The sequence below is a fragment of the Dermacentor variabilis genome, chromosome 9 (assembly GCF_050947875.1).
Source record: "Dermacentor variabilis isolate Ectoservices chromosome 9, ASM5094787v1, whole genome shotgun sequence".
Taxonomy (NCBI): Eukaryota; Metazoa; Arthropoda; class Arachnida; order Ixodida; family Ixodidae; genus Dermacentor; species Dermacentor variabilis.
In genome coordinates this window covers 58,070,919-58,143,007 of record NC_134576.1, presented here as the reverse complement: position 1 = coordinate 58,143,007, position 72,089 = coordinate 58,070,919, and positions in this window count along the sequence as shown.

Genomic DNA, 72,089 nt, shown 5'->3' with positions numbered 1-72,089 from the left:
AATAAATAAACACAATCATCACAAAATAGCCACTACATAAAAAGTGCGTAAATAATATAATTGTGAAAAGAATAGTGCGCACAAAACCAAACGTAAGGTAAGTATGTCGTTTCTATTTTCCTCTGCTGGGGCGCTATAACGTAAAAGTATTCCAAACTTTTCAATTCCAATTCTGCATCAGCCCACAGCGATAGGTCAAAAACTTATCCAGTGAGCGTGTCTGTCATGCGACATCACGAAAACCGCTATAGCTCTCCATCTGATATGACGCGTACAGACTGGTTATGCTTAATTTGACCGAACAAAACAAAAATGGTTATTTCTGATTTGATGCCTTTTTGCCATTACATCTCGGCAATTGGTCAAAAGTTTTCGGACTGCACCCACTTCACCTGCCTCTCACGCGACGTCACAAAACCGCAAAAACTTACCGCGTCAGTTTGACGCGTACGCGCTAACGATGCACTAATATGCTGAACAAACCTGAATATTTTTCTGAATAGCGACAGGCTGCCCGGTCAGAAAGGAATAAAGATGGCTGCCGCCAATCGCTCCGGCACTCGCTACTCGCCCCTGACGGAGAGCATTGGTTTATTTGCGTTTAATAAAACATTTTGCGTGGCTGTGTAAAGTTTTCGAGTACTTCTGGCACGTTTACGACCTCGTTCTGCCAACTCTTCTTTGCTGAGGATCCGTTTTAGCGTCATTCTTAAGCTTCCGTTGCATGCCGCCGCAATTGTCGACGAGCCACCGCAAGCTAAGTAAGAGAAAGTGAACCAATCGCAGACGCCGGCACCACCGTCTTCATTCGGTTATCGATATTCAGTGCAGTGGCTCGGCTCCATCGAATCCATCTCCACTTGAGCGTCGTCCTTGCCTCTTGTGAGCCAATTAGATAAGACAAGCCGCTCAGTGCAGGCTACGTTATTCGTTTTTCAAGCAAACAAAAGTGGCCTCTTATGAACGAGGGCAGCATTTGATTGGTTTGATCAGACAAACCTGTGGGTGACCGCCCGATGCATAAGCAAATTTGACGTCAGGACATTGCGTAAACATATTGGAATATTTTTACGTAACACGGCCCCTGCTCTGTCTTGTTGCGTACTCCAGGGTAGCGTATCGTACTGCTGTCGAGTTGTAGCTACGCCTGTTTATCGAAGCTTGACCGACGTTACTAATGCGTAGCGTGGCGTTGTCGGCGGGCTGAAGGCATCCGGTAGACCATGGCGACCAGGCAAGGACAAGACGACTTCTAGTGTGAAAATTGGACTGTTTATTCAAAGGATGGTTAAAGATGATAAGAAGAGAATGGAGTGTTCAAGTACACTCTGAGCCCCTTAAATAGGCTCTCTCCCGTCGACATCACCTGACAGGCACAGAGTCTGGTTTGTGGATGGGCGTCCCGCCTCCGTATATGCCAAGCCTTGGAACGAGTTAGGGCTTGCACTATTCCCTCACTAAAAATGATTCCCCTGCGTCGCAGCAAATCCTCGGATTTGTTTGAAAACAAATACGGATACTGCGGCGGGAGATGTGCCCAGACGGCGGCTTCAGTGTCCAGTACTCCAAATGTGCCTTTGATACTAATCTTTGCCATAGGAAGACAAACACTGGAGGCCTCTACCGCTTATCGAAGCACATTCTCCTGTGAACTGGCCTTACTCTACGCACGACGGATGCACCATGTCCATTGTGGCTGCCGAGTCGTCTAGCACCCGACACGGTTTTCCATTCACCACGAGGGCTCGAAAGCATGGCTCTAGCTATTCCACATATTCCTCGTTACGATGTAGTCACAATAACACTAGTTTGGGATTTCTGCACCCCATGGAGATATGCTCCGCTTGCTGGCAGTTGTAGCAAACTACTGGTTTCGTTCCCTCAAAAACGTTTTTCTTTTGCCTTTCTGCCCTCCATTCGGGTGACTCCCCATTTCTCTCGCTTTGGTCGTCACCAACTTTCACCGATTCTGACCTATCCTTTCATTTATACCGACTCGACTTTGACTATCGCTTCGGCTTGCCGGGTCTGTATTTCTTGATCTCCTTCTTAGGAGCTTCGTTGCCTTCGTCCGCACGGCGAGTAACATACTCCTCAGCGAGATCGGCCGCTCTCGCGATAGTGTCTACGCCTGGCCAATCCTGAACCCAATACTTGTGATTACTGGTAGCCGGCGGTAGAATTGTTCGAAAGCAACGCACTGCATTGTCTTATCGGCGTCACCGAGCGCACCCTCTTCTCTGAGCCATTCCTTCAGGTTTACCTCCAAAGTGTATGCAAAATCTGAGTATGACTGGCTTTTGGTCTTCTCGCCTTCCGTGAATTGTCGCCTTAATGCTTCTACTCATAATGTATACTTTTTCAGCAGATTCGCTTTGACTTCATCGAAGTCCTCTGCTCCTTCTTTCCCCATGCGGGCAAAGATGTCAGCTACCACACGTGGCAGTAACGTAATTAGGCGTCGCGGTCACGTGTTTCTAGCGAATTTCGTCTTCTCACACGTGCGCTCAAATTGTAGCAGTAAAACACCTATATACCCTCGTAATGCGTAGGCTGCCATCAAGTCTGTCATTCTGCGTTCGCTGTCAAGTGCCTCTGTGCTAGGTCTTTCAGTATTTTCAGCTTTCAGGAACTCAATCTCTAGGCGCTTAATTTCGAGTTGGTCGCATGCAACACGGTCGCGCTCTTCTTTGGCGTCACGTGCTGCCCGCTCGCGCTCTTCTTTTTCTATAGGCGCTGACGCTCTTCCTCGTTCTCTGCAATGCTTTCTAGGCATTCCTTCAGCTCATCGTCGTTGGCACCGATTGCTTCGATCGTCTCTATGTTCTCCGGTTTTCTCATTCATTCCGCAATTTGGAGGCCCAACTCTCTGACCATGCTCAACAATTCTGGCTTCTTTAGTGCCTTCAAGTTCATGGCTGCCCTTAGTGCTGCTAACTCTTCACTCTATAAAATCATTGACGCATTCAAAACTACCATCAACGGTTAAAGAAAAATCACTGCACTGTACTTTCCAAAAAAATAGGTAAAGCCAAGTGATATCTTAATGAAGAAAAGCCGTGCACTCACCATATGCAGTCATGAATCCTGACACCTTCCTTCCAACGTTGTCATCAGGACGAAGACTCTACGATCTCGCAGATGTCGTCCAAGTTGGGGTGTCCAGGGTTGCATATCGGAATCGCTGCCAGCCACTTTGTTGCGTATTCCAGGGTAGCGTGTCGTACTGCTGTCGAGTTGTAGCGACGCCTGTTTATCGAAGCTCGACCGACGTTACTATCGGGTAGCGTGGCGTTGTCGGCGGGCTACAGGCATCCGGTAGACCATGGCGACCAGGCAAGGACAAGACGATTTCTAGTGCGAAACTTGCGCTGTTTATTCAAAGGATGGTGAAAGATGATAAGAAGAGAGTGAAGTATTGAAAAGTACGTTTCTGAGCCCCTTCACTAGGCTTTCTACAATCGTGGGAGGGATCTTGCTCCCGTTTACGTCACGTGACAGGCACAGAGTCTTGCTTGTGGATGGGCGTCCCGCCTCCGTATATACCAAGCCGCAGGTCCGTAGACGTTTTTCCTTTCTTCTAGGCGACACTGGTTCGCGAAAAGGGCGTCCCGCCACCGTAGATACTAAGCTTGCAGCAAGGAATGAGCGTCCCGCCTCCGGATATACCAAACGGCAGGTCCGGGAATGTAGACGCTTCTTCCTTTCTTCTAAGCGACCTTGGTTTGCGGAAAGCGCGTCTAGTTGCAGAAGGGCGATTGATCCATTCTCCCAGTTTACGTATTCGCGAGCGCGCCTCTGCAGACGGCAGTCCGCGGTCTTAGCAATAGTAGACAGCTGAACTCTTCTCTTTCCCGCGTTGCTAATTCGCGGAAGTTGTCCAGTAATGCCTGGCAATTCGAGAAAAGCGTCCCTCGAAAGTCGCAGAAACACAAAAGGGGCCTGTAAACACTGCGGGGCGTCCGCCACACCGGCATACAGTCGAGACAACCATGGCGAGTCGGGAAGTCACACTTCGTTTCGATGAGGCATGTGTGCGAGATTCCTTGTTTCTCGCGGGGTGGTAGACGCCAACCGTAACAGCGTCGCACGTCGCTGGAAACATTTTGGAAGGGGGCCAGGGCTTTTGCCGGTTGATTTATGCACCTGTGTCCGTGTTTAGTGCGCATCGCTTGTGCATTTAGTGGATCGCGAGAAATTATTAATGACTTCTGCGGAGTAGCATGACCTCCCCTGGAAGTGATGCTGCCACCGCCTACTACTCGATTAGAAGGCCTGAGTGTGCTGTTGTGCTAACAGTGCGGCCGATAAATGCAGGCAGAGGCCCGTCTGCCGACGCGGCTGACTTGAAGTTTGTTGTCGCTGACTTCTACAATTGCAATTGCTTTTTTGTTTTCTTTTTACCCTTTCCTTGGGCATTTCGCCTATTCAAAAATTCTGCGAGCGCAGCTTTCCGTGTCGGATTTACCGAAACTGTGTACTTGTTTACACGCACATCAACAGCCACACATCTTCGTTAGCGTCAAAGTATTCGGGAAACGTGCATCGCTAAAATTAAATGTCAAAATGTACCTAAACATGCACATCTGCGCATATGCGCCTCGTTATTCCACCCTGATATGAATCAATACGAGTGGCTGAGACACTTAAAGAACGCCAACTGTGATCCACATACATATGAAACGGGCGATTAATTTACTACTGATCCTCGCTTTTCTAAAGATTATCATATTTAGAATTTGCGCGTGCCATAGCGCTAATATAGAGAAAACTGCGCCTGCATAAGCGCACATTTATAGGCTGTGTTGCTCTGTCGCGAAAAGGCGCATGCCATAACTGACGGTTGTTTATGCTGCTGCGCCGAGTGCACCGTTCGTTGTTTGCCGTTTGACGCAGAGGTAAACAGTGCATGGTTTGAATATAGAGATGTGTCAACATCGCCACACGTACCGACCCACTTTTCTGCCTAGCGTGCAATCGGGAGCCTGCGCGAACGGTGACGTACTGATGTTGGCACAGCGCTGTATGTGTAGCCATTTGCCGCTTATTGCATACGCACTATGTAAAGTGAAGAGTAGCTGATTTGAAAATGTAATAGGGAGAGACATGAGTTATAAAAGCAGTTTACTTCGTCCTTAATGCTTACTGTTCAGGTCCACCGGTAGTGTGTGCCCAAAGTCGACGGTACCAGGCCTAACTTCAGCACAACAGGTTCCACACCGATCCAAACTTCATGCGTGTAACATTTGAGAGAGTGTAAGCTTGTGAATTCCAACTTCGTGGGCACGTCTTGATTCAATTTGAGCGCGATTAAATATACAGGGTCCATTATGAAATAATGCACATGATTTTGTTATGACGCGAATATCCATTGTAGCGCCGTAAAACCATTCCGGAAATGTGGCGGGGGTTCTGCTTTGCCAACGCAGCCGGTCGCCAGTTTACTCCGAGCAGTGTACAAATGCGCAAGGTCTGCAGGAAGGTTGCGCCAAAAAGAACTTCGAGTTTTGCGCTGTCATGAATTGTTGGGTTTGATTCAAAATCAGCCAGACATTCTTAACTCTGTCGTAACCAGAGAGGAATCGCGGATGTACGAGTACGACCCAGAATCGAAAAGGCAGAGCACCGAGTAGACCACAAATTATCCGCCCGCCCAAAGAAATCACGAACGAGTAAGTCTCGCATCAAAACGGTGCTTATTGTCTTTGACGCCTGAGGAATCGTCCATTTTGATGTTGCACCGCAGTGAGAAACTCTCAACTCAGCCTTTCACCTGGAGGTGCTCAAGAGATGGAAACGCCGGATCACGCGCGGGAGGGCAGACATCAAATACACGGTCCAGCTGTGATCATCGCAATGCCCCCAGCCAAACGTCGTTCATCGTTACCAACTTCCCGGCCCGGAGCAACACCTCGGTGGTCCCCCATCCCACTTACAGTCCCGAGTTCGCTCCGTGCGACTTTTTTTTTTTGTTTCCCCGACTGAAGTGAGCGCTGAAACGAGAGCATTGGGAAACCGTGCAAAACATCCAAAAGCTTGTCACAGCGTTCCCTAGAAACATTCGCATTAAGGACTTTCAAGGTGCCTTCCATGCGTAGACGACATGTCTCCGCAAGTGTATTGATGCAGGGGGAGAGTATTTGGCGGAATTTTAACCATTTGTACAAGTCCTGTCAATAAATCTATTTTTCCCAGATAATGGGCATTACATTCCTAATGAACCCTGTATATGCAAGCGAAGGCGCTGCGGCTATCGCGATGCCATTTCGACAGACTATCATGCGACCCCCGCTACAACGATTGTGTGCACGTCACTGTATGGGTGCCGTCAACAAAAAAGCCCAGCCCAGTACGACAACTCGCGCTCGTTGGTTGCATCGTTCTCGGCCTGGTATGACAAAGTGGTCTCAGCAGCGCAGTGTGCTCAATTGGTGAGGTAATCATTAGCGTGAGCATCTTGACGATCTCGCGTACGTGAAGTACGTACACGAGTACGTGAAGACAGGATCGTGCTGCCACTAGCAGCATGTGAGGGCCCATGCTGAAACCTAAGCTAATCTAACCTCCCCTAGCCTAACAAGACTTCGTAACCAACTTATTGCAATTAAGTGTAATAATAATATTTGGGGTTTTACGTGCCAAAACCACTTTCTGATTATGAGGCACGCCGTAGTGGAGGACTCCGGAAATTTTGACCGCCTGGGGTTCTTTAATGTGCACCTAAATCTAAGCACACGGGTGTTTTCGCATTTCGCCCCCATCGAAATGCGGCCGCCGTGGCCGGGATTCGATCCCGCGACCTCGAGCTCAGCAGCTCAACACCATAGCCACTGAGCAACCACGGCGGGTGCAATTAAGTGTCACCCAAGCGTAACGCAGAGGTCTTTCACTAATTTTGCCAGCCATCAGCCAAAGGCGGTAACTACGCGGCTCACGGTGCCGTCTATGGTCCGGACGAAGCCGTTGCCTCTCTCTGTTTTAAAGTGGATTTCAATTCCAGGCGTACACTACGCACGTATTCGGCAGCCACCAACGTCGAGCTTCGATTGTACGCTCAACGCTGTACATGACACGCGACTTTGCGGCAGCACGTGTCCGAGTGCGTTTTTTGTTTCGTAGGACATTCCCCTGAGATCGAGCCGCACGGCCACATGCGCGATCCTTCCAAAACGTTTTGGGGCTAAACCGCTGTAGGCCAGGGAGCATGCGTTGTCGTAGCGTGAAAAAGGTGGATTACAAAAAAGTAGGTGAATGGCAGCGGAACAACGTGTAACAGCACGAAAAAACAACGCAAAAATAAAAAACGAATACTGAAAGCGAATTGTGAAAATATTAAGATAATGAGAATAAATGTTATAAAGATTATGTATTCTGCGTACTGTTTGGTGTTGGTGATGAAAGGCTGGGGCATGGAAAGGTCCATCTTTTCTAGCGACCTTGCGTAGAATACGAAACAGAAGACAACCGTGGTGTTGGGGGCATGTGAGCATACAGCTGATAGAATTTGAAAAAAAAAAGCAGGTCAGCGCGATCACGTCGGCAGCAAAGGACAATTCAAATCGTCTTACAGCACTAGAACAAGGTCTAGTGTCTGTTAGCAAAGCGGTGATGATATATGCTTACAAACCTTCTTCGGATCCTACCAATGATATCACTCTTGGATGTATAAATACGTTCTGGATTAACGACGCTCATTTGTGTTGAGGAACACAAATTGTTGTGTGCAATTTGCGGATGGTGTTAGCGAATGGAATGTCACGATAGCCTGCAAACAGAGCCTAGAAAGTGAATACCCCGCTTTGCAACGCGTTTAGAGTGAGCACAAAGGTAAGGTTGGATCAAAAATAACTCCGAGATCATTGGCCGGACAGACCTTACACAATGTTTCAGAATGTACAGATTAAGGAAAACAAATGATTGGTGTTTCATTGTGAAAGTCATCACTTTCGTTTTAGCAGCATTCAAAATGAGCTTATTCTCTTAGCACCATTTAGAAAACGTATACATACAATCTTTATTTGACAGGAAGGGATATTAAGGAAGGTTGATCGGAGCACCCCAGTTCAGGGCCCCACTGACCTCTGCCGCTTGCCCGGCATGGCTAATTATTGAGCTTTCTTCCTGCCAAGTCGGAACGGGTGAGCTGTTCCTCCCACTGCTCCAATGTGGCATTGTTATCTGGACTATGAAGGCGCATAGTGCACTTCCCCGTTACATGTAATAAGGTGGACATGCCACCGCGCAAGGGCAGTTAGCCCTATAGCGAGTGGGATACATGGCATTTAGCAATTTTAGATCTACTTTGGAGCTAATCGGCGGCCTGTTGGCCGCTGAGATGTGGTTGAGGCGGCGGGTGTTTTCTGCGGACTCCGTGCGGATGAGCAAGTATGTCTTTGGCATTAAATTGATGGGATTTTTAGAGGGATAATGCGAGTGATTGGGGTTAGAACAGGACGTCGTCGCTAGGATGGTACAGCCTCGAGCTAACGCATTCGCCTCTTCGTTCCCTTGTACGCCCGCGTGTCCTGGGCACCAGAGTAGGCGATGACGGGGGTTGAAGGATTTCGGAATTATCACGAAACCAGCCGCGGTCAAGTGCTTCTTGAGAAACATGCGATATGTCTTCCCAGGAGTCCGTGACCGCAACCGAGTCACTTTGCGAACGCTCGGCGTGAGCGAGTGCGATCACCACTGCTAACATTTCTGTCGAGGTGGGAGATGGCGCCGTGGACGATGCGCGTATTTGCTGCTGGCGGATCGCGGTCATGACTGCCAGTGGGTACCGCTTTCGGTAGCCCTGCCCGGTCGCCTCTGCACACGCAGCTATGTCAGTGTAGTAGTTACAGTACCCAGGGTTATCAGAGTACATAAAATAAATATGTTGTGCGCATTCTTTGCGCGTTACCTTGTTGTACTTGGCATGCACGTTCTTTGGGAATTGTACTGCTGTTTTTTGGAAAACAAAACAGGCTCCACGGCATGGTGTAACTTAACGACAGTATGGATTGTCTGCAGAAAGCTTGATGTGATCGGCAAGCAGGGGAAAGAAGAATTCCGAATACCAGAAAGACTCTCAATAAAAGCATCAGCAAGAGGATCGAGTGCTACTAATACTGATCCTTGAGGAACGCCGGCAGTTGTTTTGTAAAACGAAAATATTTGACCAGTCATCGTAACATACCATGATGTATCAAGAGCATGACTGCGCAAAAGACTCACAACTGATGAATGAAGACTAAAGTTCCTAAGCTAGAGTAGAAGCAGTAACCGGCGGACTACATCAATACCTTTGCTGAGGTTACAGTAAAAGGTGAGAACTTGCATCTAAAAGAGTACCAGTGCGAAATCTGCGTCATGAAGCTTGCGAGATTTGTGATGGTGGAGCAACCATACATAAATCTTTGATGATAACTATTCAACCAATTTTTCACTGAAAACATACGCGTAGTGTGCTGGTAAGACAGCATACAGACGCACAATGAACTTTATTTACATGGTCCTGAGAGGCTTAGCCCTAGGGCAGAGCTGCGGGCTGCTCCCACGTGGGGACTGGTAGGCCGAGCCTAACCGCCGAATCGTGGGATCTCCGGACAGCCCAAGTTTGACTTGAAAGTTCTGAGCTCTGGATGGCAGGGCTCTATTCTTCTTCCGTGATGTGATTGGGTCTCTGTAACGAGGGGAATCGCCAGAGCATCTGCGCGAGATTGCTAACAGCCCCACAGTCGTTGCAAGTAGAGCTCATAGCCTCTGGAGTGATCGTGTGGAAAAGGGTCAGGTTTGGATATCACTTAGTATGAAGCATGCTTAAGGTTGACGCCAGGGGTCTAGCCAGTTTGCTATGAGGGGGAGGATAAGTCCTTCTACCCAGGTGATAGTGAGTAGTGATTTCGCTGAAAGTGGTGAGAGTGTCCCGAAACTCGAGAACCCCGGAGTCTGAGCTTGACCCTGCTCCCGCGCGGTGAGTCAGTACGCGCGCTTGGGAGTGGGAGATGTCATTGAGATTGGGAAAGGATTCAAGGTGGGGGTTGAGGTGCGCCTGAAACCACGTGATGGCGTGCGGAGAGATTATTTTGTTCTTGAGAATCTTGTGAACCTCCTAAGTGATGGATCCTGAAGCGAAAGCCCTGACCGCCGACCTCGAATCGGTGAAGATTTGTGATCTGCTGTTATCTAGGAGTGCTATAGCAACGGCGACCGGCTCCGCTCTGGTCGGTGTTGAGCACTTCAGGGAAGCCACATTCACTATCTGTCCGTTGTAATCTAAGAGGGCAATGGCGAAGTTAGACCACTGTCCATATTGTCCATGCTGGTAAGAGCAGCAATCTTAGGCGTGGGACAGCGAATAGTAATCGGACGATAATATAAGACATCGCTTTTTCAGCCAGACTTAAATACAGGAAGAAAACGAGAAATTCAGACATCCGAGAGAAAGTGGAATTACTCAAAAATTTATTAAATTTACAAGTCGACACTGGGCAACTATACTGCCATAAGCTATTGTAATAGCATGAGGCTTCTATCAAGGCCGCAGGATAGATAAGACTTCAAGCGCTTCAGGCATCCGCTGCGGAGCTTTTCATCAAACAGTGCGGCACTAGATGTAGGGACATCCAGTGCTGCTGGTTGGTGCCTGCGTTGAAACCTGAAGTTTCGTATCACGATCACAGATAGGAAGCAAAACATTCTGTGACAGCATGGATTCCTACTCCGTTAGAATCGAGTAGACGAAAACAATTGCATCGTTTACTGGAGCGCTTGGTGATACGCTTCCAATATTCATTCACCTGTCAGAGGTGCTCTTTCCAATAATGTGGTTCATGAGTCATGATCTCCGTTATAGAGGGGTTTGCAGAGAGCTCGAAATAAAGTGGAATTCTACTCTCTACTCATTAAGGATAGGTCGTCTTGATTTCTGGTGCGCGCAATATTTATGCTTTAGTGGACTTATAAGTTCGTATGAGAATCAGTGGATATACAGCATGTAGATGTATAGTGGGGAAGGTATTTCTGCATATTGCCCGAAACAAGCTCCGTAATCTGATCTACTTCGTCATCAACATTGATTTTGCCTGAAACCAACGACTAATCGGTAGTTGATACGAAATTATATCAACCAACCTAATGGCCACCCTTGAAAGCAAAGATGACTCATTTATGCCACCACAGGAGCTGCGCCTGAGGGCTGGTACAGATGAAGTCATTTTTAGTGATGTATGAAACCAATCAGGATGCAGAAGGAAATTATCAAAACGAGATACATGTTTGACTTGACCATAAAAAAGCAAAATGCCTAAAGACATTACCACACGAATTGGCAATCAGTTTATGCGGACGAAGGGAACAGAAGGACAGATAGTCAACAAACAACGCAGCACTAGATGTGGGGACCATCCAGCGCTGCTGGATGATGCCAACGTTGAAAATTTGAAGCTTTGTATCAGGATCACAAATGAGCAGCAAAATGTTCCGTGACTGCATGGAATTCTACTCCGTTAGAGTCGAGCACCAACACCACCAAGAGGCCCAGTTCTTTCTCTATATAATTATTGTAGCAATCAATTCCAGATGTATTAAAATCACCAAGACGCGTTACTGTGTATTTGCTATGGGAAGATATTGAAACGATTACCTCCTCAAACAAGACACGGAGACACGTTTAACGGTGCAGAGAAAGACTCAACTAACGATTTTCTACAGCGCGCTAAGCTAACGTCTAGCCAAATCGGCTCATGTACCCTCTCTGTGCCATTACGCCGAGCACATCTCTGTGAATTGTCAATCACAATCAGTTGGCCCGAACCTTTTTGTTTAGATCCGCTGAAGTCCCATTCATTACTGAAGACGTTGTAGTGCATTGCAAAAAAGTCAAGAGGTAATTTCACTGCACAAGCAAGCTGGGCAAATAACAAAAAAAAGAAAAACACAAAATGACACTTGAGAAAAATTCTCGTACTTTAGTGACAAGCTCACAAGGGTTTGGTAAAAGATGTCCTAATTACACCACACTTTGATGCTTCGGGGCTCTCTCGAAAGTATGAAGCATGTCCTTTAGTACCCCATGGTACCTCTTGAACAGGAATCCCATTGACCACATTGACCATTGCTACAGGTGCATAACGGCGTCATCATCGACAGCTACACGAAGAGAATAACACGAATGATATTGTGTTCTAAGTCGCCGTCTGGAGAGGGGACAAAGATTTAAGTGTTTCGTGATGTCACAAAACGCTTTCTCTGTGCTCAAATTTGAAGCAAAACAGCTCTGAGTGTTGTGTCGAAGTCTTCAGTGCTCCAACAAATTAAGGGTTCTTCCTTTTTCGTAAAGCGTTCTGGGCATTTACTGTGGAGGAAGCCGAAGCAGACGGGGAAAGAGCACCCGTTGTTCAGCTGTGCATTGGAGTACATCTCATCGCAATGACGCAGAAGTAGGACACCTTCCAGAGTTCACAGGCGACTTCACATGCATGGAAGTTACACGTGGCGTTAGCTCGTCGCGCTTCCAACAAACGTCCTCTCGAAAGGAAGCGACGAGCTGGGCCTGTTGCTCCACGCCACGGGAATTGTGCTTTCGAAGGGGTTAATTCTGTGGAAGTGGAGTACTTCTTCGTTCGCGAGCGACATCATCGCTAACGCGCCTAGTAGGAAGCGGCAAAGACCAGCCATGTCGACTCCAATGTCCGCAGTGGGGCACAAGATGATGATGATGATAAAATGTATTTATTAAGGGATGGTGCGAAGGCCTATAATGAGGCACAAGATAAAAGGCGGAAAAGGTTTGTGAAATGAAAAGCTGCATGGAGACCGCCTGGTCGTTGTCACCCTGCTTAAAACTATGCTGCGTTAAGTCGTAGTGATTGCTGCAAACAAATAATAATAATAATAATAATAATAATAATAATAATAATAATAATAATAATAATAATAATAATAATAATTATTATTATTATTATTATTATTATTATTATTATTATTATTATTATTATTATTATTATTGCACGAAGGAATACAGAATACAAGAAACGGGCCTGTCAAAGCCACAAGTGGCTTGAGGGACTTGGCCCGGCAATCAGTGGACGAGCGTGCAATATTTACTTTACCATAGACATCTGGCAAGATAATGCAGGAGGACTAACAGTTTGGAAGCATAACACGAACAAGAAGCAAAACATATAGCAAGAATCAATATTCGACACCAAGACGGCAAGATGTACATTTTTTTGAAATGATGAACACCATTTGTTACAAATAACAAAACTATGAATGATGAACGACGAACACCATTTGTTACAAATGTTGAAGCAACCATGTTACAGTGAATAAATCATGTTTTTCAAAGCCTTTTTTGATGTAATGGAGAATGCCTCATTTGGCAAATCGTTCAGAATTTTCGGCACATAAACACAATGCCTAGCTTCACCATATCTTGCTGAGGATCGCGGAACTATGAAGCGAACAGTATTACGAAGGCTGCGGGGGGCTGTGTAACATATTTTAAGATCACTAAACCAAATATGCCTTAGCACCACAGTTTGTGTAAACAGTCCTGAAGCGTGGAAGGCCAAGCACTGAGAAAATGTTATCATTTGTGATTGATGGAGTGTTGTAGGTTATGCTTTTTAGTATGTTTTTTAACAAAGCATCAACATTGTCTTGACATCATGTGGGGCAGAAAGCAAAAACAGTAATCCCATATCGAAGAGTGCTGTAGACCAAGGCATGCACATTAGTTGTTTTTTTACTTGAAGTGGAACGATAGATTTAATGTGAAAGAACAACCACGCAGCGCTCCTAAGCTTATCGCAAACATGCGATAGTTGACCATGCCACGACATATCGCTGTCGAAGAATGCTCCCAGGTATTTTACCAAGTTTACGTAGTTAACCGGCCCGCATCGACAGGGATGACAGTTCCGACTGTGCAGGAAAATCGGTGGACCAATTACGGTTAGCTTTAAAGGGGATCTGAAGCAAACGAGTTGGGTTTTTAAGGCGTTAATCTTTAGACAGTTATCAGCGAACCAAGTCATTGTCTTGTCCACATTATTCTGAAGATTCGAGATGGCCATGTTGTACGAAAGATGTTTTGACAGCAATACAGTGTCGTCAGCGTATTGAAATATCGAACATCTTGAAACAACCTGAGATAAATCAATAATGAATATACTGAAAAGTAGAGGCGATAAAATGGACCCTTGAGGAACTCCGGCTTTCAGTGGAAGTTCAATTTTGCATTTATCGTCTTATCCAAGACAAGCACTTGTGACCGTTCTGCGAGATAGTTTGTGAGGACATCGTAAAATGGACCCCTAAAACCACTGCAATATAATTTTTGTCATAGAATCCCGTGATGAACTGTATCGAAAGCTTTGGATATGTCCAAAAATAAAACAACGCTAAACAAATTTTTATCAAAACCTGAGAACAGTTCATCCGAGAACTGCTCCAGAACGGCTACGGTGCCACGTCCGGTAACAAAACCAAGCTGATGAGTAGACAAAATCGAAAATTTTTCAACAAAAGATGTCATGGATTTTAAAACAAATTTTTCAATAATGTGAGTAAGTATCGGTAGTATAGAAATAGGCCGATAGTTTTTCATGTCATCCCTTTTCTGTCCTTTAAAAAGCGGTTTAACGATTGCGGTCTTAAGCTCTTTTGGGATAAGCGCGGTATCAAGAAAATTGTTCAATAGGAAGAGTAGTATATCGGATAAGGCTGCGAAGTTTTTTTGTAGCATATTCGCTGATAAATCGTCGATTCCAGGAAGCTTCCTGCGGTTAAAGCTGAAAATTATTTCACAAAGTTCAGTTTCTGAAATTCTAGGTAGAAATGCGGACGCTGAAAGGGATTTTTTAAGCGTGTATTGGACGGTTTGACATGAACATGCGTTCTCAGAAGCCAGTGCGAACAAATGATTGAATTTATCTGCGACTTCGACTGATTCGCCTGGAAAAAAAGAAATTGGGCACATGTTTGAGGCATTTTTGCCATGAAGATAATTTATCAGAGACCCTGTTTTTGCCGCATTTCTCGATGACTGCTGAAATTTTTGAAAAAAGTACTGGCGCTTCATATATCTTATCAAAGCAACCACCCTATTTCTTGCGGGTTTGTACTCGAGACGTAGGTTTTTGTTTTTTGAGGCATGCTTACTGCGTTTCCAGAGCGTGTCTCTGTAAGAAATGGCACGCATTATGTCCGCGGTCAACCAATTAGAATCCTCTCTACGCTGCTGTATTATGACGCGTTTAGAAATGTTTCGAAACTCTTTTATTTGGTCGCAAAAGATACTATATACCTTCTGCGGTGAATTGGAATCAGTTATAGCCATCCAATTAAAACTGTTAATGAGGTTCTCTAAGACCCTATGGTCGGTTATAGTGATGTAAATTGAGTTATTGGGTGTGGTGGTTCGATGAGCAGTTGGCATTGGAGAAGATGGAGACGAACGACAAGCGACGAGATAGTGATCCGCGAAACGTTGCAAAATGACACAAGAAGCAAAAGAACAGTTAGGAGCGCGTGAAGCGATATGATCTAGACATGTCATTGTGACGTGGTCACCAACTATTTCTTCCCGGATGGGAGCGGTTATAGTATTAGCAATACCGTACGAGGACAAGAGGGGCAAGTAATCGGATACAGAGCCTACTGTGAAACATGGGGTACTTATATTTATGTATCCCACTAAACATAATTCTTCCACTGAATTCCATGAGATCAACACTTCTTCGAGTTCCAGAAGAAAACGGGTAACAATGTTGCAAGGTGGCCCATACAGAGCTAACAACCTTAAACATTGACTAGCGCAAGATAACGTCAGCGCTACGCATTCTGCATCAAGGAAGTTCACGTCAATGAATGTAACGTCAAACGTATCTCTAATAAAGATAGCGATCCCGCCCCCTCGTCGGTGAGGCCGCGTCACAAAACGGCATTGATAGCCTGGCACTGAAAACGCATGCATCCTTGCATCTGAAACATTGATTTCTGTCAAGACAAATACGTAAACAAATTCTATTCCCGATGTGGCAACTAGCTTAAATTCTTCCCAGTATTTTCGCAGGCTTCTGATATTAGTGTTTACGACAGTAAATTCATTCTCTGAGCTGTTACCAAATGTCTCCTTAAAAGACTTAGTTTGGGATCTGGCTGCAGGCGTTGGCCATAGTAGTTACATAATTTGATCTAAGTCTGCCGGTCTGGTTATTCGAAGAATTGTCGAGTTTTCTGTCTTTTTCACATAAATCTTGCCCCCCCTAATCCAAGCAAACCTGTAGTCATTCTGTTTTGCCCTAGTCCTTGCACGCGAGAATAAGTCTCGATTGAATCTTGTCAAGTTGTCGCTGAAAAATATTGTTTGGCGCTTTCCAGGTTCGCAAAAATTTTGAAGCTTCCTGCGGGCTTCAAAGAACTTTTCGCTGGATTCAATGGAAGTGAAGCGCACAAGAATCCTAGGAACAGCGTCGCGTCTGCGCGGTAGACGGTGGATTGTTTCAACTTCTGACAGGGTAAAACTTTTGACTTCTAGCTTTCCGGCGATATTAAATAAGACTTCCTTGAGGTTTTCGTCCGTTTCCTCTTTGAGACCATCAATTTCCATGTTCATGTTGCGGCTGTATTGTTCACTGTCATTTAGTTCTGCTTATCTGCGTTCTAGGTGTTCGGCTTGAGTCTGGACAGCTGCTCTAAGGGTGGTTATTTTTGCATCTCGAGAAGATGCTTGTTCCTTGGCTGCTTTTAATTATTCGAGAACAGAATCGTACTGTTGTGACATAAAATTCACCTAGCTCTTCAATTCTTCGACTGTTGTGGTTAATGTGGACACTTCTGTTCTCAAAAGGAGCAACGTATCAACCTTGGTATAAAGCTCTGGTAAGCATTTGAGACTTTTTTTTATATCTTGTAGTTCCGAAAGCAATGCCGATTCCACGCCCGTACTGTCATCAATCTCAGCAGCATCAGACTGAGAGCTCGAACCGTCTGTGCGTTTTTTTTTTACAGTTCTGCATGTCTTGCATATCCACACGTCTCGTTTTGCTGTACCCATTGTATTAAAGGTGTTCGACGCGATTCTGGAACAGTTCTCACCCAAATGATAAGAAAATTTACAACTCGCGCAGGTTATGTATCTCCCATCATCGGGCAGTGATTTTTGGCAGGTAATACACTCCGTCATTGTCATGCAGAAAAGGCGTACAAGGCACACAAAGTAAGGCGTACACAGTGGGCAGTCAACGGCAAATTCACAGTCGAGAGACATCAGCCAAATGACACTCTACCTGTTGGAATAAACGTATCAATCGTCACTTACAGCGCATACATAGACGGAGGACAAAAAAGGACGACGCAGACAAGCGCTGACTTCCAACTGGTTTTTATTTTCAGAAACAAACGTATATACCCTGAAACACCAAGACAAATGCGCCCTCTACAGGCAGCAACCCGACATGAGGATGCATTCAGAATTTGTTACCTAAGATGAACGAGAGCGCATGTGCGACCTTAGAAAAACCAGTTCTTTGTCTGTTAGTGCGATTGATGGCTTACTAACCGAGTCGCCATCGGCAATCGCTGCTGTTTCAATGATAATTCTGGTATTTTCATTGGAATGCCTAGCTAAGATAGTCATCGCCTCAAAAATTCGGACGCAGCCGCATTGTGCGCAGTGAAGACCTAGGAAGCTTTCCGGCCCTTCGCGCACTTTATTGCTGTGTTCTTGTAACCTAACGTTGAGACATCTACCAGTCTGTCCTGTATAAGACCTACCGCATTTCAGGGGTATCTTATACACTACACCTTTCGAACAACCTGTCAACTTCTTCCTATGATTAATGCTGCAAATACTACGTTTCTTAGCAGCAGGATTGGTTCTGACACAAAGCTGGGCAAGTTTTTTTGGAGCGGAGAAAGCAACGTCGATACCTGCTTTTTGCCCTATTTTCTTAAGTTTGTGGCATATTCCGTGGATGTACGGGATAACAGCTGTTTTTTTACTTCGTTCATGTACCTGAGACTCAAAGCTGTGAGGATCGGTACTAAACTTATTACGCAGGCTTTCCGAAACTGAGACTAGAAGGTTGCTCGGGTACCCTGCAGCCCTCAACCGAGCTATCTGCGCAATGAAACTGGGTTCTATGAAATCATAATGTGATTTCGTTAGTGCATTATGCAAGCAAGCCTGAACGATAATTCTCTTAACGAGTTTTGAATGGGCAGATGCATAGTATAACAGAGGCTTGTTAGCTCGCGGCTCGTACATCCAGCAAACATGTTGCCGGGTAAAAGATAACTTCAAATCTAAAAACCTAAGTGACCGGTTATCCTGAAGACTTCCTGGTCTCAGTTGCGGAAAGCCTGCGTAATAATTTTAGTACCGATCTTCACAGCTTTGAGTCTCAGGCACATGAACGAAGTAAAAAAACAGCTGTTATCCCGTACATCCATGTAATATCCCACAAACTTATGAAAATAGGACAAAGAGCAGGTATCGACGTTGTTTTCTCTGCTCCAAAAAAACTTGCCCAGCTTTGTGTCAGAACCAATCCTGCTCCTAAGAAACGTAGTATTTGCAGCAGTAATCATAGGAAGAAGTTTACAGGTTGTTCGAAAGGTGTAGTGTATAAGATACCCCTGAAATGCGGTAGGTATTATGTAGGACAGACTGGTAGATGTCTTAACGTTAGGTTACAAGAACACAGCAATAAAGTGCGCAAAGGGCGGGAAGGCTTCCTAGGTCTTCGCTGCGCACAATGCGGCTGCGTCCCAATTTTTGAGGCGACGACTATCTTAGCTAGGCATTACAATGAAAATACCAGAATTATCATTGAAGCAGCAGCGATTGCCGATGGCTACTCGGTTAGTGAGCCATCAATCGCACTAACAGAAAAAGAACTGGTTTTCCTGAGGTCGCACATGCGCTCTCGTTCATCTTAGGTAACAAATTCTGAATGCATCCTCATGTCGGGTTGCTGCCTGTAGAGGGCGCTTTTGTCTTGGTGTTTCAGGGTATATATGTTTGTTTCTAAAAATAAAAATCAGTTGGAAGTCAGCGCTTGTCTACGTCGTCCTTTTTTGTCCTCCGTCTATGTATGCGCTGTAAGTGACGATTGATACCATGGAATACCAACTAGCCCGTACTCAAACCTTGCTTCGGAATAAACGTGTCAGCTTAGGCAAAGCACTCGCCGCTGACTGCAAAGGAGCCCTGCTGTCCGCTGACTTAAGTAGCGTGCCGGCGAATCCTGGTTTCGAGACGAGTTGGCCCTTGTTGTCCAAGTCAGCAGAAATGTCCGGCACTGATGAAGGCGATAGTACCGTCCAGGGTATCACGAGGGCTGCATCAAGGTCACCGCCTGTTGGAATAAACGTGTCAGCTTAGGCAAAGCACTCGCCGCTGACTGCAAAGGAGCCCTGCTGTCCGCTGACTTAAGTAGCGTGCCGGCGAATCGTGGTTTCGAGACGAGTTGGCCCCTGTTGTCAAAGTCAGCAGAATGTCCGGCACTGATGAAGGCGATAGTACCGTCCAGAGTATCACGAGGGCTGCATCAAGGTCACCGCCTGTTGGAATAAACGTGTCAGCTTAGGCAAAGCACTCGCCGCTGACTGCCATAATAATAATAATAATAATAATAATAATAATAATAATAATAATAATAATAATAATAATAATAATAATAATAATAATAATAATAATAATAATAATAATATATTATTCTTATTATTATTATTATTATTATTATTATTATTATTATTATTATGACTAAGCATATCCCTCCGCCAATGTCGTTTGGAACGGTACTTGCAGGTCCAACAAAGATCGTGTAGACAGGGAGAAAGGGCAAGGTATCTCTATTGACTCATATCGGTGCTCCACAGGGATCGGCCGTTAACAGCCTCGCTCTCAATCCTCCCTCGGTATGAAAGACATGGAGTGCAGACGCACAAAAACTGACGCGGCTTTCTTATTCAAGCTCCTAAATGGACTCATTCGTGGTATACACACACACACACACACACACACATATATATATATATATATATATATATATATTGACGCAAGATGATTTGAAATTACGCGCCAGCCGCCTCCTGCGTCTGTCCGGCTGCTTACTGCTACCTGCGAAAGATAGCGGCAGTGAAGCGGGCAACACGGGCCCGCAAGGCACACGCAATCGGAGCAACATGCCGTCAGCGCGGGACACGAGAAAAGAAGAAGAGGTGCGGATCTCTTGCGAAAACGGCCGCGGACGTTCTAGTGAGGCTCTCTTTTAGCTGTTTGTCGGGCACAAGTTCGCCCAAGGTGAAGTGATTAAAGCACCGTCATTCAACTGTGCGTTACAATATATATATATATATTGAATAACGTTAGTATAGGAATTACGCGAAATACAAGTATGGTGTCGAGATCTTTTCATGTACCTACTCCTGGCTCCTCGAATGCTTCTTTGGTTAGAATTCTGAAGGCCTGCAATGCAGACACACACACACAAGACTGACATATCCCAAAGACATTCGTGCATTTTTCGGACAGCACCTGTTTCCAGAAAAACGGTGTTCTTTATGTACGTTGTGTGGTGCATCGTTGGTGTAGGGTATGTTTAGCTGTGTCTTCTTCTTTGTAGGTGTATAAGAGTCAGTCTTGCGTTATCAGAATGTATATATATATATATATATATATATATATATATATATATATATATATATATATATATATATTTATTTATTTATTTATTTATATATATATATATATACATATATATATTTATAAATTGTGACACGCTGACGAAGATGTTTTAATTCTGGTCGGAAAAACGCTCTGGACGCGCTGGACTTCGCGCGCTGTCTATCATGTTGTCAGCTGCTACAATTATTGTGAATATCTTGTAAATATGCGTCTGACTGTTTTTAACAACGTAACATTTTTGGTGGAGGCTGCGGGATCATTATCAAGACGGATTTACGCAGGGGGCGCTCCTTGGCTGCATTTACAATGCCAGCTCAAGGCGAGGATGCTTCGATCCCGTCGGCACCCACGCCCACCGTCATTCTAGCACAACCTCGCGACCCAGGAACCTGTTCGGCCTTGACGACACTGATGCTGAAGAATGGCTTCAACTATATGAGCTCGTGAGCGCCAGAAACCACTGGGACCAGGCCATCATGCTCGCTAATGTGATATTTTACCACGTGGGCACGGCGCACGAGGAGGAACTTACCAGCTGGGACATTTGCAAACGGAAGCTCAAGGATTTGTTTGGCAAGCCTGTTGGACGTCAGCGCGCCACCCATAATGCCGTCGCTTCGCGTGACCAGACATGCACTGAATCCTACCTCACCCACATCCAGGACGTGCTCGCTCTGTGCCGCAAAGTGGATCCGAAGATCTCCGAACCTGATAAGGTTGCAGATGTCATTAAGGGCATAGCAGATGACGCCTTCCATCACCTTGTGTTCAAGAATTCTTCCACTGTGCAAGCCATTATTACTGAATGCCAGCGGCTTGAAGAAACCAAGAGTCGCCGCATTGCCCAGCCATTTCCCCGCCTTCCCAACACGGCTGCTACGTTTACCTGCGAAGACCGCCGCAGTCCACCGAAGCCCAATCGCTTTGGGTACATCCTACATATCAACCGACGTGAAATAGAAGCCTCATCTCCTGTCACAACCCAAGCCCATGGCCCCGACAATTGCCAGTCTACCGTCTCATTGATCCAGTCCGTCGTGCGCCAAGAATTGGCCAACGTTGGTTTGACCAACGTCTGCTCAGTTAATCGGCCTGACTGCACTCCGTCCAGCACATACGAACCCGCAGCCTGAATGCACCAGCGCGGTATCGCAACCCGGCCGAATCGCGTACTCCAGTCAACAGGCCTGTATGCTTCACTTGTGGCCGTATCGGCCATATTTCGCGTCGCTGGCGGCCTTTGCGGAATTTGACCCCCTCGTCCTAACACCCATCCCACAGCCCTCACGCTGTTCCTGGGTTCCCCCGCAAACGCAGCCAGTAAATTCTAGCGACACTACTCTGCCTACCCGTTCCAGCCGCTCTCCTTCGCCACGTCGCCACTTCTCCCGATCGGCCCCATCTCGCCGACCAAGAATACAACTATTCAGTTGTATACAAGACCGGCTGGTTACATCAAGATGCGGACTGCTTGTTGCGCCATTCTGTGGACACTCTTGACGTTTCAGCGGCCGGCATACCTGACACCGTTCTCTCTCTAGCTGTTTTTCGCGATATTGGAGCCCAGCAACGTCGGGACGCCTCCTTACAAGACCTTATTCAAAAGGCTCACTTCAACGACGCCCTATCCTTCCGTTCGCATGTTCGAACACATGTGGTATATTGTACCGCTCTAACATGCGCACGGACAGCCCTGCCCGACTCTTCGTTGTGCCTGAGCATCTGTGTCAGACTGTTCTCGACCACCTTCGTGATGTACCGCAGGTGGAGGCTGCAGGTCACGTTGGCGTGTCACGGATTTAGGACCTCGCTCATCGGCTCTTCTTTTGACCTGGTCTTTACCATGACTTCTGCCGTTATGTCGCTGCATGTCCACAACGCAAAAAGCAGACCACACTTCCTGCTGGTCGCTTTCAACCACTTCACGTACCATCAGAACCATTCTTCCGTGTAGGTGTTGATCTTTTAGGCCCTTTTCCTACGTCTGCTTCGGGAAACAAGTGGATTGCTGTAGCAACAGTCTAGGCCACCCGATATGCAATCACACGGGCTCTTCCGACAAGCTGTCCAACCGATGTCGCCGACGTCCTCCTAGAGAATGTCATCCTTCACCACGGCGCCCCTAGACAGCTCCTCATCGAACGAGGCCCTTGCTTTCTTTCTAAAGTTTTCAATTACATACTACACTCGTGCTCGACTAAACGCAAACTTGCTACTGCTTACCATGCACAAACGAACGGTATAACCGAGCGCCTTAACCGCACCCTTGCTGACATGCTGCCCATGTACGTCTCCACTGACCATCACAACTGGAACGTTGCGCGGCCGTTCGTTACTTTCGCCTATAATTTGTCTCGCCATGATACGGCAGGCTTCTCTCCATTCTTCCTTTTGTTTGGCTGCAACCCTACGCTACCTTCCAACACCGTTCTGCCTGCTAGTCTGAATTCCACATCCGAGTACGTCCGTGAAGCCATTCTCAAAGTAAAAGAAGCACGCCATATTGCCTGACGTCGACTTGTGGAGTTGCATGACAATCAGCGGTGCTTATATGACGCTCGCCATCGTGACGTCCATCATACACCGGGTGCCATGGTTCTCCTTTGGTTGCCGTTGCGACGCGTTGGCCTCTCCGAGAAGTTACTTTCACGCTACTCTGGCCCTTACCGTGTCCTGCGTCAAGTAACTGACGCCACGTACGGAATCGCTCCTCTTTAGCCGACCGTGGCTCAGCAACGCTCCGACGTGCTCCACGTTACGCGTCTTAAGTTGTATCATTCGCCCACCTACTAACCAGCACCGAGCCGGAGCTTCAGCCACCGGGGGTCGTGTGACACGCCGACAAAGAAGATATTTTAATTCTGGTCGGAAGAAGACGGCGCTCTGGACTTCGCACGCTTTCTATCATGTTGTCAGCTGCTACAATTATTCTAAATATCCTGTAAGTATACGCCTGAGTGTTTTTAATGCCCTAACAATATATATACAGGTATTGAATATGCACACGCTATTTGAGTAGCCACGGGCTGAGACGCTTTAGTTTCGTGAAAAAACAACAGTCTGGCTGAGGTTTTGCACCAATTCCAGACATCCAGGCACAACAGAATGAACATGTGGAAAAGTCAGAATTTTAATTACGTTCTGGCATCACTCAGCGGAGAGGCAGGTCTCTAGTAGAAGGCACAGAGTTATCCGAGAAGAATTACGGGCATGCAGTCACCCTTATGATAGCAGCGTTCGGGCTGCAAGATAATTTTAGAGAAACCTATCTGAAAGAACTCTTAAACATGATAGGAGTGAGGAGTTCCAAAGATGTAGATGGGTTGAAGCTATGCAGAAAGTTGCAAGTAAACACAAGAGCGTTGCAGTCGTCAGGGTGGTGAATGGCAAGTTGATCATCATCATAAGGCTCTTTTATGTCCACTGGAGGACGAATGCCGTTCTCTGCAATCTCTAATTACCCTTGTGCTGCGCCAACCGATTCCAATTAGCGTCCGCGAATTTACTCCACAGGAAAAGCGCCTGTCATATGAGAACTGCACTACAGGACAACATGAGGATTAGTATAAGGACGAATGAAGGCGCAGGCAACAGATCAGCAACGTTAGAGTCACACTTAATCTCAACATCACTAGAGACCATGCGCAAGCTAAAAGAAATTGTGGAGTTTGCGGAAATCCATATACGCTCTAGAGAAGAGACACGTGAAGAGAAATACGATTCGAACCAGTCACCGCATAGTGCGAAATAAAGAAGGACAAGCACGCTTCAGAGCACCACACTAAAAAAGTGCATTTTCTCTGATATGAATGAACATTACACTGAAGATTGCAGAAGAAGCATAATGTTGCAGTAGAACTCCTGTCGCATGAGGTCGTTTCTTCGTCGAATTTAACGCGTTTTTAGGAAAACTGTCTGGAGTAAAGATGTTTCAGTTGCACCAGACCTTATTACACGGCGAAGATGAGCCAAGCCGGAGTGTGTTGCAAGGCATGCGAACGAAGGCACGCTACATCCATGTGTCGATAACCTACACCCAGGCCATCAACTCAACAGTCAAGCTGTGCTGGCGGATGCCTACAAACGAGCGCTGAAGTTGAGCAATTAGACGTCAACAAGCCCTGCAGCATACATGCACCGCAGCCCGCAGAGAACAAGTGCGTACTGCTTCAGACAGTTTTTCATAGACAGAAGGAGAAGACAGCAGGTGCTACGGATGAATTATGTTGTACAATGTGAGCCAGAATACATATACCCTTATTAGATTGTTGAGTACTCTAGGGTGCAATGTGAAAAGATGCAAGGAATAACGGTGGCGTCGTTTGGTGTCGTAGAGACTGAACTAGATATAAAAGTTGACCAACTCAATATCAAGAAACACCGGGCATCGGAATACACCACTGCTCAGACGTCCGAGATAGAAGCACTATCCTGCGACGTCCCACTATCGTATTCCTGTTAATAAACAAAGTGTAAAATTTCTAAGCGTCTCTATCACCATCGACACTACGAAGGCTGGAAATAACAACACCGCTCCCGAGACAGCAATCACATTTGAAAGCGATTATGACTGCACAGTATTGACTGGTCGCATTTTCAAGATTCAAATAAACAAAACAGTAATGGAAACGAATTTAGATATATGGCTCAATATCATGTGTATATATGTTCTAATTATTTACTAAGGTAATCGCAAATAGAATGGGGAACACCTTAGACTTCTGTCAACCAATCGACCAGGCAGGATTTCGTAAAAGCTACTCAACAACAGACCATATTGATACTCTCAGTCAGGTGATAGAGAAATGTCTGGGACGTAACCAACCCCTATATATAGCTTTCATTGAATACGAGAAAGCGTTGGGGTTCATTCGAAACGTCAGCAGTCATGCAGGCATTACGCAATCAGGGTGTAGACGAGCCGTATGTGAAAATACTGAGTGATATCTATAGCGGCTCCACCGCCACCGTAGTACTCCTTAAAAAAGTAACAAAATCCCATTAAAGAAGGGCGTCAGGCAGGGAGAAAGGATCCCTCCGATACTATTCACAGCGTGTTTACAGCAGATATTCAGAGTCCTGGACTTAGAAGAATAGGGTATAAGCGTTAATTGAGAATACCTTATTAACTTGCCATGCGCGGATGATTTTCCCTTGCTTGTTAACTCAGGGGATCAAAAGCAATGCATGCTCACTGACCTGGACAGGCAAAGCAAAGCGTGGGTCTAAACATTACTCTGGAGAAAACTGAAGTAATTTTTAACAGTCTCGGAAGAGACCGGCAGTTCACGGTGGCAATGGAAAGGGTAATGCAATACGTCTACTTAGGGCAGGTAGTAACCGCAGATCCGTATCATGAGACTGAAATAATCAGAAGAATAAGAATGGGATAGGGTGCATTTAGCAGGCATTCTCAGATCATGAAGTGCAGGTTGCCATTATTCCTCAAGAGAAAAGTGTACAACAGCTGTGTCTTACCAGAGCGCACCTACGAGACAGAAACCTGGACGCTTACGAAAAGGGTTCTACTTAAATTCAGGAAGACGCAATGAGCTATGGACAGAAGACTGATGGGTGTAACGCTAAGGGGGATAAGAAGAGAGCACACTGGGTGAAGGGACAAACGCGAGGTATTCACATCTTATTTCGAATCAACAAAAAGAAATGGGCTTCGGCAGGACATGTAATAAGGAGGGAAGATAACCGATGGTCATTATGGGTTACGGACTGGATTCCAAAAGCAGGGAAGTGTACCAGGGGGCAGCAGAAAGTTCGGTAGGCGGAAGAGATTAGGAAGTTTGCTGGGACAACATGGCCACAATTAGCACACGAACGGGGTTGTTGGAGAAGTACAGGAGAGGCCTTTGTCCTGTAGTGGGTGTATCCAGGCTGCTGCTGCTCCTGATGATGATATGTTCTACGCCACTGCAATAGTCGAGGTTATCATGCTCAAGATCAGTGCAAACTGTGAGATGACAGTCATGCAGAAGTTCTGGAATTTGTAAAGCAATAACATCACGAAGAATCAATTTACAATGCCAAGTGATCACCGTGTGCTACAATACGTCAGAGAAACTATGGATGTCAAGACAGGAAGATATCAACTGCGGGTACCATGGAAGGAGGGCGTAACACTGGTTAACAACAAGCCAACAGCACAGAAGATGATTAAGCGGGTGGGTGAAAAATTGTACTAGGAACTCGGTGACCTGCACGCTTACGACAAGGATAGGCATGGCTATTTTGAGGAATAAGTAGCAGAAAACGTCGAAGAAACTGCACGATCAGGCTATAGAACAAACCCGGGTATTTTAGGCCGCACTAGGCAGTGATCAAGATACAAAGAGCCACGACAAACATACGCGTCGTTTCGGACGCATCGTCAATCCTTAACACAGTGAAGTCCCTCAATGACGAGCGCACCTGAACAACTTCATGACATGCTTGCTGATGAACTTTCCCCAGCACAGGATTCTACTGTCACCCGGAGGGCTTGGAATAATAGTTCTGTATGTGGCGATACACAAACATTATCTAGACGGACTGCGCTTTCTCTGGTAGAAAGAAATACCTAGTGAATCTATGCTACGCCCGGAGATGAAGACATGGCCGGTGCCGAGGGTAACTTTCGGGACAAAACGAAGTAGCATTCTTCTAGCGGACAAAATTCATCGATATTTATATGGCATCGAACAGCAGTACCCCGTTGTTATTGGCAATTCCAGAAGGGAAGTTACGCCGATGGCGTTTTATTCGTAGCAGAAAAATGTTCGCAAGCTGCAGAACTCTACAAAGAAGCAAGAGCTATTTTTCGCAAAGCGGGGATGAATTTTTCAAAATGGGCTATAAATGACGCCAAACTACGAAATCTGTTTATTGAAGAAGTGGAAGATTTTGATAGAAAAATCAGAAAAGAGGGAGAGATCAGTGCTTTGGGACTGAAATGTTGCTTCGTCGAAGACGCGCTGAGTTTTCAAGACACATCGCGGCGAGAGTACATTGATGGTAGACAACGTTCGAAATGAGAGGTTTTCTAAGCTACAGCACGGCTGTACGACCCTGCTGACTTTCTGTCGCCATTTTCGGTTAAGGCCAAGTTATTGCTACAGATGCCACAAACCACTACCAAGCCAGCACCAAATAGCATGGAAGTAGTTAGCAGAACGGCTTCAGCATCTCGATAATTTCAATGTAAAATTTCTATGACTGCACCAGGCAAGCTGAAGCCAAAACATTGACTATACATTTTTTTCCAAATACCAGTTCAACGGTGTACGTAGCCAGCAGCACGTATAACAACAGTAAACTCAGATGAAAGCAAAGGAGTCAATCTACCCATCCCAAAAGTAGAGTCAGTCCAATTAAAGAAATTACATTGGCAAACTCGAGTGATTGGCTACCTCAGCATGTCAGGTGAGCTAGATACATAACTCATAAATTCACCAGGAAAGTAGGCAGCATGAAATTCTGAATTGACTCTCAAACGTGCTCTATTGGAGCAAGTTAAGCAATAGGAAAGAGCTATTTGTTCGTAATGGCAAAAAAAATCAAGAGAAAGTCTAACGATAGTCGATGGGGTTATGCTAAAATAAGAAAATCCTGCGTATATCAAAAAAGAAATACTGGGGTTTCGTGTGCGAAACCCAGGATATGAATATGAGCCACGCCGTAATGGGAGACTTGCGATATTTGGGCCACCTTGGGTTCTTTAACGTAATCCTAGATCTATGCGCACAGGTTTTTTCGCAATTCGCTTCCATCTAAATGCGGCCGCCGTGGCCGGGATTCGATCCCCTGATCTCGTGCTTACCAGACCAACAAATCCTGTGGATTTCACAACAGAATTAAGATGAAACTTACGCTGAGCAGTGACAAGGTGGAAGGGCCCCACGTGGATCGAGAGCGAACCACCAAAGCTTTATTATGAAATAAAACGGGAATTACACGATAAGGCCAAGAAGAGATCATGGTAAGCGTGACTGTCACTATAAGTTAGGAAAAGATAGTAGACCTTAACAGGTTCGGATCGCACAGAAACACAATACTGGTTGCAGTGTGGCCGATGGCCTATGTCTGAAATATGAAGAAAGAAGCGAAAACAGGTTCACTAATAGCAGCAGGGATGGAAACGGCTATGTTGGGCCTCCTAAAACAGGAGCAGGAGACGTTGGAAAACAGTGGAATAACAAATGACAAGATGACCCTGTACCGCATCGCAGCTTCAGAGACGATGAAGACGTCATAGAGTGCAAGGGAGCCTTCGATGCAGCAATTTCTACTTTTCCGGAAGCATCCTATCGTATTGCCGACAAAACGTCGCTTGGCAAGACTTTTAGTACTTCATGCGCACCAAATAGCGATGTACGTTGGAGCTTTTTAAACACTGACGCATCTAAAGAAAAAGTATCAGATTGTGGGGGCCAACAGTTAGTGAGATACATTATAAAGGAAGGCATCGCATTCAGGAGACTTCATTACCGCCCAGTAGCACAAGAAATGGCACGTCTCCCGGCTGACAACATAACAAAGACAAGGCCATTTGGCATCAATGGCACAGACATTGCTGGACGGCTCAATTGTCGAGAAGAGGAGGACAGCAAAGCTACGAAGTTTTTTGTTGTGATATTTACTTGTGCAGTAACAACTTACAGCTGGAGTTGGGCAACTGCGTATCATCTGGAGCATACATGTAAGCCTTTCAAGATTCGAAACGAAATGAGGATTATTTACGATAATTTATATTAACAACGCAACAGCATTCAAGACGTCCGAAAAAGACAAACAAATTCTTAAGCAAGGCGAACGGATGCGTAAAGACACCAGCAACCTGAAAGTCAAATGAAAGTTTACAGAAGAGTTCGCTTTATCATGGGGTGCATAATATGAAAGGTTCATCAGACGCTTGAAGACGTCAATGAGGAAATCTACAGGAGCTGGACTTGAAGATTTAATACCCACACTTTTCCTCACATATAGAAAAGTGGAAGTATTTTTTCTGCTTTACAATCTGGGTGTAGAATCAATGTCGCGAGTTATCACCCGATTTCCCCTCGCACGCTACGTCTAAGATTTTTGAGCTTGCTCGTCAGAGCAATTGTGTTTTACACTGACGAACTCACAAATCTCGTAACTTCATGATATAGATCCCTGCACCGGTATTTTCACGAGGCAAGGATGACACAATTTACTGCAACCTCAGCCAAGCTTTGGCAGCTGTCAACTCCTCACGGCTTCTGCTAAAGCTTACGCACTTTGGTGTTGACTCATCAAATGTGAATATTTTGCACAGTTATCGTCTTTATAGATTATCTTATGTTAACGTTCATGACCAAAGGTCTTCCTGAATGGCATCTAGCAGTGTCACTCCTTTTTATCTTTATTAAAGACGTTCTTTCCGCTATTTCGAATTCTTTGTCCCTTATATGCTGATGACATCAAGATATTTAAGCATATTCCTACTCTTGATGACAGTCGCTTCCTGCAATCTGACCTGTTTTCTTTTTCCTGATGATGCAAAGATAATAATTTGACCTGGAGTGCTGCTAAGACTAAAGTGATCACTACCACATGAAAGGCGGCAAGCATTTTTTTTTCGTATTCTGTACATCAGGTATCATTATGTGAGTCTATGAGATAATGATCTCAGTACACCGTTTGATACATCCTTACAGTTTAACTTTTCTGGTAACATTAAGCACGTTGCAATGAGAGGTATGCGCTCTCTTGGTTCTGTTTGCAAACTATTACGGGAATTCGATTATCTTACACTCTTGCGCAAGTTCTGCAGTGTACAACAATCTGTTCTTCTCAACTCGAATTCACGTCAGTCGTCCGAAATGGCATTTCTGGATCCAGCAGATTCACCGTTGTCTGAAAGGACCGCGACTGTTCCAGCCATTTGTCAGGTGGAGTGCTATAGTCGTGCAGGGCGGCCCTCCTACCCGAAATATCCCATTGATTAAATCTTTCGAGGCTGTAGCCGTCGCCATTCTGTCATACCAAACCATCGCAATTTGCTCACTGAGTACTCCACTCCACATCCTTTTTACTACCAGGCATTTAGAAAATTTAAGAGATCAAATACCGGAGCCATTTCTTTTAGAAAGGGATTTTATTGCTCATTGTACTTTTTGGGGCAGTGTCAAAATTGACCAAAGAGGACAGCTGGTTTTATCCAATGATCTCTTCGTCTTAAATTCAGAGGCCCCGGCCTATTTTTCACCAACTTCCCACACTTTTAGTTGTGTAGATTTAGCTTTTTGCTCACCATCTATTTTAATGATCCTATATGGGAAGCCCTCGACACGTCATATGGTAGGGATCACTTACCCGCAGTCATTAAAATCTATCATCACCACGAACTTTAAGCAGTAGGCCACGCCGATGGAAATTACAGCTCGCTAACTGGCTGGTTTTTATGGAGCACGCGAAACTGGAAGACATCTTTTCTCCACACCTAAGCGTTCACGAACAAAAAATTCACTGAGGCCATATTCTCAGCGGCAGGAGAGGTGATACCCCAGTCATCCGGTATTGTGCGCAAGAAAGCTAAAGCCCTGGTGGACAAAGGAGTGTACCGACGCTAAAGATGAACACAAAATAGGGCCTGGGGAATCCTATGGAGGTACCCTACCTTAGCAACATTTTAAACTTCAAACAGGTTAAAAGCCAAAGCACGATTTATTCCAAGCCAGGCGGAGAAATAACATAGCAAAAATTAATATCTTCAATTATTGTTACGGTGACACTAAACAAATGTGGGACCAAGTGAGGAAATTTAGAGGACAGTACTCATTATTCACAATACCCCTACTTACATGTCCAGGCACACAAACAACAATACAGGACCAGGAACACTTATCAGGCGAACACTTTTATAATATCTCCAGCTCAGCAAACTGCTGAAATACACTCTTAAAATATAAATAGTCGGCGAAGAAACATAGACTGCCCACTACTGGGGCTTCAGCTGAAATGTGTAATAGCCCCTCAAAATACATGAACTGAACAGAGTTATTTCTGCTGATAAAAAAAAACTGCAACATGCCTTGACAGTGTCCACTGCACAGTGCTGTCATACCTATCTCAAGCATAGGTAGAGGCACTTTAGAATTTTTCAACAATATTTGGGAGTCTGGGGTAATGCCTACAGATTGAAAAAATGCGGTAGTAGTGCCTGTTCTAAAATCTGGTAAACCTGCATCATCCCCTTGCAGCTACAGACTCACTGCACTAGCAAGTTGTCTAGCCAAATGCTATGAAAATGTCATAAACATAAGACTCGCACTCATCTTTGAAACAAGAAGCCTAATAGACCAGTGCTGATACAAAAAGGGCTGCTCCACCACTGACCATCTCGTGCGACTAGAACATGAAATACTGACGCGTTTCTACACAAACTACACTGTCTCGATGTTTTCTTTGATTTAGAAAAGGCGTATGATACCACGTAGCGATATGGAATTTCGAGAGACATGCCTGACCTGGGAATTCCCAGCAGAAGGTTAAATTGTCGCTGTGATTTCATGTCAAATAGAACATTTCAAGTGCGTCTCGGCATAATACTTTCACGCGCATTTACCCAAAGAAAATGGCGTTCCACAAGGTTGCACACTGAGCACGACACTCTTCATAGTCAAAATGAACTCTGTTAGATATCATCCCATTCTCTGCGATAGAATCGACATATGTGAACGATTTGCAAGTGGCTTTCCGCGCTTCAAATCTATCCACCTGCCAAAGACTACTACAAAAAATAATGATTTCACGCAATGTGCTGACAAAATGATTTCCCTCTTCAACACATAAAACTGTTACAGTTCTCTTTTCCCAGAAGCGAGGGTTACAGTGCAATCCAGTTCTAACATTTGATGGTACAACGCTGCCGGTCCAAGAAGACTACAAATTTTTAGGCGTAACTTTTGACACAAAATAGAATTTCCTGACCCACACTAACACAAATAAACAAAGCAAATAAAACACTAATTAACACCGAAGTTTTATCGTACAAGCACTGGGTATCTGACTGAACATGCCTACTACGTATATACCGTTGTCTGTACGTAGCATTCTCTACTATGGTTGTGTAGTTTACGGTGACGCTAGGCAGTCCTATATTAAACGACTTCATCAAGTTCATAATGATGCCCTACGACTGGCGAGCGGTGCCTACACAACATCGCCTGCCCAAAGTTTATACGTTTGCTGTAATGAGCCTTCCTTACATCACCGCAGAGCACTACTTACACTTTCCTATTTACTAAGAATACGGTCATCACCACAACTAATAAGTTACAACATCGTGACACAGTGCTGCTCACGGGTACACTACACAAATGAATCGAACATGATTTGGCCACGTATCTTAGGACACAAAGAATACTGTCAGACTTATCAAGTTCCTCATGAGGCCCTGAAGGTTGCTGAAAGGCCACCAAGATGACCCCCGCGGAGAAATTTTGCACACATTTGTGATTGGACACAAACACATGTAAAGAAAAAAAAGACATTCCACAAAAACATAATACTAAAATTCCGAGCTATTCAAGAAAAATATAAAAATTACACGGAATTTTACACTGATGGCTCTAAAACACAGGAATACGTAGGTGTCAGAATCATAACAAAATTTGGACAATAGCATTCGGATAAATAATTTTTCTTCAGTCTTTACCGCCAAAGCTTATGCGGTATGGACGGCAACAAAAAAAATTACCACCGAGAAGCAGATGAATGCTATCATATATACCGATTCGTTAAGTGCACTCAGAGCTCTAAACCTCAACTCCGCGTTTTAACCCCTGCTTGGCAATATCCTAAACATGGTGGTTTGTAATAAATACATAACCATACGATTCTGCTTGGTCCCAAGCCATGCTGGGATACCAGGGAATGAAGCAGCAGATGAACACGCGTTCATGGCAATGCACAAAGGCATAACGCAAACAGCACTTCCATACGAATACAGTATCCGAGCGATTCATAAGGCCCTGGCATCAAGTGGCAACTAGAATGGGAATGCATAAACAACAAATTACACAAAATAAAACCCCTTCTTGGCGAGCGGAAGTTGTGCATTCACCAGCAACGCTTCTATGAGGTGATCCTATGTCGACTTCGGATTGGGCATTCACACCTGACACATAATTTTCTACTTCAAAACGAAAATCCGCCTACTTGCTAGAAGTTTCGTGAACCACTTAGAGTAATGCACAGTATTATGACATGGGTCCACACAGTGACACATAGAGACGGAAGCTTCTACAGAATCTCTATAACTTACACATACCTTTACACCCCTCCTCAGTACTGGAAGATCATCCGCTAGCGCCCTTCACCGACTTGTTGAGCTTCTTAGAAGGAACCGTTTTTTTTTCACAGATTATAAGCTAACGCAGCTTTCGCTGCTTTTACATTTCATTTCTTAATGTCTTGTGGCTGGCGCAATATAGCTTTAGTCACTCTTGCGCCATTAATACCGAATTTACGAACTATGAGTGAATGGCTCCAGAAAGCGCTTTTAACCATATATCATTATCGCTTTGCTAACGCTGACAGTGGGTCTAGTTCTAGCACTGCAATAATTTCGTAACTTTCCTTACTCAACTGCCGACGTCGGTATCTTTTGAAGCTCCTTCACGAAGTCATTACCAGCCTCAAACTGCTCAGTTGCATAACGCTTCCTATTTCGCGCATGACCACCAGCTTTACATATAGCTGCTATAAATTTCCATGCTCCTGTACGTCATCGTCATCACTCAACCGTCCACGAAATCGTGAGTCTTCGTAACAATTAGTTTCATAACGTCAATATATTTCATAACTCACTGTCCTTGTTCTTAGATTTGCGTTGCTACTTTATGGTTTCAGATATTCTTGAACTGCCGTCCGGCACTTTTATTTATTTACCTCGAATTTTGTTGTATTTTAACAATTTTCATAATTTGTTCGATTTATTTTTTGTGTTTTTAAAACATATTATTTCGTGGCAGTCTTTTGTTATTAACATCCTTGCTTCATTTATAACTGTTTAAGCGCTGCTGCTTGATGGTTTCAGACATTCTTGAATTGACGTCCGGCTCTTTTATTTATTTACCTATAATTTTGTTGTATTTTAACAGTTTTCATAATTTGTTCCATTTATGTTTTGTGTTTTTAAAACATGTAATTTCGTGGCAGTCTTTTGTTATTAATATCCTTGCTTCATTTATAACTGTCTAAGTATTCGTGCCGCAGCACTGAGACGTTAGGGCTTGTCTTGAGCCACGTCATGTAATTGAGTGATTGCTTTTGAATTGTATCCTGGATGTATTGACAGATGTTGTATTTCAATCCTTACCCGCCGTCGTTGCTCAGTGCCTATGGTGTTTGGCTACTGAGCACAAGGTCGCGGGACCGAATCCCGGCCACGGCGGCCGCGTTTAGATGGGGGCGAAATGCGCAAACACCCGTGTACTTAGATTTAGGTGCACGTTAAGGAACCCCAGGTGGTTGAAATTTCCAGAGTCCACCCCTACGGAGTGCCTCATAATCAGAAAGCGGTGTTGGCACATATAACCCTATAAATAAAATAAACTTCGTTCCTTGTGTTTAACTCCCGTTTAGACCCGTTCCCCGTTTTCGTTGGCGCTATTTGTTTTTTTCATATTTTGTTTTCTGTACATCGTGTCTATCGTATTACTTTTAAGGTGCTCCACGAGAAAAACTTCTTGGCTGTTTCTGTGCACTGTAATAAACGTCTAATAAATGTCTTCTTATTATTATTATTATTATTATTATTAAGAATTTTGCAGTTGCTGTTACCCAAAGCTTGACCGAAAATTTCCGTACCTGCTTCGTCTAAGCTCTCTCGCCGTGAGTCCAAATCCGCTAGGACGTTGGTGAAAATTCGAATGTAGTCCCCACGTTTTCCACAAGTCCTACGTTGTTTTGCAGCGAAAACATCTGCTTTTTTATCTGTTTTGGGTAGTTCAACACGGACATCACTTTTTGTGAAGCATTGATTAGGTAATGTGAGAATTTCCTTCCTTCTTTTCCACTTCTTTGGGTGTAGGAAAGTTACATTCTTGATGAAAACCCGGCCTTCCGTGGCAACATGGAGGAACTTGGAGGATGACTCTAGTAGGACCTGCACATTAATACAGAGCGTTTTATTCTGCCAAGGTGCACCTCAGCTCACAAAATACACGAACGCGTACACCAACAAGTAAGTAAGAATAGCCTAACAGCGGTAAACGTGCCCATTTTCAGTAATCTATTTCTTATGCGGATATCATGCATACGGCAATACACAGAGCCAGCGTCCAATAACCGTAACACAAATTTAGGCGTCCTCTGCACTCTGACCAATGAGCCACCGGTTACATATATTTAGCAAACTCTGTCCCGTGAACGTGAACTTACTACAGGAAAACAGCCCTCTTTTTCTCTGGGGGCAACAAAGAGGTCTGTATTGCAATGCAGCTTACACCTGTTTTGCGATAGCTTCTCACAGGGCGGCCATCATCCTCCTCGCCACATCTGGCGCATCGTGATCACCGCGCTGGATTAACATTACCGGCACCGATATAGCCGAACCTCCTCCTTTTCCACTATCACAAGCAAGACTTCCTGAAAGTCTTCTGCGCCCTCTAAGTCTCACGGATTCCACCAGAGACAGTTACAATAAATCATATGCATGCCAACCGATATCGAATGTCAACTCCTGTGACTTTACGAAGTGTTGATATTCTTACTCTGTATTGTTCTTTTTTATCTGTTACCCATTCCTTCTATTGCGAAACATTTACACACACGGAAGTTTTATTAAACCCGTAGGCAACTTAAGAATCGTTCCTCTGCAAAGAAACTGAACTTACTGGCATTTTCTTTACACGAAATATTTTACTTTGCCCTTGTAGGGGCACCTGTAGCGCTATCATTACAGTAGCGACGGCGTCAATTACCTAAATACAGAGCGCTACAAGGGAACACGTTTAGCACCCAACTGCACCATCGTCATCGTAGCGATTCCTTAGCTGCTTTTAATACCGCCGCGTCCATTTCAGGGCCGGCTTATATAATAAACATCGCACCTCTAAGTAACAAAGTTGCCGCCTCTTTAACCTCCGCCTGACGACTAATAAACATATGAATCTCCTGGTTCGCAAAAACATGAAAACTAAGCATTGCTCGCAACTTTTCCAGTCATTAAATATATTATAGGAGCGTGGTTTACTACCAAAAAAACTTGTTTAAGTCTTAAGCATCCTTGTCAAGGCTTACATGCTCTTTGGGCACAAAGGGCGGGTTCCTTAGCAGCTGGAGAACTTGTTTTCTCAAATTATTAGTTACATGGCTATACTTTAGAGCGCAGAAGGAATACAGCAGAAAGTAACGAGCTATGGTGGATCGGTAGAAACTTCAGTAGCGCACTTCCGATAACGCGCCCTATTCTGCTGAGCATGTATTAGGGCTTTCGCAGTACTGCTCTTCAGCATTCATATATCCTTCCATTTCATGATGTTGCCGTGCTCTCTAGAGAGGTAATTCGGGTACCTAGTTGCGAAGTCTCTGCGTTTTCGACATATTTTTTTCAACGCGTTCACTCATCGAATAGTGTTCACGCCTCGTCACAAACAATAGGGTGGGTCCTCTGAACTGCCAAGCAGCCACCTAAGATGCTTTAGCGCATAGGTACCTAAAGCAACTTTCGCGCGATATCCGTCATACCCGCGTCAGCGTCGATACCCTGACAAGCATAACGTGCTCAAGAATTCGTAATGATCACTACGAACGGGTGGATGTCTGATTTTCCCTTCATTAACTACGAATAGAACCATTCAGGTACCGAGCTCCTACTTTGCAGATATGTTATGGTTTAGAGGCATATAGGCTTCAACTTGTTTTAGATTTAATATAAGATGTGTACTGAAGAAGAATGAGCAGTAGGCACTGCTTAGAGAAACACGACGACAACGTGTGCTTGGAAGCCTTGTGCCTGTGTCGCCGAAGCTCTGTGTCCTCTCGCTGCGGTGCTCTGCTATCTGAGCGTTTTAGCAATCGAACTATAACGCCTCTTGACATTTGGTGGAGGTGCTGGGCCCTTCCCAAATCTGGAACTCCGCAGCTGGACGCTCCCTACCGTTTCTGCCATGCCTCAGGACGCCGCGCAGCCCGATCTTCCCCTGGCATCGCCTGTCGTCTGCTCCGGTGGTCTACGCCAACGAGATCCTCCGGTCTTCAGCGGAAACGACGACCATGACGTGGAGGATTGGCTGTCGTCATACGATCGCGTGAGTGCGCATAACAAATGGGATGACAAAGCTAAACTGACTAACGTCATCTTCTATCTTTCTGGAGTCGCTAATCTCTGGTTCCGGAATCACGAATCCAACCTCTCACCTGGACAGCATTTACCCATTCTTTCAAAGAAGTCTTCGGTCGCCTTGCTGTGCGCAAGCTTCGCGCAGAACAACGTTTGCGTAGTCGCGCTCAGCAAACGGGTGAAAACTTCACAAGCTACATTGAGGACGTAGTTGACCTTTGCCGGCGCATTAATCCCGCCATGCCCGACTCTGAAAAGATCAAGAATGTCATGAAGGGCATAGAGGATGACGCCTTCCAAATGCTCTTGGCGAAAAATCCTCAAACGATTGACGATGTCATTACACTATGCCAGAGCTACGATGAGCTCCGCAAACAACGCCTTACTACGCGCCGAGCTGCCGCGCCCGACGACACGATTTCGGCTTTAACTGACACGTCCAGTGTTGCTCCCGCCCACTCTTCGTTCCTCGACCAAATCAAGCAATTCGTTCGCGAAGAAGTCGAGCGCCAACTGTCACTGCTGCCTACTACCCAGTCGTCTGAATCCTCTTTGTCCCCGGAACCCCGATGCGTCATACACGAACAAGTCAGCGACGCACTATCTCTCGCTAATCAGCCACCCTCAGCGCCGGTTCCGCTCACGTACGCTGCCGCCGTCGCCAGGCCAAGACCACCGCCTGAAGTTGCGCACTACACACCCACAAGCGGCTTCTACGCCTCGCCTTCTCCAGCTGCGAACTACTTGCCCAGAAGCGGCTTCTGCGCGCCTCCGCAGCCCCTACGCCCAGCTCAAAACAGTGCATCGCTACCTAGGCCCCCTGTTGATAATCCGTGGCGTACCCAAGACAGCCGGCCGATCTGCTTCGCGTGTGGCTTTGCTGGCCACGTGGCACGGTTCTGCTGCTGGCGGGGTTGGTATCCTCGCGATACTGCGAGATGTCAAGGGAATACTACTGACCCCCAGTCCCGCTATTCGCCCCCAGTTCCGCACTTCGCTCCTTCATCTCCTGTTCCCCGAAGCTTCAACGCACGTCGGTCTCCATCTCCGCGTCGACGTTCCCTCTGCCCCATCGTCCGCCACCCTCCAGCTGTGGAGGAAAACTAAAATGCGCAGTTACGGAGGCAAGAACTGCGATCTCTTCGAACGGCTCGAGCCCTCGTTTATTGCCTACGAACATCATTGAAGTTTTTGCCTAAAGTGTCGCCGTTCACGCGCTTGTCGACACGGGTGCCGCAGTGTACGTGATTGCCGACCAGCTTCGCCGTACGCTCCGAAAAGTCGCGACGCCGTTTTCTGTCATTTCGCTACGTACAGCAAGCGGTGAGCCAATTGAGCCCTTAGGAACATGTACCGTCCGTGTCGCCATACAAGACACTCTACACCACATTGAGTTTGTTGTTCTTCCCCGCTGCTCTCATGTCATCATTCTAGGATGGACTTCCTCTCATCTCATCACGTTGTTATTGATTGTGCCCGTGCGGAACTTGCGCTGACTCCATTTTGCGGCAGTCCTTCTGAAGATTTGCCTCCACCTTCTGCTCGGGTGTTCGTCACCACCGACGCTAATATCCCTCCTTTCTCTGCCACCCTTGTACCCGTTTCCTGTGCTGCTTTCTGCGATTCCACAGTTCTTTTCACGCCATCTCAACTTGATGCACGCCGTCATCCTTTCTTGCTTCCCTTTGCCCTCCTTCCCTTTCGCCACGGCCCCAGCGCACTATACGTTTCGAATCCGTTTTCGTGTCCATCAAGCTTACATCGTGGCGAGGGCCTCGGCTTTGCTGACGAATTCGACACGAGCTCTCTGTACGATGTGCCTGATGACTCGACTCCTCTTCACGTTGACGCTATGGCTCTCCCTGCCTCTGCTCCTGCGCCTGCATGTGACCGAACGTTTGCTCTATTTGTTGATCCTAACCTCACTCCGAGTCAGCGCACGCAGATCGTTGACCTCCTTAACCAATTTCGAGCTTCTTTCGACCTCCAAAAGCAATGTTTAGGACCTACCTCTACAGTCGTTCATCACATCGACACCGGTAGCCACGCACCACTACGCCAACGTCCTTACCGTGTGTCCGCGACGGAGCGCCGCGTCATCGATGAGCACGTAGGAGACATGCTTGGACGCGGCGTGATACAGCCATCACAGAGGCCCTGGGCTTCCCCGGTAGTGCTGGTCAAAAAGAAAGATGGGACTATTCGTTCTTGTGTGGACTATCGGCGTCTAAATAAGATAACCCGGAAAGATGTCTATCCTCTTCCCCGTATCGACGACGCACTTGACTGCCTCCAAGGCGCTGAATTCTTTTCGTCCTTAGACTTACGATCCGGTTATTGGCAGGTCCCCGTGGCTGACGCAGACCGCCCCAAAACAGCATTTGTTACGCCTGATGGCCTATATGAATTTACCCTGATGCCCTTTGGCCTCTGTAATGCGCCTGCAACATTTGAAAGAATGATGGATAACATCCTCCGGGGCCTCAAATGGCAGACATGCCTTTTTTATCTCGATTACATTGTCATCTTTTCCCCAGACTTTTTTCTCACCTGTTCCGCCTGAAACGCGTGCTCACTTGCCTTGCCGATGCTGGACTCCAGCTCAACTTAAAAAAGTGTCGCTTCGCCGCCCGGCCGCTAGTCATCCTTGGCCACGTTGTTTCGAAAGGTGGTGTGCTCCCAGATCCAACCAAACTCCAAGCCGTTGCTGAATTCCCACGACCAAAGACCACAAAAGAACTCCGCAGCTTCATCGGATTATGCTCTTAATTTCGTCGTTTCATGCGCAACTTCGCCACGATAATAGCGCCTTTGACGCAGCTTCTCGCGGGTAACCACGACCTCTTGGCTGGCCGCCAGTTTGCGATGCCGCATTCGCGACGCTGCGCCGTCTTCTAACCTCACCCCCCATACTCCGACATTTTGACCCAAGCGCATCGACAGAAGTACACACGGATGCCATTGGCGTCGGCATTGGCGCTGTTCTTGCACAACGAAAGACTGGCTTCGATGAATACGTTGTTGCCTTCGCTAGCCGCGCACTCACAAAAGCTGAAGCAAACTATTCCGTTATAGAAAAAGAATGCCTGGCTATCATTTGGGCCATAACTAAGTTTCGTCCTTACCTCTACGGCCGCCCGTTCGACGTCATCACGGACCACCATGCACTCTGCTGGCTGTCGTCCTTGAAAGATCCCTCAGGCCGCCTCGCTTGATGGGCGCTTCGCCTCCAAGATAGAGTATGATATTCGAGTGCTGTACCGCTCTGGCCGTAAACACTCGGACGCGGATACCTTGTCTCGCTCCCCAGTGTCAGGCCAGCCCAATCATCAGAAAGTAAAAATATGCGAGTCCTCCCTCACCGCCACGGATATGCTTTCGGAGCAGCAGAAGGATCCATGGATTGTTTCCATGCTGGCTTTTCTGTCAGACCCATCAGGGCCTTCTACTGGCCGTGCATTGCGTCGCCAAGCACACCACTTTGCTGTTCGTGACGGGCTCCTATACCGCCGTAACTACCTCTCGGATGGGCGCAAATGGTTACTCGTGGTTCCTCGGTATCTACGTTTAGATAAATGTGCAGCGTTTCACGATGACCCGCAATGCGCACATGCAGGAGTACTCAAAACATACGCGCGCCTGCGAATTCGTTATTACTGGCGCGGGATGTACCGATTCGTCCGCCAATATGTCCGCTCCTGCCTCGCTTGCCAACACCGCAACAATGCCCCTCATGCCTTAGCTGCTCCACTGCAATCATTGCCTTGTCCAGGACGGACCTTTGACAGGGTCGGAGTTGATCTTTATGGGCGCCTTTCGAGTACTTCAGATGGCAACCGCTGGGTGATAGTGGCGATTGACCATCTCACACGCTACGCCGAAACTTTGCCTTTGCCCAATGCATCTGCGCGCGATGTTGCCTGGTTGCGTCTGCGTAAAATCATACTTCGCCATGGAGCCCCCAGAGAGTTGCTGAGCGACAGAGGCCGCGTTTTTCTGTCTGATGTTATAGAAGCCTTGCTCAAGGAATACAGCGTAATTCACCGTACCTCTACTGCATACCACCCGCAAACCAATGCCATGACTGAGCGCTTTAACCGCACTCTTGGCGATATGTTAGCCATGTGCGTCGCATCTGACCAAACCAATTGGGACCGAATTCTACCCTTCGTGACGTACGCTTATAATACCGCCACACACAGCACTACAGGATTTTCCCCGTTCTTTCTTCTTTACGGACGCGAGCCTTCCTGCACAATGAACACCTTCCTTCCGTTTCGCCCTGACACAACGGAGTGTACTACCCTGTCCGAGGCTGCTGCACACGCGGAAGAGTGCCGGAAGCTCGCCCGAACATTTACTTCGGAAGATCAGCAGCGACAGAAGCACCTTCGGGATATTCCCCCTTCTCCTGCACCCCATGCCCCTGACTCCCTAGTCTGGCTTTGGGTTCCCGCTACCAGCCCTGGACTTTCACCCAAGCTTGTGTCCAAGTACCAGGGTCCCTACCATGTCATCAGTCAAACGTCTCCTGTGAACTATATGGTAGAACCCCTTGAGCCGCCTTCCGATAAGCGCCGCCGAGGGCGCGAAATCGTGCACGTTCAGCGACTCAAGCCGTACTTTGACCCATCTGTGCTATCTTGCCCGTAGGTCGCCGAGACGGCTCCTCTTTCCCGGGGAGGCAATTGTACTGAAGAAGAATGAGCAGTAGGCACTGCTTAGAGAAAGACGACGACAACGTGTGCTGGGAAGCCTTGTGCCTGTGTCGCCGAAGCTCTGTGTTCTCTCGATGCGGTGCTCTGCTATCTGAGCGTTTTAGCAATCGAGCTATAACGCCTCTTGACAGATGCAGTAATGAAATTGACCACATATATTTGCGAAATTTAGCGTAAATTTTAGCGAAATCTTCCTTTTGACAAATAATCGTCGCAGAAAAAGAACTAATGCTGACCCCGCGCAGTGCGGGAATCGATGTTATGCCAAATGCCTTGTAGGTTTTGCGGAATCCTAAACAGCATATTTGGGCTTCTGCAAAGCTATAACCGGTGGACGAACGTGCTAGCGTAAATCCATCTGCTGCATATGCAGCGCGAGCATGCGTATGTCAGGACAGCTGCAACATGACGACCACGTTGACGATGGTCGTATGACGGCAACGGCACGATTTCTACGGCGGCCCTCGACCCGAATTTACACTTGGTGATAATTCGTTTTTTAATAAATATTGAATGGGTGTAAGCGAGCGAGGTACAACTTGTGACCTGATTTTCGACTAGTCGTTAGACAATTGCACGAACCATGTTTACGTCACCTGGTCAATGGTAATACACCCATAGAATTTGTACTGCATTGAAAAAAATGCAACGGTGTTGAAAATAACGGTGACACGAAGTGGCACAGTTTCTGCGTATCGTTAGTTGATACGAACAAAGAACTAGCGAACTAAGGAAGGTGGGCTTGCTTGAGGTTGGTGTGACGGGATACAATTTAACGAAATGTAGCCACCACTGTAGGACGTCGATTCACGGCAGGTGCAGTGGATTTTTAAAACGGCCAACACACTGTCGAAAAAAGGAATTAAGGGCTTAGTAAAGCGACAGAACACCAAGAAGCAAAGATAAGTCGCAAGGATGTAAGATACGCCGCACAATAAATAACCCTTGATTCGCACACTTTGTTACATGAAAATGTATTTTGGTTAGAAACAACATAAATGAGTGATAACTCAAACGCAGCTCAATAACTAAGCTACGAATATGTACACTTTGACCGAAACACACTTTTTGTAACTGCAATATCGATTATATGGAGACTCCCGGCGAAATTTTGCCTTCACCGTCATCGTAGGTGTTGCCGTAAGACTCCACATATATTTCCGTATATATATACTTATCCATGACATTCAGTATATATTGCTAGCACTATTTGTGGCCACAAGCGGGATTCGCGGCCACAAGCAGCCTGTACTGAGTTGTGCGTTTTCCTGTCATAGGTTGACTCGTGCTTGCCACCGTGTGCTGCCTGGCCGCCCATGATCAAAAACCGAAGCTCTGCATCACCTGAAGATTATCTTGGTTCCGCAGCGAACTTCACTGAGTCTGCATCGCCGGTGTCGGAAGCAGCGCCACCTGGACCTATAAAGGCACCAGCACTGCAGCAACTCGTTGGGATTGGTGGCCACAAGCAGCATGTACTGAGTTGTGCGTTTTCCTGTCATAGGTAGGCCATAATGTTGAGTTGTTCGATTAGCCCTAGGTGATTTTTGTCGCCGTTGATTCCCCGTCTATGTGCCTTTTTGATGTTCAAATGTGTGTTGATCTGTGCACATACCGCGCACGCATTGGTTTGTTTGCTTGCCGCAGTCACAGTGGGGATGAACTTTTGCATGACAGCTCGTGCTTTATTCGCGCGCTTAGCCCCAGACCCTCATGGACATTGCTGTGCATTTGTCTCACTCTGCTCTTGCTTCGAGCTGGAGACGTAGCGAGTAACCCTGGGCCCAAGATTGAGGACGTGCTGCCCTTTCTGAAAGAGTTTCGTGAAGAAATTTCATCCGATTCGAAACAAGTTAACGAACAAATTGCAAGCCCAAATACTCGTGTCACGACCACTGAAAAAAATTAGTAGTGTATTGAAAATCAGAAAGCACTTTAACGCTGGCAAGAATTTTGTTCAGCAACTTAAGACAAACATATCTAAAGCAAATGAAGAACTCGTCGATGTTGTGGACGACATAAGTAACAGAATGAGGAGCAATTACCGTATAATCACTGGTATACACGAAGAGGGTCATGAAAGATATGCCGAATCCGAAGCCATTGTGAAGGAATTTTGTGCCACTCACTTGAACGTCAACTTTGGAGACATTGAACGTACTTATCGTATTGGTCAGCGCCGTCACAGTTTTCACCATTCTATTATTATCAAATTTCTCAACTTTAAATCTAAAACAGAAGTCCTACAAAATCCCACAAAATGAAAAAGCTCGAGTCCCCTAAAGTGTCGATAGAAGAGGACTTTTCGCCGAAGGTACAGTTGGCTCGTAGGAAGTTGCGCGAACTTGCTAAGAGCAATCGTGAAGGTAACGAACGTTTTTCTATTTGTTTTATGTCTCTACATTTTAATGTCTCTACATGTCTCTACATGTGTCTCTTATGTCTCTTATGTCTCTACATTTTACATGACCGGGGTTGTTGGAGAAATATGGGAGAGGCCTTTGCCCTGCAGTGGGCGTAACCAGGCTGACGATGATGATGATGATGATGACATTTTAAAGGTTCTGTTTACCGGTTTGATTCAGTCACTAATAATGTCTTACAGGTTGAAACAACTAAGAGGCGTAAGTTTGCGTCCGTACATGCAGCCCCGTTGCTCTTGGCAAATTTCCGCAGCCCATTTCATAAAATTTATGCACTGAAAACGCTCATACTTTCTTGCACCACCGATATAGTAACAGGTACGGAAAGGTGGCTTTCCAGTGACATCAGTAACAGCGAACTTGCACTTGACCCATCTTTTGTAATCTTTTGAAAGGACCGGGAAGGCTTCCGAGGAGGCGGATTTATTGTGGTCATAAAAGATGACTATCAACCGTCTGTAGTGATAATCTACTCTCTTCTTGAAATAGTGTGGGTCTCTGCACGTATCGGACATGCGCAATGGCATTGGTGCATGCTATGGTCCACCTGATAGCCCTTTGGAATTTGTTCATTTTTTGAATGATGCTCTACAACAGGTCTTATTCCAGTTCTCAAAATGCATAGTGATATTAGGGGGTCACTTTAATTACCCAGGTATCGAGTAGTCACCCTCTTCCTTAAAGGAAAATAGCAACAGATCTGAGTGTCTTCATTTTCTACAAACCTTGTATTTTCATCACTTAAGTCGTGCGCGACCCCACTCGGGGGAAACACACACTAGATATTATTTTAAAAAATCATCCAGACCTTACGGCGACACATGTGCTAGAACCATTAAGTGATCACAGGGTGGTGCAATGTTCATTTGCATTGAAACCTGCCGAGAAATATACAGCGAAAAAAATGCATTCTCAACTATGCACGCGCCGACACTGGCAGAATGATTGGTATGTTAGCCTCATTTACAGCCGAACTTGCAAACAATTTTCAAAACAGAACGGTAGATGATAACTGGAGCTTGTTCCACGATAAACTCAAAGAAGTTGAGACTACATGTATACCAAAAATGACCATCAGCTCAAGGCAGAACGATCCATGGCTTAACAGCGAAGTGAAGAAGTGTGAGCGTTCACGAAAGCTCGCCGAAGCAATACACCAGAGGGCTGGCAAAATTACAAAACCAAAGCGCGCCATACAGAAACAGAATTCTCGAAGCTAATGACAACTTTTTTATTTGTACCCTTCCCAATATGATAAAAACTGATCCAAAAAAGTTTTGGCAAGTAGTTGACACAAAACCAAATCACACTGCTGCCTTACTAATTTCCGAAAACGGAGCAGTGCTTAACACAAAAGACGGCACAGAGCTATTTACCAAATGCTTCTCTGCAGTTTTTACTGCCACTTGATAACACTCATATACTTGAGCAACCATGTATTCGATTCCCTTTTTCATTCATCTCAATAACGGAACATGGCGTCTCTCGTGCAATTGACAGGCCTTCTCATAAAACCATACCAGGCCCTGACGGTATAAGTGCTAAACTTCTAAAATTAGCCTCGCACTACTCTTCAGTTTTATTAACTCTCAATACAGGGTGCCTGCCGGAAGACTGGAAATCAGCATTAGTGATACCGGTATTTAAATCTGGTGGTACAGCAGACCCTAATAATTACAGACATATATCACTGACATCTATTAGCTGCAATTTATTGGAACACATCCTATACCTTAATAGGATGCAGTAGGATATTCTATACGATAATAACCTGCTCCTCAATAACCAACATGGCTTCCGCCAAAAATGGCTCATGTCAGACGCAAATTTATCAGCTTGTAAAAGATATTCACATTTCTTTGCACAGACTGATTAGTACAGACGTCATTTTTATTTACTTTTCTAAAGCTTTCGACAGAGTACATTATAATCAACTAAAACTGAATGTTAGAAACCTACAGCTTGACTACAACACGACGCGATAGATTGGGGAGTTCCTAACGAACCAATTTCAAGTAATCAGTGTAAACAACTGCTTTTCTAACTGCCCTCATGTCACTTCGAGAGTTCCTCAAGGATCCCTCCTTGGGCCACTGCTATGTTTAATATACATCAATGACATCGCAACTAATATTACCTCACAAATACATCTCTTCGCAGATGACTGCATATTGTATAATGAAATAGGCTGCCCTACCAACATCTCTGTGCTGCAGTCTGATTTAAGAAAATTAACTGACTGGTGTGACACATGGAGGATGGAAATTAACATAGCCAAAATTAAACACAAGAAATTTGCTTCGATAACTCGACCCACCTCTGACGAACATGCTATACGCGGTATTACTGTTGACTCAGTATCTTCAATCAAGTACTTGGGTGTCCTGTTTACCTCCACTTTAGGCTGGAATGCTCAATTTAACACATCACCCCAAAAGCATGCAAAAAACTCGGTTACCTGAAACGGCACTTACACCTTGCTAACACAGATACCAGACCTCGCGCATACAGTTCTCTCATCAGGCCTTCTTTAGAATATCCGTCCATATTTTGGCACCCCCATCCCTCTAATCTCACGAACCTACTCGAATCAGTTTAAAATAAAGCTGCGCCATTCATCTTAACTTCATACTCTCGATATAAAAGTGTGTCCGACTTAAAGAAATTACTTAATCTCCCTTCTCTTGATATGCGCAGGAAATTATCACGGTTTTGCTTATTCCATAGCCATTAACACAGCAACATTGCAATCGCTCGAGCCCCTACATATTCTTCCCGCTTCCGAAATTTCGACCCGCACAGACCATGTTCATACAGTAAAATCTATATTTGCCAGGACTAACGCTTATCGAAATTCGCCTCTAGTTTTATCTATTGCCGAATGGAACTCGCTACTTGCAAACATTGTCTCGCTTACGGAATCATCATTATTTAATGCTGCACTGCTAACCTTTTTAGAGTTTATCAACCTGTCCGAACTCACATTTGCTTCAATATTTACTTAAACAGTGTTTTAACGTGCTTGGCATTGTATAAAATTCAATCTGTTTCACCTGATATGTATCTGTGTAGGCTGTTTACCTAAATCATTCGATTGTATCCTTAAACTCGTGTTCTGATGGGTACTGATTGTTTGCATCGCATTTTAGGTTCTTATGCGTACTTCACGGTACTAAACATTGTATAAACTCCGTTTTCCTTTTATTTATTTCTTTCCTTTTTTATTTTTGTTTGCTTCTGCTAGATTTTTAGATCATTTTTTATAGTTCCCATGCCTTCATAAATTTGCATTGTACAGATTTCACTTATGCTTGAACTTTTTCGTCCCCCGCCCTATGTAATGCCCTTACGAGCCCTTAGGGTACTCTAATAAGTAAATAAAATAAATAAATAAAATTGTCTCACTGAAATTATTCACACTGCGTGTTGTATTCGCGGCTATATTATTTCTAAAACCATTGAGAACGGCAGCCAGCAAACATAGCATTAAAAGCGCATGTAATTTATCCTACGTATTCTAAGACAAATAAAATATAGAAGTGGAAAATAATGATAACGATCACACATGGAAGTGACGTAAATTTATTGGCGCGGTTCTTTACGGGCAAAGTGGCGGCACCTGTGTCATTGAAGACCCTGCACGGCCTGTTGGAACATTCAAGGATGCCAGAAATTCTGGCGCATCAGCGTTAGTCAGAACCGCGTGAAATTAGAGCACCACCCGAGAAGGTGGAGCGCAACGCTAAATCTTCCTATCGCTGTCAGTGCTTCACCTTTCGATCGACACTGATCATTTTTGGAGCATACGCCGGTCACTGCCAATTTTATATGGTAGTGATGCAACAACTTGTCAAAGATAGTGTAGGCGTAGTCATGCCCATTAGGCGAGCAAGGAAGTGAGAAAGGGTAAATAATATTTGGGGTTTTACGTGCCAAAACCACTTTCTGATTATGAGGCACGCCGTAGTGGAGGACTCCGGAAATTTTTGACCACCTGGGGTTCTTTAACGTGCACCTAAATCTAAGCACACGGGTGTTTTCGCATTTCGCCCCCATCGAAATGCGGCCGCCGTGGCCGGGATTCGATCCCGCGACCTCGTGCTCAGCAGCCTAACACCATAGCCACTGAGCAACCACGGCGGGTAAAGAGAAAGGGTAAAATAAACATGTAAAGAGCTTAACAAGGTACGAAAAACGATGTGGCTGGCAGTAGCTTACGTATGAAACGGTGGCGAGAGCAGCGATCAAACAGATAATTCAATGACTGGATTTAAAACAATATTATCGACAGAATTTTTTTTATCATTTGTTCAACCGTTTTCCGGGCACCCTATTCCACGCTCTGCCACTTTAATGTATCGTTAAGCGCAAGTTGCGCCTACGTGTACCGGAACTTTTTTGAATGTTATTACTGATTCACGTTGGTAACCTGCGTGGTCGGCTACCCTTCTGCAATGAGATTGCAAGCGTGACGAGAATTGTGTTTTATTTTGTGGAGACACACGGGCACCAGCGATTGCGCTGGAACTATGGAACTGCCACGTATGAATAGCCGACGCACTTGACCCGCTGATCACGCTTCGGCGATCGCCAACTTTGCCCACTGCTATTGTTGTGCTTTCTGTGCCACTTGGTTTCTGCACACATGTTTGCCGAATAAAGGGATACATTCCGAACTCAGTTTTCACATTGTCTTACTCTGTCGTCAGGATGACGTATTAACACTGAGTTCTGAAAATCATGCCAGTGTTGCTAGTAGGAGATATTATGCGAATATTATGAATCTAAAAGTGACTGATTACATGCTTCGCTAGAGCTGGATCTGTGCGAAAAACACAACTTTATTGTAGTAGGTAACCAAGAAAAAAATGTCTAATGGACAGGTAACGCGGCAATCCAGAAAAAGGCGGTGATGTATCGACTAGGCCTTATACTTAGTAACGGTATACTAACGACTACACTGATCAGGATAGATGAACAAAGAACAGATAGCCTGGGTAGCCTGACACTATTCCATGACATGATGCAACATTAGCAAAATACTTAAATCTTAGTGATATGCAGAATAGAGAGACATGAAATATCATTAAGAAAATTCACGCGCATTCCACAGCAGCCAGTCATAATAAGGAACTGCTATGCGTTCTACCACAGTAGATCAGACAACGATGGCTAGAAATTATTTAAGTTGAAAGAAGAGATTGCGTAAGTAACCGAACAACGAAAGAAAATAAGTTATTGAAGAGCTATAAGCTATATATAAGAGAATAAGCTATATATTAGAATAGCTATAGCTAAGAGGACCGTGGTTCGAATCCCGGTGCATGGCAATTTTCCACCGCTTAAAAAAATCTACGTGCTGATAAATTTGCATAAACAGTCCTGGATTGCAGCCTGATCCCGGTGACCAGAAGCGGTAACGCACTCCCTCACCAGAGCAGAATTGGCCACCCTGGTGCAGTACTTGGCCACAACCTCCTATACAATGAAACCCCGGGCCTCAGTCCTCGGAGGCTCCGATGCAACTGACCACGGCGGCGGTCAGTCCTGTGACGCAGCAGAGGGTGCTAAGAATACTTGGGTCCGAACAGTCCGCCATTGCAATCGGAAACTCGGAACGTTAAACGCTAGAACGTTATCTAGTGAGGCGAGTGTAGCAGTGCTATTTGAGGAATTAGAGGGCAGTAAATGAGATATAATAGAGCTCAGTGAGGTTAAGAGGCCAAAAGAAGCATATACAGTGCTAAAAACGGGCACGTCCTATGCTTCCTGGGCTTAGCGGAGAGACGAGATCTGGGAGTCGGATTCCCGAATAATAAGGATATAGATCGTAACATACATGAAATAAATAGCCTTAACGAGAGGGTGGCTGGTCGTGTTGTGAAACTTAGTAAGAGGTACAAATTGAATGTGGTACGGGTCTACGCGACTACATCCGTTCATGACGACCAGGAAGTCGACAGCTTCTATGAAGACGCGGAATCCGCGATGGGTAAAGTTCAAACAAAATACACTATGCTGATGGGCGACTTCACTGCCAGGGTAGGCAAGACGCAGGCTGGAGACAAAACAGTGGGGGAGCATGGCATAGGCTCTAGAAAAAGCAGGGGAGAGTTATTAGTAGGATTTGCAGAACATAATAACATGCGGATAATGAATACCTTCTACCGCAAGCGGGATAGCCGAAATCGGACATGGAGGAGCCCGAATGGCGAGAGTTCAAATTAAATAGACCTTACACTCTGTGCTAACCCTGGCATCATACAAGATGTGGACGTGCTCGGCAAGGTGCGCTGCAGTGACCATAGCATGATAAGAACTGAAATTAGCATAGACTTCAGGCGGGAACGGAAGAAACTGGTACATAAGGAACCGATCAACGAGTTAGCGGTAAGACGGAAAATAGAGGAATTCCGGATCAAGCTGCAGAACAGGTATTCGGCTTTCACTCAGGAAGAGGACCTTAGTGTTGAAGCAATGAACGACAATCTTAGAGACATTATAAAGAAGTGTGCAACAGAAGTCGGTGGTAACTCCGTTAGACAGGATACCAGTAAGCTATCGCAGGAGACGAAAGGTCTTACCGAGAAATGTCAATGTCTGAAAGCCTCAACCCTACAGCTAGAATAGAACTGCAGAACTTTGAAAGTTAATCAACAAGCGTAAGCCAGCTGACATAAGAAAATATAATATGAATAGAATTCAACATGCTCTCAGGAACGGAGGAAGCCCGAAGCACTGAAGAAAGAAACTAGAAATTTGGCAACAATCAGATGTATGCGTTAAGAGAAAAAGCCGGGAATATTATTACTAATATGGATGACATAGTTTAAGTGGCTGAGGAGTTCTATAGCGATTTATACACTACCAGTGCTGCCCACGTGCCACCCACGAACCCACGACGATTATGGAAGACAGAATACTCTAGAGGAATTTGAAATCTCACATGTAACGCCGGAAGCCGTAAAGAAAGCCTTGGGAGCTATGCAAAAAGGGAAGGCAGCTGGGGAGAATCAGGTAACAGCAGATTTGTCGAAGGATGGTGGGCAGATTGTTCTAGAAAAACTGTCCACCCTGTGTACGTAATGTCTCATGTCATCGAGCGTACATGAATCTTGGAAGAACGCTAACATAATCCTAATACATAGGAAAGGGGATGCCAAAGACTTGAAAAATTAGAGACCGATCAGCTTACTGTCAGTTACCTACAAACTATTTACTGAGGTAATTGCAAATAGAATCGGGAACAGCTTAGACTTCTGTCGAGCAAAGGACCAGGCAGGATTAAGTAAAGGCTACTCAACAAACAACCATATTCACACTATCAATCAGCTGATAGAGAAATGTGCAGAATATAACCAACCCTTATATATAGCTTTCGTTGATTACGAGAAAGCATTTGATTCAGTCGAAACGTCAGCCGTCAGAGAGGCATTACGGAACCAAGGTGTAGACAGGCCATATGTAAAAATACTGAAATCTATTTATAGCGGCTCCACAGCCACCGCAGTCCTCCATAAAGAAAGCAACAAAATTCCTATAAAGAAAGGAGTCAGGCAGGGAGATACGACCTCTCCAACGTTATTCGCAGCGTGTTTACAGGAGGTATTAAGAGACCTGGATTGGGAACAATTGGGGATTAGAGTTAATGGAGAATACCTTAGTAACTTGCAATTCGCTGATGATATTGCCTTGCTTAGTAACTCAGGGGACTAATTGCAATGCATGCTCACTAACCTGGGGAGGCAAAGCAAAAGGGTTGGTCTAAAATTATTATTCAGGAAATTAAAGTAATATTTAGCAGTCTCAGGAAGAGAACAGCAGTTTACGATAGGTAGCGAAGTACTGGAAGTGGTAAGAGAATACATATACTTAGGGCAGGTGGTGACCGCGGATCCGGATCATGAGATGAAATAATGAGAAGAATAACAATGGGTTGGGGTGCGTTTGAGGGGCATTCTCAGACCATGAACACCAGGTTGCCATTATCCATCCAGAGAAAAGTGTATAATAGCTGTGTCTTACCAGTACTCACGTACGGGACAGAAACCTGGAGGCCGACGAAAAAGGCTCTATTTAACTTTAGAACGACGCAACGAGCTATGGAAAGAAAAATGTTGGGTGTAACGTTAAGGGATAAGAAAAGAGCAGATTCGTGAGTGAACAAACGCGAGTTAGTGGCATCTTAGTTGAAATAAAGAAAAAGAAATGGTCATGGGCAGGACATGTATTGAGGAGGGAAGATAACCGATGGTCATTAAGGGTTACGGACTGGATTCCAAGGGAAGGGAAGCGTAACAGGGGGCGACAGGAATTTAGGTGGGCGGATGAGATGAAGACGTTTGCAGGGACAACATGGCCACAATTAATACATGTCCGGGGTAGTTGGAGAAGTATGAGAGAGGCATTTTCCCTGCAGTGGGCGTAACCAGGCTGATAAGGATGATAGAAGAATTAAGCAGGTATCCAAGAATCACAGAAAGCAAAAATGTTGGGATATTACGAAAGGGTACTCCTTAGAATGAACAATTACGAGGAAAAAAAATGCGGTGGCTAGCGAGCTTTGCGTAAGAATAAATTTAATGCATCAGGTACCATAAGATACATGATATTCGTAAAACAGGCAAAGCGCACCAGGATGATTGAGGAGCTACATAATAGCGCTAGCAGCACCAAATAGATGTCCTAAAATGGCTATAAACGATCAGTACGGTAACATTCCCGAGGGGGAGGACAGCCTGCGGTATAACCGGAGACGTGATAAGAGATTACTTCGGCATGAAAGAATGCGGCAGCCAAACTCAGCCAGATCAAATACCATAAAAGCCTAGGAGATTAAAATTTACAGCACAAAACTTTTACCGGAAGAATACAGAAAATGTCCTTAATTACACGGTAGGCGGACCACATGGAATCCTAATACAGCACTATTTAACAAGCTGGGTCCCAGGAACAAGGCAAAGTTGAATAGAGCCATTGAACTAATTAAACAAAGAAAATCGCCGTTGGGTGGCGTGAAAGCTTCATGAACCTGAACTACACGGGCAAAGATGATAAGAATAAGAGGGGCTCATATATGCTAGTTACAGTAACGTCGATTATAAATATTGTCACGTTGTAGTGACGGTGAAGAAGGCAGCTGAACTGCGATTATAGAAACTAGCGTTTATTGGGCGAACTTTTGCCCTCAAAAGCAGGCTACACTCAAAGAACAACGATAACGGCGAACACACTCGCCGATCGTCGAAAATCTGATCAGCGGGTCAGGCGCGTCGGCTTATACATCAGTCATCGAATGTTCCAGAGTTTTCGCTGGGACCCGCGTGGCTTCCACAAAGATCTTCACCATTCGCCTCGCGCATACATGCAATCAGATTACGGAAAGTTCGGCGACAACAGAAAGTGGATAGAATCACTGATCATCATCATCATCAACAACAGCAGCAGCCAGGTTGCGCCCACTGCAAAACAAAGGCCTCTCCCATGCTTCTCCAACTACCCCACTCAGGTTCTAATTCTGGCGATATTGTCCCTGAAAACTTCTTAATCTCATCCGCCCACCTAACTTTCTGCCGCCCATTGCTACGCTTCCCTTCCCTTGGAATCCAGTCCGTAACCCTTAATGACCATCGGTTAGCTTCCCTCCTCGTTACATGTCCTGCCCGTGCCCATTGATTTTTATTTATTTCAACTAAGATGTCATTAACTCGCGTTTGCTCCCTCACCCAATGTGCTCTTTTCTTATCCCTTAACGTTACACCTTTCATTCTTCTTTCGATAGCTCGTTGTGTCGTCCTCAATTTGAGTAGAACCCTTTTCGTAAGCCTCCAGGTTTCTGCCCCGTAGGTGAGTACTGGTAAGACACAGCTATTATATACTTTTCTCTTCAGGGATAACGGCAACCTGCTGTTCATGATTTGGGAATGCCTGCCAAACGCACTCCAGCCCATTCTTATTCTTCTGATTATTTCCGTCTCATGATCCGGATCCGCCGTCACTACCTCCCCTAAGTAGATGTATTCCCGTACGACTTCCAGTGCCTCGCTGCCTATTGTAAATTGCTGTTCTCTCCCGAGACTGTTAAGCATTACTTTAGTTTTCTGCATATTAATTTTTAGACCCACTCTTCTGCTTTGCCTCTCCAGGTCAGTGAGCATGCATTGCAATTGGTCCCCTGAGTTACTAAGCAAGGCAATATCATCAGCGAATCGCAAGTTACTAAGGTATTCTCCATTAACTTTTATCCCCAATTCTTCCCAATCCAGGTCTCTGAATACCTCCTGTAAACACGCTGTGAATAGCATTGGAGATATCGTATCTCCCTGCCTGACGCCTTTCTTTATTGAGATTTTGTTGCTTGCTTTATGGAGGACTACGGTGGCTGTGGAGCCGCTATAGATATCTTCCAGTATTTTTACATATGGCTCATCTACACCCTGATTCCGTAATGCCTCCATGACTGCTGAGGTTTCGACTGAATCAAACGCTTTCTCGTAGTCAATTAAAGCTATCTGTAAGGGTTGGTTATATTCCGCACATTTCTCTATCACCTGATTGATAGTGTGAATATGGTCTATTGCTTAGTAGCCTTTACGGAATCCTGCCTGGTCCTTTGGTTGACGGAAGTCTAAGGTGTTCCTGATTCTATTTGCAATTACCTTAGTAAATACTTTGTATGTAACGGTCAGTAACCTCGATAACAGTAAGCATCGATAATATTCCAGAAACTTCCGATACATGCAGGCGCGTCCCGCGCTGTGCCATTACATTTGTTAGGGGGTAAACGTAGTCGCGATAAAGATAGGCAAGTACACGTGTCAATATAATGAAAATGCAAGACATAAAAATTGGAGTGCCTCAACTAGTAAAACAATGGTATAATGGGTAACCACAGAATCTTAAATGATATTATCTCTGTATTGAATAAGTGCAGAGAGAATAGGTGTTTTGAATAACATTTCTAGATGCCATTTTAGGTATACAATAAATTGGAAATATGGAAATGAGTAATGTTGCCAGTGCTAACTTTCGCAAAGACCACTTTGCGCCTAGAATCAAGCAGCTTGTCGTGGTTTTAAGTCAACCAAAGATAGGTAGGCTGTTTAGGTTTTGGAGCCCATGGGGAAATCTCAAATGAATCAGAACAATGCGACGTGGTTTGTCACTCTTTTGAAGTCAGAGAAGCGCAGAGCAAAATTAACTTCGCAAAAAGACTGAGGAAGATGAATGACTTTAATGGGTGGTTAAAGTGTACAAAAATTTTTGCCTCCATAAGGTGGATAAAGAATAAAAGAAGAGGTCTAGAAAGGTGGCTACCAAGTACAGGGGGATCAAAAGTATGAATAGAAAACAGGAGTCATGAAAAAGAATGTGACGAAAAACAGAGACGGTAAACATGATACAAAGGATGGAAACTAAGAACTAACATTGAAATCTACAGGAATTACAACAAAGATTCTAAAATTAAGAAAGGGCTGACAGGTGGAATAGCACTGTGTGGTATAAAGTATGTAAAAAGGGATAGGGTGCCTCAGAAAGGCCCACCAACCTTTCGATAGGAGGACCTATCTTCGTCAAAGCCGCCTTTGACGAAGATAGGTCCTCCTATTGAAACGGTGGCCAGCCTTTCTGAGGCACCTTATGCCTGTTTACAAACAAAGATTCCAGAATGGTAAATCGGTACGATAACACAAATAGTGGTGTCTTGCTATTGTAGGCACTAGCTGGTTGCGAAAGGACAAAAGCATACCAGCGGAAATATACTCCAAAGTATGAGGCATGTGCCTGCGTCTGCAGAAATCGAAAACATTGCAAAGTATTCCAAATGGATGCAAAGGGGTTCACCCAGCAAGACCCACATTTATTGTCCACCTTTAAGAAGCTTGATGGAAGGATGAAATTTTCAGCCGTCGAGATAAGGAAGAGACGTCTAGAGTAATGGTGAAAAAAGCAGGGAAGATATTAATAAGACTGGATACGCTACAGGCATAGTTCCGCACAGTAGGAGGTAGATAGGGAGAGAGCATACTACAAGGTAGATTAGAGATTTCCAGAAAGAGTGAAAATGATAAGAAGGTTTGGGTAGTATGCTTGATTAATAAGCATTTATAGAATATGTAAATGAGTCAAGAAGGCTAGGTGCCCATTTGTCACATCCCTTTGAAAAGTATTGCCAATCTGTCATCATCACCACGCGGTCGCAGTGGTCCGTCAGTTCTGCTCACGATTCTGCATGACTGGTATCAGCTTACGTATCACGGTTTTTCGTGTGAACAGCTTAAACTAGAGTGTAAAATACAGTAATTGTAAACTAATAAAAACAACTGCTGGAAAGACACTGCTTGGTAGGAAGTTATGCCTTCGCTCTGTAATGGTCCCGCAAGTGTTGCATTGTTCTTTTTTGTTCTTTGTACACTTTTTATAAATAGACAATGGACACTAAATGGAACACAAAACGACTAAAAAAGCCGCAGTTTGGCACAGAAGGTCAAGTATCTATTAGTAAATTATTAATTTTCGAACCGCTATACAAAGGAATGATAATACTTTTATTCGCCGTGTAAACTTGTAAACATTTGCTTGCTAACTAAATGAAGAAACATGTTGTCACGCGCGCACAAGCAAATATGAACACATCTTACTCGATGACCACGGAAACTCCATGTCATCAGCGATGGCGTGCGAAAGTGTGACAGCAACAGCAAGCGAACGAATCAGTGTGCTTCCTCTCGCTTCAACGCGAATTTAGTGGCGAGAACACAGCACACACTAAGCTATCAGCCCACTTGGCGCACCCTGTTCCCATCGCAGGCCACTTTTAAGATTGGGGCTTCGCAGCCGCGCCATATTCAGGAGCGGCCAGAGCCGAACACCCCCCGCCCCCGTGCCTTGCGCGTCAATGAAGACAGCGTGCTTCCTCTTTGCCTTTCTTCCTCGCGCGTGCGAGATGAGCCACCGTCCTCGGTACAACGTCACACGCTTTCCCTCGCACCCAGCGTATAAGCGGCTCGGTCACGATATTATCGCAATTGCACGTCCTATGGAACATTATTTTTGACTCCAATGGCGATGACATCAGCGTGAAGGCACCTGAATGTACATATACTTGTTATCGCAATAAAAAAAACGTAATGCTAACCTAACAGTTGTCAGAATGAGATTGTACATAAGTGTCGAACAAGGATGAACACGGTAACAAGACAAATGACAGCAATTGGTCATTTCGTTTAATGGTGGTAATCTAGAACATTATTTGAGGGGAGCGTAAAATAAAGCACAGAACCACGCACTTACTTTCAAGTTGGAGATGATGGTTTTATTTTCCGGGATATCCTGCTGCAAGCCAACAAGGAGGTCGATATACCCTCCATCCGCCGCATCGATCTTCAGACCGCTCGAGTTAAAAAACATTTCCCAGAGGGCTACTGCAAAAAGTACACGCCCTAGAACAATCATGGCGGCCTCTGTAAAACAAGCAGCAATACTCTTTTGTTGTAAAATGATTTTCATCACAAATTTACTAAACAGTTTTTGTCGTAATCTCTACAATCAGCTACAACTCAGCACGCTGATCACACGGCTGCGGTTTTATTCCTAACTACTATTATGGATAAAGTCGCTTCAAGATCTTTGTGCATATCTGAAACACATGAGAACAATGGCATTATCTCAGATGTCCCCAACAGAATTCCACAACCTCGAAGGATGGAATATAATTGCAGTGGGTATATATTTACATACGATTTTGCGAGCATGTAATATACTAATACTGCTAACAATAATATTATTCAATCGTTCCCCTGAAGGAATATGGGGTGTGCATAGACGGTATAACTTAAAGCTATTCCAACTTTTTCTATTCCAATTGCGCAGTTAGCCCTCTATGGTTGGTCAAAAAAAATTTTGGGCCGCCCCCACTTCGCCTGTCTCTCACGCGACGTCACGAAAACCGCGAAAACGCCCCATCTGATACGATTTGTTAACATTGATTATGCATGATTACACCAAACTGAAAAACGATTATTCCTCATTCGACGTTTTTTCCACTACAATACTCTGCCATTTGTCAACCGTTTGCGGGCTCAGCCTACTTTGCCTGTCTGTCACGCGACGTCACAAAACCGCGAAAACTCATACCCTGCAAACAGAAATGAGCCGAAAAAGGCATTTTAAGGGATGTGACCTCCCTTGACACTACGTGCCTGAAAACCGTGCTCCCTTACAGTGGTGCAGAAATGTTCAGCGTCCTCCATTTCTCTCCCTCTAAAAATGGGGATGAAAGAAGGAGAAAGAACCTCAATTCTACATCATCTTTAAGAGCGAGTTTAGAAGATAGAGGCCTCCCTTTAGCGTAAACGGAGTTCTGTTTCTTATTTTATGCGTTTTTTTCTTTTCTTTTACACATCTGTGAGAAGGACACGAGAAAGAAGAGAAACATTGTCCAAGTGCTTCTTTTCCTCTTTCTTTTCTTTCTGCAAATTTATACATTTTCGCAGTGCAAGCCAACTTATTTAGGGCGATATAATAGACGATTTGTTCGTCTCGTCGACCACAATGTCCTGTCGCGCTGCCAGAACCCCCGGTCGGCATCTGACGAGCTGTCTTCGGAAGCGAGACCATGCAAAACTTCGACGGCGTCAGCCGCAGAATGTCCTCGCTTCTGTTCGTTTTCCCGTCAACTAAAAGTGAAACTGAAGGCAAAGCCCGCAAATCGCCACTGTCGTCGGCGCCGGTGACGGCACCTGTTTAATAATAATAATAATAATAATAATAATAATAATAATCTTTATTCAGTATAGTTAAAACAGTATACAAAACGGAAGCGCCGAAGCCATAAGAGGGCTTGTGCGGCGACAACCGGCAGCCGCGGCAATCTACGCGCCACACCAGAACTCCATCAGAACCTGGTTGTGCATTTGGCACAACCATCACACATTATCAAAGATGCACTGATAACATCAGTACATATTAAAGGTTCTCTAACGCTTGAACAGCAACTCTCAGTGTTTTGCGGGTGGACAAACAAAATACATCGTCCGGTAGTTCATTGAAGATAGCAGGAACATAATAGCGTCTTGTTGCTTTACCGTAGTGAGTGCGCACTCTCGGTTTAAGATAACGAGGAACATGTCTCAACGGTACCGGTTTCGTATTTATGTGCCTGTATGCACTGCTCCAAAAATATTTAAGTACTAATATTTTGCTCATCGTACACTCTAAGAAAAAAGAGAGTAAAATGTGAGTCACGGCAACTTGACTCTCTTTTTTCTTTCGAAGACCCACTTTTGCACGAGTAGAGTCAGAAAACAAGAGTCAACATTTGCGCATGGATCGTTTGACTCAATAGCATGTGAAGAGTCGTCGTGGGAGATCGCGATTCCTCTGTTATTCGAGATGAGTCTGGCGAGAGAAAGATTTTAATGCAGGAGAAGAAATACCAGCTACCCTCTTCTGTTTTAGGCAGGCCCTCGGGTTCCTGTCCTGGTTGTAATGCGGTGTATCATTCTTTAATCCTTGTCATGCTCTGTAATTACTTCGAACTCTATATATTGATTTTCCTTGATCATGTTTGTTGATACCTTACACGCTTAAGCGATAGGTAGTTTCCTATGCTAAGGAAGACCTGGATTTGTCACACTGGATTCTGACCATAAGTAAATCTAAAAAAAAGTATTGGCTACTAAAGAGAGCACAGCAACGAGATAACAAGTTCAGTAGGCGCACTCAACAGTGTAGATTGTAAATGTAATTCCACGACTTTAAATTAAATTTTGAAGATATAAATTCCAAAATCCATATCTTGTTATGAGGCGCACGTTAATGGGAAGCTGCAGATTTATTTTCAGCAGCTCGGGTTATTTAACGCCTATGGAGTGCACGGTATACGCGCGTTCTCGCATTCTGCCCCTATTGGAATGCAACTGCTGCGGTTGTGATTGGACCCGTGACCGCGAGCTCAGCAGCGCAACACCAAAGCCACTGGGCTACCGCAGTGCATTGCTTTCCGCGACCAGAAACAAATATTAGCGTACGCAACACTGCTTTGGAACCCGCTAGAAATATAAAAACAAAAATATAGCAGTTTCACCCCAATGCTTCATGAACCACTGCACGAACTATTGCACGAACCAAGGTTCGTAGTTTCATCGGCTGAATAAACTGCAGTAAACATTCGCTTAATCCTTAATTTAGCAAGCACTGGGTCACGCGCGCACGTGCAAACATCAACAGATCTCACTCAATGACCATGAACACTCGCTGTCACAGCGTTGGCGTGATGAAGGGCGCGAACAGAGCGGACCGAACGCTTCTGCTGCCTCTTCCTTCAAAGCGTCTCCGAAAAATTGCGCTATCTGTGCGCCCCTCCCCCCCCAGCTTTGCATCCATCGGAAATTATCTACAGAACAGAGCGAGGGTGGCGCAAGACCGGGCTAGAGCAACGGCCAGAGGAGGAGAAGCGCGCTAAACTAGCGCCTCCCTCTCCCGGCTTGCGCGCGTTTTATCACGTGACCTCCTATAGATACTTGACTTGGGGCGCCCATCCAGCCCCGCCCAGCCTCGAATACTTCCTTTAACGCGCACAGCCAACGGCGCGGGATAGGACCTTATCGCACTTGACTTTACACGTAAGCTGACGGTAACACCGACAGATATATTTCGATGGTTGTGTCCATATAACTGATATCGAAAATTCGCAATAAACAGAAAATTTTACGAAGGACCAACAACGCTGCTTCTCCACGTCGTGAAACAGCGGTGAACGATATTTCTTGAAAATGTGTTGCTAAATCTCCGCCAAATGACTACGCTCGCATTTGGTGACAGCGGAACGCAGTCGCAAGAAATTGTGGAGGAAATACCGCAGTTCTGGCAGCTTCAGGTGCACTAGATTATTCAGTAACGTCGGCGGCTTTATAGTTCTACCTTACATCAGAGCAAACTGCACTCGACAGGGATCAAGGGCAGCCGCACCGTTATAGCTAAGCAAATTAAGCACAATTACGCCGCGTCTTCCCACTTCGAGCACGCTCCGACCACGATGGCTCCGACAGCCCAACGATAAATATTTCAAACGTAACCACACTCGGACGAGCAAATTTTGCTTCTGCGAAGTGAACGTATCGGGTATTTCAAGACGCGTGTTAAATTCGTGGCTGTTTAATTCGTGAACATTGCTTACGTGACGTAAAATTATCACTCAGCAAACAGTTTTGATTTCAACGCGAGGAAAGAAAACCGAAACCAGCGCAACTGTTTTGCTCAGTTGTGCGGATACAAATGATCCAAAGCCGTAGCCGTCAATAGCATGACGCCATGTTTCAGTTGTGTTGCATCTCGCGCGAGTACGTTGTCGTCGAGTGGTGGTTCTTTATTCTATGGAGTGGTTCAGAAAGCGCTGCGTTAGGGGCGACTGCAACGAGGCGTTGCGGGAAATTACGGTGGGAACTTCTGTCCGTGCTGTGTGATTGCGACGAGGAGGACCGCCGCCAGCAGCGTGTCGCCGATTTCGTCTTTGCCGACATCGACCAAGTGCAGCTCGCCGGCCCGCCACAAGCGCCCGAGGTGTGGCGGTTTGCACTGCGTTTTCCTTGTGATATGGGAGATCGCAATGCAGAGACGACCAGGTGCATACGAAGGACTACCAGCGGAGAGTGACCTGTGCCATATTTCTCTTAACCTCTCAGGTAAGCATATCAGCTTTTGTTCGGACTTTACAAACGGCGCGTACTCGTCCCTTCCGGTACGGCTACATTTTGCGCCACGTTTCTCTTGGCAGTTCACAGACGTTTCATAGGCATGCGTGCGCGTATGTATGCGAAAATACTACTGGCAGGCGGAAGCCTCAGGAGAGCATCTGAAATTATAGCAAAGCTGTACTGCCATAGATAAACACCGTTCTTAACGACTCCAATGGCGAGTGGCCTGTCGCATCGAAATATCCGTAGAATATCAAGTACTGCGTAACTTGAAGTGTAGATACAATAGTAGCACCAGTGTGACTTTCGCTGGCGAAGACAGGTTGTCGACGAAACAGCTTGTGTATTCTGAAGATTTACTAGCGCTTTAGGTATATTACTGCGAATAATAAGAACGCTACAACGCTGTATGGCAGTGTCAGGCGATGTGGCAGCACATATATTTTTGTAGCGGTAAGGCGGCTGCATGCACAAGCGAACAGACACAACGCTTTAAAAGCGCTGAAACAGAACAAATTTAATGTGCATTTGGCTGTAAGTCGGAAACGCATTAGCGCACAATATAAGCCGACGTATAATGTTATTATTTTATACGTAATCGTTATTTTCATGGTTGTAAATATTTAAAAGCATGAGTTTGCTGCAACCATTATATAGTAAATCCTACTAGGCTTACAAAACCTGGCTGTGTTATGTAGAGAATTCGTGGTATTCCTACTGGATTTTCTATTTTGAGTCCGGTGTTTTACGAAAAAGAGGGTCTTTTTATTTGTAATCTTATGTTAGTGCAGATATTTGGCAAGCAGAAATGAGTTGATTGCAAAGTTGTACCTCCTGGTGAGCTGCATATGAACCAATGTTTTTCCTGTCTTGGCAATCGTAATATGCATATAACAATTTTAAGTATATACAGCTGTAGTTGGCTTAGTCGCTGCAGCGTATTTTTTAAAAGTAGAAGGCTATGATTATTTTACTGTTTTCATGCAGAAATGCCTTTTTCTTGTACCAAGAAACGCTCACAGCATTGAATGAGATGACGTGTAGTGTATTTTTCTACTACTTTAATAAAGGAAATTTCATCTGCGGTGTATCAGCGATTACTTTTTCTTTTTCTAAACAATGCATTATCTCCTGTGCTACTGCTGTTGTTCTGTGTATTTTTGTCATTTTGAAATGTGCTTTATTTTAGGTACTCAAGAAATGGCAACATCCAGAAGAAGACGCCATCTTATCCAGCACGTTATGGGTGACACAGATTGTAGCAGGCACTTTTACACATCTCATTAGCATATGATGCTATTTGTTGTAATTTTTGAGTCCACTTTCCTGGCCTTTATTCATTTCAGCATTGTGCAAAGGGTTATACCTTTACATCGAGATAGAGTAATTGTCCAAAGGAGAGACATGGCTGGAGGAGACGACACACATAAGCCTCCTTTGTCCGTATCTCAATGTTGCGCAATTACTTTGTCGTTATCTGCCAACAAGCCCAAGTTCTTCATCAGCTACATTCACTAATTTTCCGTCATTACAATTTCATTGATACAAAATTGAAAGTACAGAGGTACACAGGAAGACAGAGACTTGAAATGATGAAGAGCCGTAGAACAAGGAGCATCGCTGGAGTGAATGTTTCGACGGAGAGAAGGAGATAAGTTTTCTTGTCAAAACATTGGCTGCAGTAAAATTTCTTGTTCTATCACTATTTACGATTAAAAGACAGCATTATTGCTCTTGCTGAAGTAATATGCATTATGGAATAAAAATTAGGTAGGTGAAATGTCAGGAATGTGAAATTTCTTGTGTATTTTATTGCTACAGTGAAAGCCAGAAACACAAGATGTAGAGAACCACATTGTTATTTGTCACTACCCAGTTTGACCAGCTTCATTCAGAGCTTGCACTTTGTTGCATTAACGACCACTGGAATTCATTACTTGAATTAGCTTCGTGATTTACTTATGTTTAGAGATGTTGAACTTGTTTTAATGCAGCTTAACATAGTGCGTGTAAAAAATATACAATGACATTTTACGAGGTTTGCAGTTGACTAGCAGATCACTTGATTGTATTAGCTTAGGTTTCCACTGAGCTTCCATGAACAAATCGGATGCACATTCCTTTTTTTCGTTGCTTGGATTTTCATAAGCATAAGTACCATTTCTTCTTTGTCGACGTTCTAGTTGTGTTGTAGGACCTAACTGTTTACATTTATTTGTTTTGGTATCCATGTTACACAGACGGCTGAATTTGTCTTGTAAATTGTGACATGGTAGGACTAAGAGTATTTGTGCAAATTTGCTTCAGGTACACTCTGGCGGCTCCCGCCCCTACATCCTACCACCACTGTGCCCTGACTACGTCCACTAGGGAGTTGAAGCCTTTGGCAGCTCCTGCCACTGTGTCCTGCCACTGTGTCCTGCCACCACCATCTCCTGACTACGTCCACTAAGGAGTTGGCAGCCTTCGTGATGATGCCAAGCAGGCTAGAAGCCGACAGAATGTTAAAGGTAAATAGATGTAATTAAGCGGCAACTTTTTGAGTGAAGTGGCTTGTAGCCACTCAGCAAGGAACGAATGAACTTTAAATCAGTTTATACTCCCTGCTATAAGTGCAGGAATGCTCAAGTCCATGTATTTTGTCTTAGCCGCCAAGAGGCTATGCGGATTAGACGAAACGCGATCCAAATTTTGAAACTAGTAGGAGACCACTTGTACAATTTTTTTTCTTGCTTAACACAAAAACTGCTTTGATAAAGCTTTAGCAATTTAAAAACAATACAGTGTACTCCCATACATGGTATTGGGCATAAATTTACTAAGACTGCCTCAATAGTAAGTATGCCGATAAACTTAAACCAAAACTGACTTTTTTTGCTAGTTGATTCTCATCTCTGTGCGCTGCTGCATAATTTATCTTCCTGAAAGTAGTTTTTGCATACAGCACAAGTCCTAAACACGTGGATTACATAAATTTGCAGCATTTGCTGTAAGCCAGTTCTATGAAACTAAAGTTAATAAGCCATTTTGTTCATTTTTATTGACGCATAATAAACTGAGCAGTGGCTAATAAGCAGTTAAAATTTTGGTGTAAGGCCTCTTTTTATTGTCCTGAAAAATTTGGCCCTCTTAATGAAGGAACCAATTTTTTGGCTATGCCTTTTATGATGCATAGTTTGGTGCTTTACACAAAATCTCACTTAGTGCTTGCGCTAGTAAAAAAGCTTTTTAAGTTACGTATTTCTTGAAATTAACATTTGTCCTATATTGAAGGGCCTCCAGTTTTTCAAAAGGAAATTTCAAGTGGTCATGTGCCAGGTTGAGACAGCTCGCATGGAATAGCGTACTTACACAAATAGGGGAGGGCCATACCCGCTGTGGTTGCTCAGTGGCTGTGGTGTTAGGCTGTTGAGCACGAGGTCGCGTGATCAAACCCCGGCCACGGCGGCCGCATTTCGATGGGGGCGAAATGCGAAAACACTCGTGTACTTAGATGTAGGTGCACATTAAAGAACACCAGGTAGTCGAACTTTCCGGAGTCCCCCACTACGGCGTGCCTCCTAATCAGAAAGTGATTTTGGCATGTAACACCCCATAATTTAAATTTTTTTGCGGAGGGCCATGCACACTTGACTTTATCTTAAGATACTATTATTGATATACAAAAGACAAAATGAAACATTCCATCCTATAATCAGCTCTTCACATTTACTTACACTTTTACACATTTGTATACCTCGAGTCTGTTGACCTGTGTCTGTTTTCATTATCTGCTATGTGCCGATGGTAAACTTCAGGTTTGCCCTATGGTGAAGAATAGTTTGTTGCTTATAGATATGGATCTGTGTTTTTCAGGTTCCCTCGAAATTTTGCCCAAGCCATGCCACACACTCGGGCCCCGCCTCTTGCAAACGACGTACAACAAGGCTCAAAGCATGAGTCTCGAGTGAGTCCGGAGATCAAGGCAACCTGCTGTGCAACCAGCGTGCAACCTTTGGTGACCCCTTTACATGTTTCACCTATTTGACAGCTGTACCTCAGCTGCCATCTATCCAAAAGCATGACCAGCGAAGGTGAATGTTGGGGTGGAGTGATTTGAAACGACATTCTATTTGTCTCTTCAAATTCTTAGCAAATACTTGTGTTATTATAATTCATATGTGTCTTTAGTACCTAGTTTTTAATGGTTACTTTCTATTAGAATTCTCACCATCGATTCCTGCTATTATAATGTATGTCTGTCTTTATGCCTAGTTTTTCGTAGTTCTTTTGTACTTGTGCATGTAATTGATAGGTTCATAATTCTTGTTATACAGAAGGCTAAAATGCAAGCTTGTGGCATTTTTTTTTCTTCCTTTTGATAATTTACAGCGCTGCAAAGTGTTCAAGAAATGTAACCTAACGTGGGCTCTGGTGCAGGAAAAATTTGAGCAATATAGAGTACTTATTTCAAACAACCATTATTTTCGGAAAAGTCAAGAATATAGGAGCACGAAAAAAGAAAAAAAATTAAACTAGAGAAACATCAATTCCCCTCATAAGTCTGATAATAATGTGACTTCCTTTCACTGCAAAGATACCAGTAATACTCGCATACAAGGTTTGAGACACGAAAGCTATGATGCCCTTGGCATTTCTCAGTGCCTATTTGCCACACTGACGAATGTCAAAGCCATCGTAGATTTCATGCACACATTGGTTGTGTTACACTATTGAGTATTGCATTTCTCAAACACAAAGGTTCACAGCAGTGCTTTAAATAGCAAATGCATTTCCTAATTTATTAGTGCAAGAGTAACAGTACAGATCATGTAAAAATTTTACAGACTATATGTCCATGGATGCATGCTTCTGATCACATAGCAGTGACGTGGTCGTGGGATGAATGTCTTTATTTTAGATTTAAATATTGGCTTCCAGGTCTGGGTTAGTCTCCTGCACTGAGTATTCTAGGTCAGAGCCCATTCACAAGAGAAAGTGAATTAAACAAGGAATTATAAACATCAAAAGATCTTGATTAGGACACTAAGGTGGCAATCAGCAAGGTTCTTTGTGCATCATCATCATCATCATAATCAGCCTGCTTATGCCCACTGCAGGGCAAAGGCCTCTCCCATACTTCTCCAACTACCCCGGTCGTGTACTCATTGTGGCCATCTTGTCCCTGCAAACTTCTTAATCTCATCCGCGCACCTAACTTTCTGCCGCCCTCTTCTACGCTTCACTTCCCTTGGAATCTATTCCGTAACTCTTAATGACCATCGGTTATCTTCCCTCCTCATTACGTGTCCTGCCCATGCGCACTTCTTTTTCTTGATTTCAACTAAGATACCATTAACTCGCGTTTGTTCCCTCACCCAATCTGCTCTTTTCTTATCCCTTAACGTTACACCTATCGTTCTTCTTTCCATAGCTCGTTGCGTCGTCCTCAATTTGAGTAGAACCCTTTTCGTAAGTCTCCAGGTTTCTGCCCCGTAGGTGAGTACTGGTAAGACACAGCTATTGTATACTTTTCTCTTGAGGGATAATGGCAACCTGCTGTTCATGATCTGAGAATGCCTGCCAAACGCACCCCAGCCCATTCTTATTCTTCTGATTATTTCCGTCTCATGATCCGGATCCGCCGTCACTACCTGCCCTTAGTAGATGTATTCCCTTACGACTTCTAGTGCCTCGCTGCCTATTGTAAATTGCTGTTCTCTTCCGAGACTGTTAAGCATTACTTTTGTTTTCTGCAGATTAATTTTTAGACCCACTCTTCTGCTTTGCCTCTCCAGGTCAGTGAGCATGCATTGCAATTGGTCCCCTGAGTTACTAAGCAAGGCAATATCATCAGCGAATCGCAAGTTACTAAGGTATTCTCCATTAACTTTTATCCCCAATTCTTCCCAATCCAGGTCTCTGAATACCTCCTGTAAACATGCTGTGAATAGCATCGGAGAGATCGTATCTCCCTGCCTGACGCCTTTCTTTATTGGGATTTTGTTGCTTTCTTTATGGAGGATTACGGTGGCTGTGAATCCGCTATAGATATCTTTCATTATTTTTACATACAGCTCGTCTACACCCTGATTCCGCAATGCCTCCATGACTGCTGAGGTTTTGACTGAATAAAACGCTTTCTCGTAATCAGTGAAAGCTATATATAAAGGATGGTTATATTCCGCACATTTTTCTGTGACCTGATTGATAGTGTGAATATGGTCTATTGTTGAGTAGCCTTTACGGAATCCTGCCTGGTCCTTTGGTTGACGGAAGTCTAAGGTGTTCTTGATTCTATTTGCAATTACCTTAGTAAACACTTTGTAGGCAACGGACAGTAAACTGATCGGTCTATAATTTTTCAAGTCTTTGGCGTCCCCTTTCTTATGGATTAGGATGATGTTAGGGTTTTTCCAAGATTCCGGGACGCTCGAAGTCATGAGACATTGCGTATACAGGGTGGCCAGTTTCTCTAGAACAATCTGCCCACCATCCTTCAACAAATCTGTTGTTACCTGATCATCCACAGCTGCCTTCCCCCTTTGCATAGCTCCCAAGGCTTTCTTTACTTCTTCCGGTGTTACCTGTGGGATTTCGAATTCCTCTAGACTATTCTCTCTTCCATTATCGTCGTGGGTGCCACTGGTACTGTGTAAATCTCTATAGAAATCCTCAGCCAGTTGAACTATCTCATCCATATTAGTAATGATATTGCCGGCTTTGTCTCTTAACGCATACATCTGATTCTTGCCAATTCCTAGTTTCTTCTTCACTGCTTTTAGGCTTCCTCCGTTCCTGAGAGCATGTTCAATTCTATCAATATTATACTTCCTTATGTCAGCTGTCTTACGCTTGTTGATTAACTTCGAAAGTTCTGCCAGTTCTATTCTAGCTGTAGGGTTAGAGGCTTTCATACATTGGCGTTTCTTGATCAGATCTTTCGTCTCCTGCGATAGCTTACTAGTATCCTGTCTAACGGAGTTACCACCGACTTCTACTGCACACTCCTTAATGATGCCCACAAGATTGTCGTTCATTGCTTCAACACTAAGGTCCTCTTCCTGAGTCAAAGCCGAATACCTCTTCTGTAGCTTGATCTGGAATTCCTCAATTTTCCCTCTTACCGCTAACTCATTGATCGGCTTCTTATGCACCCGTTGCTTGCGTTCCTTCCTCAGGTCTAGGCTAATTCGAGTTCTTACCATCCTATGGTCACTGCAGCGCACCTTGCTGAGCAGGTCCACATATTGCATGATGCCAGGGTTAGCGCAGAGTATGAAGTCTATTACATTTCTAGTCTCGCCGTTCGGGCTCCTCCATGTCCACTTTCGGCTATCTCGCTTGCGGAAGAAGGTATTCATTATCCGCATATTAATCTGTTCCGCAAACTCTACTAATGACTCTCCCCTGCTATTCCTAGTGCCTATGCCATATTCCCCCACTGCCTTGTCTCCAGCCTGCTTCTTGCCTACCTTGGCATTGAAGTCGCCCATCAGTATAGTGTATTTGTTTTCACTCTACCCATCGCCGATTCCACGTCTTCATAGAAGCTTTCGACTTGCTGGTCATCATGACTGGATGTAGGGGCGTAGACCTGTACAACCTTCATTTTGTACCTCTTATTAAGTTTCACAACAAGACCTGCCACCCTCTCGTTAATGCCATAGAATTCCTGTATGTTATCAGCTATGTTCTTATTAATCGGGAATCCGACTCCTAGTTCTCGTCTCTCCGCTAAGCCCCGGTAGCACAGGACATGCCCGCTTTTTAGCACTGTATATGCTTCTTTTGGCCTCCTAACTTCACTGAGCCCTATTATATCCCATATACTGCCCTCTAATTCCTCCAATAGCACTGCTAGACTCGCCTCACCAAATAACGTTCTAGCGTTAAACGCTGCCAGGTTCATATTACAATGGCGGACTATTCGGACCCAAGTATTCTTAGCACCCTCTGCAGCGTCGCAGGTCTGACCGCCGCCGTGGTCAGTTACTTCGCAGCTCCTGGGGACTGAGGGCCGGGGTTTGATAGTTGTGTTCATATAGGAGCTTGTGGCCAAGTACTGCACCAGGGTGGCCAATCCTTCTCTGGTGAGGGAGTGGGTTACCGGTTCTCTTCACCGGGATCAGGCCACACTCCAGGCCTGTTTATGCAATTTTATCAACACGCGGATTTTTTATGCGAAGCATTTTACTAGAGCTCAACCCAGCTCCACAGGCGCGGCGGTGTCGCCTTCAATACCACTTGTCACCGTGACGTCACGACAGAGGAGAAACGGGGCTCCAACTCGCGCCGTCGCTCGCGGCGTCGCGGCGGTATATAATCAGCTGCGCTTGCCTCTGCTAGACACTCACGAGGTGAGATGCCTCCTGGAGACAGAGCTGCTCGTTGGAATGAGAAGCGAAGGTTGCGGCGTGCTACACAGACTGTTTCTAGGTGGCTTTGCTACGGCGCAGCGACTACGCGCCCCGCATCGGACGCGGTGAGCGTCGAGCAACGCAGCGTTCGGCGCGACAACGAAATGTGCGCCTGAGCAAGCGCCGCACGCCTGAGCCGACGCCGACGACACCGGCTTTTCTGCGACACGAGCTCCTTAACGCTGTCGCGTTAAAATAAAGGCTAGTATGCTTCGCATCCTGGGCTTAACCTTAGCTAAGCCACAGCCATTTTTTTTATCCGGTGGAAAATTGCGCGGCACCGGGATTCGTACCACGGACCTCTTGCACGCGAGGCGGGTGTTCTACCTCTACGCCACCGCTGCACTATGTACGCCACCGCTGCACTCATTGTGCATTATGCATTTATTTCCAAATTTGTGAGGACATATTTTATGACTGGTTTCAATATTGCAAGAACAAATATTTGTTTATTGTAAGACTAGAGTTGGCTGGCCCCATTTGTATACAACCCTTTACAGGCTAAAAATTCAGTGTGCTACCCTATTTACTCGCATAATGATCGTACTTTTTTGTAAGAAAAAATTGACTGAAATTCAGGGGCGCGATCATTACGCGGGTTAAATTTCCCGCAAAAAGAAAAAAAAGTTTTCATCTGGCATTTGCTACGTGATGACAACAGGTCAACAAATAGGCGGCTGCCGCTTTATATAGTGCGGGACGCAAAAAAAATGGCGGCCGGCAGAGGAAGCCCAACGCGCCAAACGCATTTTTTTTTTCTTTTCTTGAATACATTACGTGCATTCAAACCGTTTCTTCCGTATCAGTAATGAATAATATCGCAAGTTTGCGGCAATACCATAGCCATGTCCACTTTGAGGGG